Source organism: Notolabrus celidotus, chromosome 16 (assembly GCF_009762535.1).
Source record: "Notolabrus celidotus isolate fNotCel1 chromosome 16, fNotCel1.pri, whole genome shotgun sequence".
Lineage (NCBI taxonomy): Eukaryota > Metazoa > Chordata > Actinopteri > Labriformes > Labridae > Notolabrus > Notolabrus celidotus.
In genome coordinates this window covers 21954031-22015710 of record NC_048287.1, presented here as the reverse complement: position 1 = coordinate 22015710, position 61680 = coordinate 21954031, and the positions used below count along the sequence as shown (strand labels likewise).

General features: G+C 38.0%; 7 protein-coding genes across 13 annotated transcripts; 4 read left to right on the top strand and 3 right to left on the bottom strand.

Annotated features, from left to right (window-relative positions):
• Positions 1-3962: 3962 nt before the first annotated feature.
• Positions 3963-8917, top strand: LOC117827842 (histone-lysine N-methyltransferase SETDB1-B-like). The gene is made up of 8 exons (XM_034704653.1): positions 3963-4318; positions 5742-5852; positions 6043-6345; positions 6529-6696; positions 7272-7473; positions 7579-7652; positions 8304-8494; positions 8597-8917. The coding sequence occupies exons 2-8, from the start codon at positions 5747-5749 to the stop codon at positions 8702-8704; spliced, it is 1152 nt and encodes a 383-aa protein (XP_034560544.1). The 5' UTR covers positions 3963-4318; positions 5742-5746; the 3' UTR covers positions 8705-8917.
• Positions 8918-11029: 2112 nt separating this feature from the next.
• On the top strand, positions 11030-17449 carry setdb1a (SET domain bifurcated histone lysine methyltransferase 1a). The gene is made up of 10 exons (XM_034704652.1): positions 11030-11150; positions 13238-13409; positions 13713-13819; positions 13929-14534; positions 14694-14858; positions 15130-15331; positions 15439-15512; positions 16633-16823; positions 16935-17046; positions 17144-17449. Exons 2-9 carry the CDS (start codon positions 13243-13245, stop codon positions 17007-17009), a joined length of 1587 nt encoding a protein of 528 aa, XP_034560543.1. The 5' UTR covers positions 11030-11150; positions 13238-13242; the 3' UTR covers positions 17010-17046; positions 17144-17449.
• Positions 17450-19136: 1687 nt separating this feature from the next.
• On the top strand, positions 19137-30611 carry clk2a (CDC-like kinase 2a). Of its 4 annotated transcripts, none has more exons than XM_034704267.1 (13): positions 19137-19436; positions 20475-20665; positions 20802-21087; positions 22250-22340; positions 23167-23233; positions 23892-24008; positions 24270-24436; positions 26789-26883; positions 27003-27132; positions 28121-28203; positions 28356-28435; positions 29016-29106; positions 29232-30611. In XM_034704267.1, the coding sequence occupies exons 2-13, from the start codon at positions 20478-20480 to the stop codon at positions 29418-29420; spliced, it is 1584 nt and encodes a 527-aa protein (XP_034560158.1). In that variant the 5' UTR covers positions 19137-19436; positions 20475-20477; the 3' UTR covers positions 29421-30611. The 4 variants fall into 4 exon arrangements, with proteins under 4 accessions (XP_034560158.1, XP_034560159.1, XP_034560161.1 ...); XM_034704268.1 differs by having other exon boundaries at positions 19140-19436; positions 20478-20665; XM_034704270.1 differs by lacking the exon at positions 22250-22340 and having other exon boundaries at positions 19144-19436; positions 20478-20665.
• A 957-nt stretch (positions 30612-31568) lies between these two features.
• si:ch211-81a5.8 (uncharacterized protein LOC560648 homolog) lies at positions 31569-35270 on the top strand. 2 transcript variants are annotated; one of them, XM_034704274.1, is made up of 5 exons: positions 31569-31762; positions 33881-34039; positions 34132-34406; positions 34623-34710; positions 34810-35270. In XM_034704274.1, exons 3-5 carry the CDS (start codon positions 34192-34194, stop codon positions 34954-34956), a joined length of 450 nt encoding a protein of 149 aa, XP_034560165.1. In that variant the 5' UTR covers positions 31569-31762; positions 33881-34039; positions 34132-34191; the 3' UTR covers positions 34957-35270. The 2 variants fall into 2 exon arrangements, with proteins under 2 accessions (XP_034560165.1, XP_034560164.1); XM_034704273.1 differs by lacking the exon at positions 31569-31762 and having other exon boundaries at positions 33070-34039.
• A 56-nt stretch (positions 35271-35326) lies between these two features.
• On the bottom strand, positions 35327-40043 carry dnajc8 (DnaJ (Hsp40) homolog, subfamily C, member 8). The gene is made up of 9 exons (XM_034704272.1): positions 39914-40043; positions 39416-39517; positions 37382-37438; positions 37193-37259; positions 36979-37073; positions 36796-36867; positions 36330-36421; positions 36169-36244; positions 35327-36069 (listed from the first exon to the last, which is right to left on the bottom strand). The coding sequence occupies exons 1-9, from the start codon at positions 39983-39985 to the stop codon at positions 35947-35949; spliced, it is 756 nt and encodes a 251-aa protein (XP_034560163.1). The 5' UTR covers positions 39986-40043; the 3' UTR covers positions 35327-35946.
• Positions 40044-41554: 1511 nt separating this feature from the next.
• LOC117827670 (heterogeneous nuclear ribonucleoprotein R) lies at positions 41555-49425 on the bottom strand. 3 transcript variants are annotated; one of them, XM_034704312.1, is made up of 16 exons: positions 49211-49425; positions 47898-48058; positions 47686-47804; positions 47479-47586; positions 47268-47381; positions 46920-47096; positions 46638-46773; positions 46309-46514; positions 46069-46218; positions 45862-45983; positions 45237-45775; positions 43305-43365; positions 42336-42396; positions 42205-42234; positions 41904-42025; positions 41555-41718 (listed from the first exon to the last, which is right to left on the bottom strand). In XM_034704312.1, the coding sequence occupies exons 2-12, from the start codon at positions 48052-48054 to the stop codon at positions 43331-43333; spliced, it is 1863 nt and encodes a 620-aa protein (XP_034560203.1). In that variant the 5' UTR covers positions 48055-48058; positions 49211-49425; the 3' UTR covers positions 41555-41718; positions 41904-42025; positions 42205-42234; positions 42336-42396; positions 43305-43330. The 3 variants fall into 3 exon arrangements, with proteins under 3 accessions (XP_034560203.1, XP_034560204.1, XP_034560202.1); XM_034704313.1 differs by lacking the exon at positions 42205-42234; XM_034704311.1 differs by lacking the exons at positions 41555-41718; positions 41904-42025; positions 42205-42234; positions 42336-42396; positions 43305-43365 and having other exon boundaries at positions 44354-45775; positions 49211-49424.
• A 4378-nt stretch (positions 49426-53803) lies between these two features.
• On the bottom strand, positions 53804-56977 carry LOC117827671 (ATPase inhibitor B, mitochondrial-like). The gene is made up of 3 exons (XM_034704314.1): positions 56783-56977; positions 54241-54353; positions 53804-54136 (listed from the first exon to the last, which is right to left on the bottom strand). Exons 1-3 carry the CDS (start codon positions 56852-56854, stop codon positions 53995-53997), a joined length of 327 nt encoding a protein of 108 aa, XP_034560205.1. The 5' UTR covers positions 56855-56977; the 3' UTR covers positions 53804-53994.
• Between the last annotated feature and the right edge of the window lie 4703 nt (positions 56978-61680).

The following is a 61680-nucleotide window of genomic DNA, read 5'->3' as shown; positions in this document are numbered from 1 at the left end:
TAATGCATTACTAATAATTTTACATGCTTAAAAAGTTAGTGCTAGATTACTAATATTGCATGCTGATAAAGTTAAGTAGTATAAGTAACACAATATACAGGATATTAAATTTTCTCAAGGAAAAGCTGGGACATTGTTAATGCTGCATGCTGAAAAAGTTATGTATGAAAGATGTATATTATATTATCAGTATATTATCTCATTACCTGAAAAAGCTTCAGGTAGCATATAATGATACATATTGAATTTTCCTTAAACTACCAAGATGGACCAGTGCAAGTTTTATGTTTGTATCAAATAATGTCCCTACATATCATGCTGTACTGAGAAATTTGATGTATAAATGCATGTGTCGCTTAGTTGATTCAGAAAATGAAATTTTAAGGGAGCTCACTCAGCCCACATTAAGTGATACAAGGTATTCTTCTTGCTTTTGGAAACATTGGAACAAATAACTTTTTATGCTTTAATCAATATGAATGTGTAAACTGTTGTCATATGATCTTTATTTCTTGCTAGATATGTATTTTACTTATTTTTAGTCTTTTATATTACTCTTGTGCTGATATGGACCTATTGGTCTAAAATAAAGTCTATCTATCTATCTATCTATCTATCTATCTATCTATCTATCTATCTATCTATCTATCTATCTATCTATCTATCTATCTATCTATCTATCTATGGAAAAGCTAACACTTCACTGCTAGTGTTGGATGTTTAAAAAAATTAATAACATCAGTCATTAATTAAAATTTTGAATATGTTATGGACAATCTAGTGTTTTACCGATAATGCTGCATGCTGAAAATATTAAATAGTCTAGCTAACATATGACAGAGAGAAGAAGCTGCAGCAACACTGCTAATGCTACATGTCAAAGAAGTTGTGTAACATAAGTTTTGTATGAAATATGTAGAATATTGTGGAAAAGTTGTGCCGCATGCTAAAAAAGGTTTAGTCCAAAATGATTGAGAATAAAAGATGTCAAATATATTGTAGAAAATCTAATGTCTAGCTGGTGCTAACCTGCTAATTCTGCATGAACTAGAGCTGTAGGGATGTCACAACTGCAAGTTTTGGGGATAAAAACTTCAAAGGTTAACATCAAGGCAGAGCCATTTGATTGTTTTTTTTTTTACTGTGCTAATATCGGTAAAATAACTTGTCTTATTTTGTATTTTGTATTATTGTTGATCCAGGCTAGTTTAAAGTTTGAAAAAGGTATTACCTCAGAAGCTTGCTCTAACTTCTGTTACCTTCATCTCTATTTCTTATTTTTCTTCCTGGCATAAGGTCATAACCATTTGAAGAATGCTGACCCCAGTCCTAATCCTGGAGCATTAGTGCAAAACAGCCAAAGACAAGACACTGTTCAAAAGGGATTAATAGTCTTCATCGCTCTCATGGACCAGGCTCTTCCCCCTGCCGTGCAGTTTGAGGTGGATGTGGATCTGGGCTTCGCTATCTTCTTCCTCTTCCTCCTGTGTTTCTTCCTCCTCGTGACAGTGGTGCGCTGCGCTCAGACTGTAGTGGATCCCTATGGTTCCATCTCCACCTCCACCTACCAGGAGGAGCAGATCACCTGACAAAGAGGGCGAACTCTCATCACTTTATGAATTTGCAATTCAAGTTTACATACAAATGAACAACACAGTCAGTCATCATTACACTCTCATGGCAGTAGTTTCAGGTTGTGCTTTTGTGACTTGTTGCAGCAGCTTATAGGCTACCAAATGTGTTTCTCACTGATGTGATCCTGCAAAGATAAAGTGATGAGAGATCTTAAAGACTCTCTTCTGAAGAGAAAATACTGGGACTACAGTGCTCAGACAGAGCACTTAACTTGTTCTTTTGCATGTCACACGAAAGACAATTGTTTGATAGTTTAATATTAAGACTGATATCACAGTCTTGCTATAACACTATACTATAACACTATACTGTATAAAGTAATGTTTGGTATAATGCTAATAACTTTTTATACGAAATGATTGCAGTAAAAACTGTTTTCATTATTTTCTGATGTCAAATGATATCGAAGAAGACGAAACTGCAGAAGGAGCAGAAGGAGTCACAACACTTACAGAATAGCCTACATGAGGCTGCACATAAACTTGGTAAAAATGCATTTAACAAATAATTATGCAAGTTCAGAATTTAACTCACATAATACTAGCACTTGGGAGGGAAACTTTAAATGACAGTATACCTCTGTTGAAGTTTCAAAGTATTATTTTCTTGTTGTTTCTTCGTTGGGTCGATATGGTGGCCCTGAAGGACAAAACAATTTTACAAAAGATGAAACACTTTTACAAAGTTGGAGACAAATTTACATTTTGGAAAACATTTTTACATTTTATAAAACAAAATGACATCAGCAAAACATTTTTACCAAGGCCAAAATAAATTTATATTTAAGGAAACAAATTTACAAAAGCTGATCAGATGATCCTTTATCCTATTTTTAAAATCCTCCAATTGAATTAAACAATCCAGCTTCAGGTGACCCTGAAGCTCAAACCAAGAAGAGGGAGCACTTTTACCAAAGACAGAGCGAGTCCGAGGAATGACAAAAACATTTTGTCCATTGGAGCGAACATGACAGCCACTGACAACTTTAGGAGTCAATAAGGAGCTTAAATAAGATGTCCATCTCTGTTTGGTTTCTCTCCATCAAAACCAAAACAAACTAAATGACCCCTTACTCGATCAATTTTCGGATCACTTCTGGTATGATTTAATCTACATGGACTGACATATCAATTCAATTCAATTTTGCTTTATTGGCTTGAACAAAGAGATGTTATTGCCAAAGCACATAAATTCATACAATACATTATATATATATTCATAACACACTACACTCACCATATACATTAATCACACACCATATTCATTACATATTAAATCATCACATACATATCAACCACATATTACATATATTACATATTCTATACGAATTAATGAACGATTACCCATACAGCATATCTCAATGTCCTCACCTGATGCGGCACGCTCACAAAACCCCCACCCAAAATCAAACACCATGGGATGGTGCGTCCCTCAGGCTGTGACAGGCAGACACATATTTAGCTGCCAGAGGAGCTGCTGACCCTTCCCCCAGGAGAACTGACAGTTTCTCCTCTGGGGTTAATGTTGGGAAGTTTGGTACCATTTTAGTAATTTCCCTGTAGTGGGCATCTCTTAGAAAAGAGAACTTGCTGCAGTGGAGGAGGAAGTGCATCTCTGTCTCTATGTCCCCTGTAGAGCAGTGAGCACATACAGTTGTGCTCATAAGTTTACATACCCTGGCAGAATTTGTGATTTTTTTGGCCATTTTCAGAGAATATGAATGATAAGAGAAAAACTTTTTTTCACTCATGGTTAGTGGTTGGATGAAGCAAAATTTTTATCAAACAACTGTGTTTACTCTTTTGAGATCATAAAGACAACAGAAACTACCCAAGAAACCATACATTCTGCCAGAGTATGTAAACTTATGAGCACAACTGTAGACACTCCTCTCTGGGCAGCCATGTCTGCCTGTATCTCCCTGTCTCTACAGCTAGCTGGTGGTCACTCAGCCTGTATTTATTTAAACACTTCCAGTATTTGGTACATTCCCTTTCTGTAAAATGAAATGTTAATTTGTTTCAGAAATGGTAAAAGTGTTCCGTCGTTTGTGAAATTGTCTCCAGCTTTGTAAAAGGGTTTCATCTTTTGTAAATTTGTTTCCTTAAATGTAAATTTGTTTTGGCCTGAGTAAAAAGTGTTTTGCTGATGTAATTTTTTTTTGATAAAATGTAAAAATGTTTTCCAAAATGTAAATTTGTCTCCAACTTTGTAAAAGTGTTTCATCTTTTGTAAATGTGTTTTGTCCTGCAGGGCCACCGTAGCTCAACGAGCGAAACGTCTTTTAAAAAGACAGTGCTGGTATTTCCCACTCCGAGACGGCAGGTGGCGGCAATCATCTGTCGCGGCTCCTAAAAGTTAAACCAACGAAGAAGAACAAAAGTACAAAATACCAAAATGGAGAAGGTGTTTCTCGCTAGATTTGCCTTACATGTAACTTCGCATGAATGTCAATGCAAGGCTTTTGCTCAATTTTCGTAAAGTCTCGATACAACATCAAGAAAACGATTGAACCGAATTACTCTTCCATCTGTATTTTACTGTTAGCGAGCTAAGCTTTCTTGACTAGATCCTCTTGCTTCAGCTAACAGTCAACCGTCAACAAACCAAGAGCTTCAGAATAACAACTTTCTGTTACACACAGTTTGTGTTCCCGAAGCGGATAACCAAGTTACGACAATAGGTAAGTTTTATAAATGACTTGTGCGACGTTCGATGAACTTTGTTTGGTGTCATATCAGATCTTCTAAATGATTGTTTCCACTCTCTCCCCCATAAATCAAAACAACCTAACAGAACCTAAACCCCCAAGAGTTCTGATTAACTATCGAGAAATACAGAAAACAAAAGGCAGGTCCTAATTATATTGCTCGATAAAATGATTCGGTTAATTGACTATATTGAAGCTTTAAGTATTATTGGTGTATAGATCTCATACACAGTACTCACAGGAGAAATTAAAAAATAAACACCATAAGTATTGATGTTTCATCAAAGTGCTGTTGCGAATTTATTTCCTGATTTAATTTTGTGAAAGTGTGCAGTATATATTTATTTTTTTTGTTTTCAGTTAATGAAACAAGGAGAATCTGCTTTGCATTGTAAAAAGAGCTAACTTTCAGACATGTATAAACACTTTATATGTTCAACTTTAACTTTTTACTTTTTTTGCTGAGTAACCAAACATGTACAAAACTTGTCAAACTAATTTTAATGTTTCAATTAAATGAAGTTCAGTAAACATTAGTACTCGACCTTCTCCTAGCTTTTGTATGGAGCTGCTGAAAAAGTAGGTATGATACACAGATATGTAGCAGAGTGGATTTTATTGCTTCAACCAAAATGATAAATACTCACTTTTGAGGAAACAACCCCATGTCTGACAGAAAGAGCTGTTAAAATACACTTCATACACATTCCTCCTGTGGGTGAGCAAAAAACTGTCAGGGGGGGTAGCAGTCCAGGCATTTTTTGCAACTTCTCAGTCAGTTTTATTTTCTTTCTTTAGTTTTCATCTTATGTAAAGCAACTTTGAGTACTAAGAAAAGCGCTATATAAATTCTATTAATTATTATTTTTATTATTAAAAACAGTTGTATTTTATTCCCAAAAAGGGTGGCTAGTTCAAATAATGGTGAACGCAGACAAAAAGGCTGTCTTCAAATGTTTCACTTTTATCAGATTCAACGAACAGCTGGTTAAGAAGGAACCACAGAATCACTTCAATTTAAGTAGTTCACCAGAAAGTTACATAAACTGGTAATAAAAAGCTCGATATTGCTCGATAAAATGATTCGGTTAATTGACTATACGCTGAAGCTTTAAGTATTATTAGTGTGTAGATCTCATACACAGTACTCACAGGAGGACTCATTGTAGAAATAGAAGAAAAGATCATCTGACACATAAGGTCTAAAGACACAGGATCATATCAGAAGATCTATCCAATGCTAAAATAAGGCAAACGTTTGCTATCTCTGTTACTTTCAAATTAATTCTAAAGTTATGAGACTCAAAATTGATTTCAAAGTTTGTCTGACTCTGAGTCTCTGTGTGTGTGTGTGTGTGTGTCTGTGTGTGTGTGTGTGTGTGTGTGTGTGTTGTAGTGGTCATGGAGCAGGTAGAGATGGACATGGGTTTGTCCGACATCAGAGGGTCTCTTGAGGTGGTGAAAATGAAGAGGGAGAGAAAATCATCCGGAGGAAAATATGCTGATGGTAAGCACAAAGTTATCTTGATTGTCTTAATTTCAAATATGTTATAAAAATAAGTTCACTTGAAGTTGGAGCTCTTTCTCCTCCCTCTATTGTACATTTTTTTTTATTGTTGGGAGCAATAATCAAACAGATGTTGATTTCTTTACAGAAAATTTGTCAGATTCTCCATGTGAGTCCTCTTTCTCCACAGATAAAACTCTCAGCAAGAAGAGACAATGGGAGGACGACTCTGACTCTCTTGGTGTTGTAAAAAAAGCATTAGTGGTCTTGACCAGACTCCCTGACTATAAGATCAGCGCTTTGCGACCACCAACGCCCCTGCAGTTCTACAGTGAAGACGAGTCCCTCAGTACGTCTGAATCCGATTCGAATTTGGAACCAGGAAACAAGTCAAGTGGCTCTGATTTGTCAAAGTTAAAGAATAAAAGGAATACTGAGATATGCAGCAAGTGTTCGACGAGAAGGACAGCTGTACAAAACAACAATAAAATCGGTAATGAAACAAGCAGACAAATGTTGAAAGAGAAACTGCTTTACCTCTAACAAAACAGCAACTTTAAATGTGTTTTACTTTCCCTGGTTGGTTTAAAAAATGTAACTAAAGTTTATGAGAAACATCTTCACCCGTTCTTCATGGTGGTGCTAACAGCAAATGCATCATGTTGTGTTTTGCCAGAACCAGCGCCCATTATCATATCAACAGCTTTCGCCCTTTGCGCTGATGAGACGAGAAATGTCCGACCTGACTTGCCAGAACAAGAGGTTGCAGTAGACATGATGGTTCTGGCCAGGAAGAAACACATGAGGTGGCAACGGGGCAAAATATTGGAGATACTAACAAGAGGTAAGAAATTTATATGTGTTGGCAGTGAATCAAACACAGGCACACTTTGCTTTATCAAAAATGGGACATCTGCTCATACTTTTTCCCTAGCTAATAAGTGTTGTTGTTGTTTGCTGATGTAGCTTGTACTATACAGTATAAGCAATGCATGAACAATAAACACAAATTTGTAGGCTCACCTGTCTCATGAAAAAAAAGCAACAAACAAGTACTCTTCAAACACCATATATGGCATTCCTGCGGGTCCACAATGAAATGTCAATGCCTCATTTTCTAAGCTAGTTTTCCTCTGTTGTACAGTTAGACTGCCATATGACTCATAGCTCCCCTTTTACAACTTGCATGGTAAGCTTGTGCATAAAAGGAAAAAAAAATCTCATCCAGGCTCAAAACTTGAATTGACTGGCTGATAAATGTCAAATATAATTGTAATTTGCACAGCTGTGTAATTTTTCTCGGTTATTGCAGATGCAGATCTTTTCATCAAGAAATTGATTTGTAGCAACAACGTGAAACAAGAGACCGATCCTGGGGATATTAACCCTGGACATTCACTGCCAATTTGTATTTTGCAGAAGACGGACGCTTGAAGTACAAAGTGAGTTTTGAAGAAAAGGGGAAAAGCCTTGTGTCTGGTCACCACATTGCCTATGACAACACACCAAAGCTGGAGCAGCTGTATGTTGGCGCTCGTGTTGTGGTCAGCTGTTCTGAAAACAAGTTCCACTTCCAGACCGGTATTTTGGCAGAGCTCCCCAGCAGGAAGAACCGCTTAAGGTGTGTGTTTGAATCAGTTTGTTTACCTCTATCTACGAACTGCCAGTTTTCTAAACATACCGTACAAAATTGTATTTGGGATAAAAACATCTTTCAACTTTCCAGGTTCCTGGTGTTTACTGATGATCACGTGCCACTCTATGTTGGTTTACCTTCTCTTCACCTGGTGTGCAGACCACGTGAGTTTAGCTGTTGTGTGCTGTCTGTTTTTCACACCTTAGGACACCAGCAAGATAGTTTAAATCTTAAAACATGTCCAGGGTCCTAAATTAGCTCTGCAGCAGAGAAAACCCTGCTTTATTTAAAATAGGCTTGTATCATGGGCTTGCTCGTGTCAATATTTATATATATTATTTGAGATTTCCCCCATATTTTTTTTGTTGGCATTAAACTTAAACAAAAAGTGTGTTGTCTCATGACGTTGCGTTGCATTGCGTGGCGTTGCGTGGCGTTGCGTGGCGTTGCGTGGCATTGCGTGGCGTTGCGTGGCATTGCGTGGCGATTTCTTGGACTTGGCTTGACTTAAAAAATTACCTTTTAGCACTCATACTGGCTAATGCTATCAGTTATTTAACTCTTTATCTGTCAATAGTTTTCCTGTGCAAACGCACTTTATACTAAAAACCTACCTAGAATTAGCATGTGGTATTTGTACCATGCCAAATGTATCATGAAAAAACTCTATTTGATCAAATGCGACAACTGCATACATTTAAAGGTCCCCAGAAGAAATAATTTAACTGTTGAGATGCACAGTTGTGCCTAAATATGTGTTGCCAGACAATTGACAAAGAAGTTTGACACACCTTTTCTTTTTCTCATTTTCATAGTGGAAAACTCTTTAGAAGACCTTCCCGACAGCCCACACAAATCCTTTATGACTCGGTACCTGAGGGATTGGCCGTACCCACATTTAACCCAGTATAAGGCTGGACAGAACATTAACGTTGAATTTAACGGGGTCCAGCAGAGGTGTGAGGTGAAGTTGGTGGACTCTAGCTTAATACAGGTCGTTTTTCAGGTATGTAACATTTAACCATTGCTTTATTTGAACTTTTTATTACAAATGTCCTCACATTTTGTTCTCATTTTTGTTGTACTTTTTTTTTCTGTCACATTGCAGGATGACCAACAGAAAGAGTGGATCCATCGGGGCTCCACACGACTTGAACACATGATAAGAATCTTAAAATTAAGAGAATTGGAGGAAGAAAAGAACGATTCGGACTAAAAATCCTCCAGAAAAACAATGCTCGAAACATTCATCGATATCATCCTCATCAGCTTTCACAATACCCTCAAAGGACCCTTTCACCCTCAGTTCTTGGCCTAACTCCAGTAGACTGCACGTGGAACTATTTTCAACCCTTTCAAATGCACATTTTTGAAGATTTTGTAAGAAATTAAAAAATAAACACCACAAGTATTGTTGTGTTTCATCAAAGTGCTGTTGCAAATTTATTTCATGATTTAATTTTGTGAAAGTGTGCAGTATATATTTATTTTATTTGTTTTCAGTTAATGAAACAAGGAAAAGCTGCTTTGCATTGTATATAGCGCTAACTTTCAGACATGTATAAACACTTTATATGTTCAACTTTAACTTTTTACCTTTTTTGCTGAGTAACCAAACATGTACAAAACTTGTCAAACTAATTTTAATGTTTCAATAAATGAAGTTCAGTAAACATGAGTACTCGACCTTCTCCTACCTTTTGTATGGAACTGCTGAAAAAGTAGGTATGATACACAGATATGTAGCAGAGTAGATTTTATTGCTTCAACCAAAATGATTAATACTCACTTCTGAGGAAACACCACCATGTCTGACAGAAAGCGCTGTTAAAATACACTTCATACACATTCCTCCTGTGGGTGAGCAAAAAACTGTCAGGGGGGGTAGCAATCCAGCCATTTTTTGCAACTTCTCAGTCAAAAACAGTTGTATTTTATTCCCAAAAAGGGTGGCTAGTTCAAATAATGGTGAACGGAGACAAAAAGGCTGTCTTCAAATGTTTCAATTTTATCAGATTCAACCAACAGCAGGTTAAGAAGGAACCACAGAATCACTTCCATTTAAGTAGTTCACCAGAAAGTTACATAATTTGGTAATAAAGAGCTCCTAAAATAAAGGTGTTTTTGAGTGGTCTTCTTTTATGATCAAAACTGACATTTTGCAATGATTACATAATGTATTATAATACATAAATCATAATCCCTGAAATGAACTTATTGTATCAAGCAGAGATTTGAAATTAAGGCTTGTAAAAAGGTTCTAGTTTAAAATAATGGGCCCTTGTTTTTTTTTTAATATTTCGTAGGATTTTTTTCTATCAAATGCAACTGGGTAAAATCAAAACCGTCTCATCTACAACATCTCTACAATAATTCTGACTCCTTAATTATGGATATTTTTTTTAACTGGGTAGATGTGTCAGTAGTAGGGGCTGTAGATTGTAACATTAATGTGATTTATTCAGTGGTGGACAATAACAAAGTAAATTTACTTGAGTATTGTACTAAAGTACATTTTTTAATTATCTGTACTTTACTTGAGTATTATTTTTGGGGGTACTTATTACTTTTACTCCACTACATTTAGAAGACAATTATTGTACTCATTTCTATCAACGCTCTAGTTACTCACTACTTTTGCTTTGACGTCAGCTCATGAATTTCCTTATATTTTCCGAAATCTGATCCCTCAGACAGTAAAATGTGTTTGTGTAGTTCTGTTTGTCTCTGTGGTTTAGTCCTACCTGTATATTGTATAAACACAGAGCTAATTTCACTCAGATCAGGCAGTTCATTTAGAGGTGGTAATGATGGATATAATTCTCCACCTGAGCACTCACGGCCATATCTTCAGCCCGTGTTAGAGGTTTTTAAGGTTTAGAAGAATGATACATATCATTTGAAATGTTCTCCTTGTTTCCCACTCTGCCCAAACATGCAAACATTCACTGTCCAACCTGAGAAAGTGTGTTGAGCTACGTAACATTTGTTTCATTCCAGATGAACATTTCAAACTAAGTTGTCTGTGCTTGTAGTAACTTAGTTTCTGTTTTAATTACATGGTATAGTTTTTAGAGATTTCAAGAAATGGTTTCTAAATAAACATGATGTAACCGAATGTACTTTTATGTATTCCTGACTGTACCTATGTATTGTGAAAATGCAAAGTTTTGAGATTTTTCAAGAAGTACTTTGAGTACTTAAGTATTTTCAAACAGGACTTTAACTCAAGTAATAATTTGACAGAGAAACTTTCACTTGTATTGGAGTAATATTTGACCTGGAGTATCTATACTTTGACTTTAGTAAGGAAGCTGTGTACTTTGTCCACCACTGATTACAGCTATAACAACAATATTTATTTTAACTGTGCAGATGTGTCAGTAATAGGGGCTGTAGATTGTAGCATTAATGGGATTTACTGCAATGATGTACTTGTTTTAGATCAATTCCATTTGTTTACACTGGGATGAATTATTTTTGAAAGAGAGGCTGAAATAAAAAAAACACTTGCTGGTCGTTCCTTCGGACGCAGGGGGCAGCAGTGAGTTGCGGCTGCTGTCTGCAGGAAGTGAAGAAGTCACTACTCCAAACCGCTCCAAACCTCAAAACTCATTTGGATAAGCCAGCCAAACAAACGAGATACTTATGACTTATTTAAGGTATCGTTCAACTTAATTCTCCTTTTTTTTTTACCAAAGGCCATTTTTAATGTGCAAGTACTAAAGTGTGAGACAAGGCAGTCTATCGTGTATGCTTCCTCGCCTTTTTGAATGACGAGAGAAGCCGCTACTTTTCCGTGTGCCAGCCGAACTAGCCCCTTTTAGTAGTTTGGGTTACCTCAGCAGTAGGAGCCGGATTTCTGTATCAAAAAAAGGAAATTGTGGCATGCAGTTTCAGCGTTTAGCTGAGCTACACACTTATTTGAATACCCCATTGTACATGTGTGTTTCTGTGATGTTCCTTGTTTCTAGTCCATATTGGTAAACCTCTGTACCTATACTCACAAGGACGCATACTGTCCAGGAGTATGGATGTTTATAGAGGATATCTATTGAGGGTTTATTCTGATTTTGAAGTCCTTAAATTGATTTAAAAAAAAACATGATAAAAAGTATTAAATATTGTACATGTATACACTCACTGAGTGAATTGACACTTGTAGAAATTGGGCTATTGTCTTGAATATTTACACTGGAGTTGATTTTTTTTCTGTAAAAATCAAAACAGACTCATGTAATAACAGGCATTTGAGTCAACAAGTTGAGATGTTGGAAACCCGTTATGTATCATAGGTACACTACCAGTCAGAAGTTTTGAAACACCTTCTCATTCAAGGGTTTGTATTTATGTTAATTATTTGAAACACTGTAGATTAATACCAAAGACATCAAAACTATGAAAGAACACATCTGGAATTATTTAATGAACAAAAAAGTGTTAAACAAAGCAGAATATGTTTTATATTTTAGATTCTGTAAAGTAGTCCCCTTTTTCCTTCATGACAGCTTAGCACACTCTTGGTATTCTCTCAGTCTGCTTCATGAAGTGGTCTCCTGGAATGGTTTCTAATTAACATGAGCCTATTCAAGAGTTCATTTGTAGAATGACTTGCCTTCTTAATGTGTTTGAGACCATCAGTTGTGTTGTTCAGAGGTAGGGTTAGTACACAATGGACAGCCCTATTTGACTACTGTTGTAATCCATATTATGGCAAAATCATATTATTTCATAGTTTTGATGTCTTCAGTATTAATCTATAATGTTAAAAATAATTAAAATAAATAAACATTGAATGAGAAGATGTGTCCAAACTTTTGGCTGGTAGTGTACATTAAACTTGAGTCAACAGGCAGCAGCAGTTTAGATGAGCTTAACATAATGAATTGAATAGGATAAATTGGAACTGGACCAACAGCAGCCCAAATACTGCCGAATAGCCGACCACGGCTAGTGTGTGTAATTCACACAAAAGCTGTGAGGTAAAAAATACTTTTTTTTGTCCATTTTGATCTCAATTTTTAACCTCAGTAATTCCATGATGATTTTAGTGTTCTACTCCTATTTCTAGACTTGCGGTTAAGCATCTTAAAGGAAATAGATGCCGGATATCCCCTCTACGAAACCCAAACGTGATAATTAACTTGTGCTGCTTTTAGGAGTGTGTCCCATACACTGAGGCTATAGTCCAACTGTAGTTCCATTTTCCATTCCACAACTCTAAGCTGCATGTCATCCCACACTCTTTTCTCTCCACATTCCCTGTTATCTTTCAGCTGTCCAATCTATAAAGGGAAAATAACAATGCCTGGGGAAAAAAACACGTTATAGTTATATAAAGGTTATTGCTCGTTTTGGGGAGTTTATGGTTGGTAATAACAGCCATGGCAATGTGTGGGTAAAATCCTAGAAAGTCAACAATCAATCTTTTTGTCGTGAGAAGGTTATCTGAATTCCAGCACAACACTTTTCAGTGTTTCAATCCTTTGGTTTTTCTCATGTTTTTTTTTTTTTTTTTACTATCCCTCACTCTAAAAACAAATGTTCCCAAAGTGTCAAATACAAAAATGTGTTAGATGTCTGCATTTCTTAGAGTGTCTCAGACAGTAGCATCACCTGCTTTGATCATCTCTGGGATTTAGGCCTTTGTGCATGATTCTACCTTTCATAGGGATTGATTAGAAACAGCAATATTGCACTATTTTACACTTCATTTTAAGAATGTAATCTGAAATTGAATGTGTTGCAGTGACCATGGAGGGGGATGAAATAGAAATGTGCAAGGAGGAGCTCCAAACGTGGATAAGAGAGATGGTGAAGAAGCAGCTGATCTCTACAGGTCTGGTAGAGAAATGCAGTCTGCTGGAGTCTCTACTGAAAAGAAAGAAAGAACAGGCTTCCAAAATCCTGAAGCTCTGCAAGTGAGTGTTAACATGGACTCTACACTATATTTGACTTCTATTAACCATCTGCTCTGTTTGTTCACACCTGTGAACAAACATTTTCACATGTTAGAACAGCTGTCTGTTTCAAGTTTGCTGTGGGTCTATAGTTTATTATTATGTGAAATGAAGATACAGATGTCATACTGCATCTCGTCTTTACCTTTGTGAGCTGTAGTTGTAATATTTGCATGTTTATTGACACAGGAACTCTGTCCCTCCATTTATGTTTTCCTGAAGGTTTCCTGTAAGTTCTTTAATGGTTTCATCAATGTTATTTAGGTCTGTGGCAGCATGTGAAGAACTCTTGAAGAAACAATACACTTTATTGGGATTGGAGTACAAAGACACAGATTCTGAAGATGATGATGATAAAACCAAAAGAGTTGGTAAGATAGCCCCTACATATCTGTGCTGTTGTTTCCAGCCATGCAAAGTAGCTTATTTTACTTTCTTTGCAAACCACAATTTGACATGTGCTTCTATTTCCTTTTGCAGGAAATACATCTCAACCGCAAATAGAGTGTGTTCAGTTAAAAAATCAAGCCCCTGCCTCTCCGACGACTATACCTTTGATACTAAAGCTTGAGGACAGTGAGAACCTTCATTTTAGTGGCGGTAAAAGTTTCAAGAGAAAACCAGTGGTAGTCTTGACCAGACTTTCTAGTTGTAAGCGCCGGTCTTTACGATCACCAACAGCTCAGAGTAAAATCAGTGAGACTGAATCGGTCAGTGATGTTGGTTCTGATCCCCAGTGGGAACCAGAAGATGGTTCATGTGACTCTGATTACTCCATCTCAAGTGATAACCATAGGGGGAAAAAGAGGAGAAAAATAGATCAGAGAGATAAAAAATGTGATGCAAGACGTGAAAAACAGAACACCAGAACGAGTAAGGTTGGCAAGAGCAGCACAAAATCGACACCCCAAGCCAGTAAAAACAGCAAAGCTAAGGACAATGTAGAGAAACCATCCACATCCTCAGCTGGTCCAACTGTTTCCAAGGAGATCACCACAGAGAGAACATCGGCATCCTCAGCTGATGAAACTGTTAACAAGAAGAGCAACACAAAGACGACTTCGATATCCTCAGCAGACACAAATGGTGATGAACACACTGTACAAAACCCTGAACTTATCTTGAGAAAGTTTTGTTACTTTTGTTATGAAAGTCATATGATGGAGGTAATGTGACATTTATGACCAGACCGTAATTTACCAGAATTTTTTGTATTTTCGTTTTGTGTTTCTCTTCCAACTACAGGTGAAACCCGTTCAAACAAAACATCTCTTAACCCATCATTGGCTAAAGCCTCAAAAACTCCTGCAAGTGTTCCACAAGTAGAGCTCAGTGTAGATATGGATGTCCTGGTTAGAAAGAAGGACATTAACTGGCTGCCGGCAAAAATCTTGGAGATAATACCTCAAGGTAGGGAAAATGGAAATTACTGTTCATTGCGAGGTAGAAGTTGATTACAGAAACGTTTTTGTTTTTTTGCAGAGAACATAGTGCTTATGCAGAATCATTCCATGAACAAATTTGGACTCAAAAGTATTGTAGTATGATACGTTTAAGGATTACATTTATACAACTGTAGGCAGGTTTTAGGACCGAAACAATGATAAAGATTCAACTCACAAATTCTGGATCAGGAGCTGCGACATCATTTGAAGTGTTTTTCTTTCTTTTGATGCTGTAGGTGATAGAATAAGATACAAGGTCTGTTTTAAATACAAGAAGAAGAAGAAGATTGTCTCCGCTCACCACATCGCCTTTGCCTGCACGCCAAACGTGGATCAGCTGAGTGTTGGTTGTCGAGTGGTGGTCAAGTGTGCAGCTGACCCGCACATGTTCTCCCCCGGTATCCTGGCAGAGGTGCCCTGCAGGAGAAATCGTATGAGGTCTGTGTGTTTTTTTGAGACTGATGAAATTGATTATGCTTTTATAAAAAAAATCCAATGCAGTTTCTTTGACCAAATGTGCTTCTAAGTGTGTTTTCATTTTCCAGATTCCTGGTCTTTACTGATGATCACAAGGCCAGTTATGTTGGCTTACCTCAATTACACCAGGTGTTCAGACCATGTACGTTTGGGTTTTTTTACACGCACGCACGCACACATACACACACGCACACATGCACACATGCACACAAAATGTCTTATGCTCCGACTTCAAGCGTTTTTGTTCTGAAAAGCTATAAAAATGTGAAAACTCACTTCCCCTGCGTCTGGAGCATTTCCAGCAGCACTTTCATGCACCACGACTCCCAACTTCACTTTTACCCTTTTTTCAATGAAGCACTGGTTTCATTGTTTGCTGTTTGTAGCTATTTTTCTTAGATAGCTTTCAATACAAGCAAAGAGTAAGTCCAAAGTGAGATGGCTCAAGTTATTCAGAACCACCTACCATGTTGAGAAATAACAAGAAAATGGGTTCATTGTCCATTTTGTTTTGAGATGTTTACATAAATGTGACAAGCAACACAACAGGACGATGTTTTCTTCTTATAACACTTTTCTTATTTATTGTTGTCATAGTAAAAACCATCACTCAATAATGTGCCTATACAGGTTGAGGAGCTATGGCTGTGTGACAGTGAGCCCTCATGCACAATACCACAACTTAACAAACTGTATGGCGGCTATATATATATATATTTTCTTTTTACACCATTCTTTTTGACATGTCCAATTATCCTCTGAAAAGAAAATTGCCCTCTGCAAGTATGCACGGCGCAAAAAAAATACAAGCTTGAACATGAAGATGACAGCGCACTACTGCTGGCAAGAAATGCCTGAACAATGTAAACTATGGAGCAGTACTGTGATATATAAGCATAGATTTTTTTAAAAAAGCAACATATTTAACATAGGTAAACATCGGGGAAATAATGGCCAAATGTGCACCTTAGATGCATCATGTACTATCCTGTGTCCTATATAAATAATTAACCTGTACATAGGATAGTTAATGCCCTGTATTCAGAGAGGACAGGACAATGGACAGAGCATGAAACTGGGAGAGAGAGAAGAGAGTGACATGCAGGAAACGACTGCAGGCTGAAATCAAACCCGGGGCTCCTGCCAGAGGACCACAGCCTCTGTACATGGGGCGCATGACCCAACAAATAAGCCAAACTGGTGGCCCCAAGTAACTCTTCACTTTACCCTGTCTGTAACTGTATTTCTTTTTCTTGTGACAGTGAAAAACCCCTTGGATGATATTCCAGATGGTGCCCACAAAGATTTCATTAAGGAGTATTTAGAGACATGGCCTCACCCGCACCAGACGTCATACATGATTGGACAGATTCTTCATGCAGAATATGAAGACGTCCAGCAGAAGTGTGAAGTGGTGGAGATTGATTGCAGTGTGATATGGGTTGTTTTTCAGGTTGGTATTCCCGGATAATGATTTTTTTCAAACTTATTCTATTAGCGATTCTTTATCCATAATGTAAGTAGACTCCTTCACTGAAATAACTTTGCGTGTTATCTTTCACAGAAAGATAAACATAAGGAGTCCATGTATCGAGGCTCCATGCGACTGCAAAACATGAGCAGATTAAAGAAACACTAGCAGTCAAACAAGGAGAAAAATTCAACCTCAATGAAAGGTTAAATAAATAAACTTAGAAAATCATTACATTTTATGATTATTCCTAATGTATTACTATTTGTCTTATTGTCTACCTTCTTGTCTTTGTACTTCAGAATAATCAAAATCCACAAATTGATGGGACCGCAGGCATGTCAAGAAAACTGGATGCTGCGCTCCAACACTTGTACCTGAAGTACTCAGTGGAAGTTAATCACCAACTGTATTTGCTAAGAGTATTTAATCGGGTTTCACAGTTTAGTCCATCCACATAAGACATCTGGACACCATGCTGAAGATTTCCTCTGAGCCCAACATTGCAATGAGACTAAAATGAAAGCTGAAAGTGGTTCTATACTGTTTATAAACTTGTTTTAATATGAATTGTGTTTGTGCTCTTAAATAAATTGTTTTGTTCTCAAGTTTGTTTCTTGTTTAATTGGAGCAGCTCATCTAGATGGTATTAACATTGTTCACTGCTTTGTTGATCAGTTTTGTTTATTGAACAAATTATTAGGTTGTCTTGAAAATGTCAGAAAATTGTGATTTTTTTTATCAAGCTGTCTTCAGTGATGTTATCCTCAAATGTGTTTTTTTATTTATGATTTAGTTAATTTACTGAGAAGCAAATACATTATTTTATTTTCACCTTTAGCATTATTATTATATTTGGAAGTAAGGACATTGTTTGACTATTGTATAATTTATTTATTATTGTAAGCTGCTTGAATTAAATAATTTCTCCCTATGTGGGATCAATAAAGTATGTCTAATATCTATCTATTATCAGAGATGGAAGATCTGTTCTCACTACAGTATTCATTAGAGTTAAAGGTGTGCTTTAATTGCAGAACATACACCAGAACCAAAAAAAAAAATCTCAACTATTGAAGCAAAATTCCACAGAAAGATACAAAGTTAAATTCTCCTAGTAGATGCTAAAGCAGCCAGAGAACAACTTCAAACTATGCTGAGAGATTTTAACAGGCACATTAAACCAAAGGTCACAAACCTGGGAGTGGTTACAGATTCAGGTATTAATCTGAACACTAATTTTATCATGTCAGAAATGTAGCAAAAGTAAGGCCTTTTTCAGATCAGGAATATGATGAATTTTTAATACATGCTTTTATCTCCAGTCGTATTGTGGGACTGGGTAAAAAAAGTCAGTTCTGAAATTAAAGTCAGGATTCTAAAATCGAAGTCAGAATTCTGAGAAAAAAAAATCAGAATTATGTGATTAAAGTAAGGATTCTGAGAAAAAAGTCAGAATTCTGGGGGAAAAAAAGTCTGAATTCTGAGATTAAAGTCAGAATTCTGGGGGAAAAGTCAGAGTAACAATGCAACAATTCTCCAGGCAGAATTTCATATTTCTATTTATTTTATTATTTAACTACTATTTTTTTAAATGTAAAAACTACCTCTGCTACTCACCACTGCACTATTATCATATCATTTTAGCCTCTACATATTCGTCATGCCTATTTGTTGCTTTTTTTTAATTAATAGCTGATGTTATTGTTATTTTACTTTTATTTTTTATTTGTACGTCTTATTCGTATGCCTTGTACAAAGAGAGCACAGTTTACCAAGTCAAATTCCTAGTGTGTTCAAGCATACCTGGCCAATAAAGCTGATTCTGATTCTGAGTTCTGAGATTAAAGTCAGAATTCTGAGAAAAAAATCAGAGTTCTGAGATTACAATCAGAATCCTGAGATTAAAGTCAGAATTCTGAGAAAAAATCAGAGTTCTGAGATTACAATCAGAATCCTGAGATTATAGTCAGAATTCTGAGAGATAAAAGTCAGACTTCTGAGATTAAAGTCAGAATTCTGAGATTAAAGTCAGAGTTCTGAGATTAAAGTTAGAGTTCTGAGATTAAAGTCAGAGTTCTGAGATTAAAGTTAGAGTTCTGAGATTAAAGTTAGAGTTCTGAGATTAAAGTTAGAGTTCTGAGATTAAAGTCACAATTCTGAGAAAAAGTCAGAGTTCCTTAATCTCAGAATTCTGACTTTTGTCTCAGAATATTAATAATAATGTGCCCCCCCCCCCTTGCCTTGCCTAAAAATAACTCTTTAAATCATCCGCACTGTAAATTGCCTCATAACCTGGCAGACTTTTCACATGTGGTCATTTTATTTGTCAGCTGTAGGTCTGTTTTTTTTTGCTCACTGGTGATCTGTGAAGTGTGCACCTCTTTGGGCGCAGGGAGGCGTTAGCAGCAGCAGCAGCAGCAGCGCCAGTCTGAACCAGAACTAGCTGTTACAGGGAGGAAGGCAGAGAAAAAGCTGGCAGCCTGCTAGCAACACAGCAGTTACCACTCGGCTAGCTGCAGTTTAGTAGGAGAAAACTGGAACGCCACGACGGATTTCTTGTGGGACAAGCGTACAGGCCTCGCTGCTAAAACGGTAAATGTCATATATCTGAACTGTGTCGTGCTGTTTTGGTGAGCCATATTTGGACCAAAGGGTTAAAAAAGTACCCACTGAGCTAGCTGACGAAGGAAGCTAATCTAAGATGGCGGCCAAATTATTTACATTAGCTGCTAGCAAAGCATGCTAATAGGCAGTACGTCGTACGTCGAGTTAGTGGAGTGGTTCGAGTTTAAAGCGATGTTTTGCAACATGTCAGTGCAGAAATACGAAAATAGCATCAAGTCATTTAGTTATATGGACGTGTGTTCAGTTATATTTACCCGCCTGTTCGGCAGTGTTGCCATCGCATCGTCTTACATGGTAGAGAAAAAAACATTAGCAAATGAGTACATTATGAACTTGAAGAGACGTTATGGCACATCTGCTGAACTATTATTGTTGTTGTTGTTTTAAAAACACTCAAATAACGTTGATAAGTCGTATGCTGATCCTGTTCGATTCAATTCCTGTGATGTTTACATACATTTAAGCCAGGCTAGGGGTACTTTCACTGTAGCTAGAGGTCTGTCTGTAGTCAGTAAGGTCATGCAATTTGTGGCTGTATAAAATGCATGCCCGCCTCTGACCACGCTTCAACAGTTGTGTTTTGGTTGCATCTATTTTTGCACAGATTTATGGGCTTGCATGCGTTCCCCGATCATGCTCCCCAATGCACGAAGTAGCAGTGCTGAACCTTGTCTTCTTGTGGCTGTGCGTATTCTAACAAAATCATAGGCCAGCCGACACTACCACGGATTCTTTTCTTTGTTGTTTTGGTTGGACCGGTTTGTTTACCATCACGTCCTCTTAAATTAGCGCCTTTCAACTTGTATTTAAAAGCCTGGGAGTCTACCTGCAAGTGGAGCTCTATTTCTCACGTTGTGTCAGTCTGCAAGCTGTTAAATAGTGTACAAGTAAATATTGATGCAAGCTTCCAAAGTCAAACTTTGTCTCTGTTAGTTGCATGCAACCAAATCCATGGAGTAATTCTCTATACATAATCTCTCTTGTCATTTTTTTCTACTAAACCAGCAGATGCCTCACACAAGACGGTACTCGTCTTCGGACAGAGACAGTCGAAGCAGCTACCAAGACCGCTACAGAGACCGAGGTCGAAGACACAGGCACAGAAGATCACCAAGTTACTCTTCCAGTAGTGACAGAGACAGAGACAGACGGGGACGAGGACACAGACAGGAAGGCAGCTATGCACGTACAAGGAGGTGAGTGTGTGTATAGCAGGATCTGTTTGGTGTCTCAATCTGAAAATGCATTCCATAGACTGCATATCTTGTTCTTCTAAAGTTTGATTTGTTGTTAGGCTTAAGGTTTCTATGTTTTCCCTTTTCCTTCGCTTAGTCGCAGCTTTGACAATCGCTCTACGGAGCACCGGCCATTCGACCGAAGATACTGCGAGGGATACAGACGCTTGGATCAGAGCCGAGATCAAGACCGGGACAGAGACAGGGAGCCACATGGAGCAACAGAAAGTTACTACACACGAGACTTCACTCCAAACATGTACGCCTACCGACGTGGCCGCGAGAGGGAACGTGAACGGGAAGAGTCTTACCGGCGGAAAGGCAGCAGGCGTAAGCACAAACGAAGGCGGCGTAGAACCAGGTCCTATAGCCCATCCTCCTCGGTGAGTACAGCCAGACCTGAGATTTTGTTTTACATCTCTTTATCTCTCTCCATCTGTCTCTTTCACTCTGCCTTTTCTCTGTCCCTGTCTTTCTCTAACCATATCTTCTCCCCAGCTCCTGGAATTGGTAAGTAGAACAATCTTTATGATTTCTTTTTTTTTTTGTTGGTTTTGTCGACAGGATTTTGGTTTATTTCTTTCTGTTAAAGTGGGTTGTGCTTCAATTGGCATTTCTCTTTGGCAGAGCATTTTCCTTTTTTACGCAGAGCTTTTTTTTTCAGTAGTCCAGGAGAGATCAACCACTAATTCTTGTAGTGTTTTCCTTCAATCACACCTTTCTTAACCTTTTTGCCTCTGAAAGCCAAGTTTTACCTGCTCAATCTCAATCCAGTATTAAAGGTGCTATGCAATTTTATTTAGTATGTTGTCTGTTCTTTTTGGAAAAGGCCCAAAAGCCTGTGGTTACAGTTGGGAGGCCACTTGTAAACATAAGGGCGGATAGGCTGAAAGAGTGAAAATATTCTGCCAAACACTATGCAAAGTTTAGATTTAAACTGAATGCAGGTTTTGAAATAACTTTCTTGGGATTTAGATTGTGATAGATGATGAAAATGCATTTTTTTCCTGTGGCTCATGATTAACCACACATAAGTAGTATAAATTTGAGAGAGCAGGGGATTTAATTTCATGTAGCTGGGGGTTATGTTTAATGTTTCCTGCTTTGTTACGTATGGTCTTCTCATTTATTACCACCTTGTTTTATCTGAAACGTCAAGCAGATAAGTTTTATACTAGTTATATTATTGTTATAACTAGTTTATGCGTTGATGAATGGATATGCCAGTTGCTTCCTTGTTTGTAAGCAGCTGTGGTTGAAAGGTAGAGGGGGGAGAGGAGCACAGGACAACATGTGATCTTTGACTTGTTCCCTTGCACTATATCCCTATCGTTATATATTTCCTTCACGTGGTGTCATGCGTGAACCGCCCCATGACCACCAAACCCATCTACCACCACAACTACACCGACTACCACCACCCTCCTCCTCCCTCCTCGTCTGCCTGTGCCGCCTGACACCATGGCTGCGGTTGCCCCCTGAAAACCCCCCTGTTCCCTCCGGTCGTGTCATGACCTGCTGATGGCGGTTTGGGTGTGAAAACAGCGGAGCAACAGCCGGACGCGGGCACTGAGTGTGAGGGACGACGAGGAAGGGCACCTGATCTGTCGGAGTGGGGACGTCCTGCAAGAGAGATGTACTCACTGCCACTACTCTATCGTAACCCTTCTCCATATGAGTATAAAAGCATAGAGCATTTACATGACATGGGAGTGCCTGATGATGATGATGATGCCTTGATAGAATGCTCTTCGCTCTAGCTGCAATAGCAGGGTGGATTGCAAGAATGTTGAAGATTTTGAAAGGGACTTTAGGTTCCTTCTCCATTTTTGTTTTAGGATTTTAAGCTGTGGAGCGTTTTCTGTTTCACAGGTTACTTGACTTTCTAAACATAGAATCCCATTTTCAGTTGTTTGTTTCTGTTGTGTCCTAAATTGAAAACTCATTGGTAGTTTTTAAATCTTTGACTAGAGCTAGCTACTTTCCACTGTGAGGGTCTCAGGGAATTGTCTTGTATTCTTTTTAGCAGACACATCACCTCTTAAGACTTGTTGTAGTACAACCAGCACACATAAACAGCACATTTATATTAACATGTTTGACGTCGTCATGATCGTGTATTTCTTAGCAGTCCTTTGGGACAACATCTTAAAAAGCATGTGTCTTGTTTTCGATGGCTGCTAATTGGTCATCAAAGGAAAGGAGCATTTACTTTTGTTTCCTTTACTCTCCTCACAGTTATGAGAGGGCTGTGCATTTAGTTACCATAGATTACCTCAAAAAGTGTCAAGCCTGCCAGATTGAATAGGCAGCCCTTTGAAAAGGGGATGGGCGCTAGATTTGATCCGCCTGTCTACACTTTTGAATAATGTATTCCTGCTTAAGTCAACACGTCTAACGCTCCTGTTCTTTCTCTCCCTGTGCCCCCTCTCTCTTCCTTTTCTCTCTGTGCTATATTGCAGATGAGATTGTCAGCACTCTGGGGGAAGGCACCTTCGGGAGGGTGATGCAGTGCATTGACCATCGCAGGTGTGTATCTGTTTTACTCTGAAAGAACAACAGCAGTCAGGCTCTTTAGTCTCATTTGCAGAATCACAGTAGAGGATACTTGGTCTGTATGCCTTACTTTTAGAAAAGTGGGTTTTCATCTCGCTCCTCTGGTGTAAGACACAAGACAAAGGAGACCAGGATGAGACTATTAACATCCACCTTTACCTTTTTTATCACTGTGGCAGTTTTACATTTATAGCTTCTGTATTAGATTGTGTCCAGCTATGAATTGTAGTTTTCCCTGCTGCCTTTGTTGATCACACGATGCAGTTTTCTCCAGGCAAATTGGCTCTGTTCTTTCTTGGCCCGTTAAATTGAGCACGCTCTCTCTTAGACTTTATGTAAGAGTTGATGTCCAGTGACAGTGCTGGTAACGTAGGTCAAGTAAGTTCACGGTCAGGGCCCTAAGATTACCACACTAGAACTTTTGCTAATTGATCATTGCAGTGACTTCTTATATCATCACCTGTTAACTAACCAAATGATCATATTATAAGACTTTGCCAGCATAGTTAGTACTAAGTGTCATACCAGATTTGTGTCTATACTTCAGTCAGGAACTTTTCTTAAAAAGTCATGCATGTTGTGTATTTTTTACTTCTTTTCTAGCTTCTTAATCTTTTCTTTTGTTTTGCAGAGGAGGAGCCCATGTTGCTCTGAAAATCATCAAGAATGTAGAGAAGTACAAAGAAGCAGCTCGCCTGGAGATTAATGTTCTGGAGAAGATTAATGAAAAGGACCCTGATAACAAGTTGTAAGTTTCATCAGTATCACAACTAACACCACATTCCTCAGTAGAGTTGGTGACATACCCTACATTTTTGAGTAAAGACATAAAGTGTCAACTCCTTTTGTTCATGTCAGCTGGTTCTTAAAAAAATCTCCTGCATCCTGCCGGGTGTAACAAGTTCAGTTCAGCTATGTCTAATTTAGCTGCTGCGTATGCGATGTAGTGTTTGTATAGAATGATCCTCCACATCACTGTCAAACCTCATTGAATCTGTTTATCTTACAGCCTGTGTGTACAGATGTACGACTGGTTCGACTACCACGGTCACATGTGTCTCTCCTTTGAGCTTCTTGCTCTCAGCACCTTCGACTTTCTAAAGGAAAACAACTACCTGCCCTACTCCATTGGTCAAGTCAGACACATGGCCTACCAAATCTGTCTCGCTGTGAAATGTAAGTTTTTATATACAAGTACACAACATGTTTGCAGTAGTTGTAGAAAGAAATTAGTTGAACAAATATGAACCTCAATGTATCCCCAAGAATAAAAAAAATAACCTCCAGAATGTCCAGTTTAGACAAAGACACTCATTACCTGACCTTTTATTCTGTTTGAAGTTTTTGATTTTCTTCCTTTTAAACAAATGTAGTTGTCCTACATCCCCTCACTCCCTGGTGTCCCCTGCATGTGTTGCCATCAAATTGAGTGGCAGTAGTGATAGCCGTTGTTGTTTGTGGTAGACCGCCTTTAGCCACATGAGGGCGTCAGAGCTTCAGGCAGAGAGTATCTACTAACCTAATGTGCTTCTCTGGAAGAAAATGATACTGTTGTGCAGAGCTTATGTTTCTTATGTCAGAATTTAAATTTGGCTTTAACATCTGATCCGGGTGATTTGGAACACAAGATGACCACGTTTATGTGTTTACACCCTGCATCGACATGTGCTTTATAATGTCCGATGCAACATGGAGTCCCAATGACCTTCATTAGACTTTACTCATAAAAATGAGTTTCATTTTGCCATCACATGGTGAAGCCTGCGTTCTCTCCCTCTCATAAAATAACACATGCTGCACGAGAAACAGATCGGAGCGGGGGATCATGGACTGAGTAATGCACTGCATTAATATGGGCTCATTGTTATGTGTCATTTAATACAGCACCTGGAGGTATTGATCACGTGTCCTAATGTATTTAAGTGGGCTGTTTGCAGCATCAAAGGGCAGATTGTGTCCCTCATGGTGGGATGGAGTATGACAGATAGATCTGCGCTATGTTACCTCGTCTGCATTATGAATCATCTGCACCTTCATTGCGCTGTGTTATTGCAAACTTTGCTTGCTTCATCACAGTACAACCAGAGCAGATTTTCAGGTATTAATACATTACATACAGACTTAATATGGACTCTGTATATCCTGCATTTTCGTGCATACCTTGTTTAATGCATCAACCATGCAGCAACCTCCGGTCTAAAAATTTGTGTGCAATTCAAAAAAGACGATCTTTACAGCAGAAATAAACATGTTTACAGCCTGGTACAAAAGACGAGTGTAGTCTGGATAGCTCATTTTTCGATCGGCACACACTGTAGGGGGGGTGAAATTTTTTCAAACGCTGCAATTTCGAAGATATTGAGATTACGAATCTTCCAATGAGAGACACAACTGACTTGACTGACAGGCGGGAACACTGTAGCTGTTGGCGAGGAGGCTCAAAGCCCGCCTCTTTAAGTCACAATCACTCGACAGCAGCAATATGGCTGCCGCCGCCGATTGACCTCAAAACAGCGCTTCAGAAACAGATGGGTGACGTCTGTAATGGCAATTTCTTGTTCAGGCTATGATGTCAGCGTGATGGATGAAATAAACTCATAGAGAGACAAATGATTGTCTTTTGTCAAGTTTTATTATCTGTGCTCTTTGCAAAGAGGGAGAAAACAAGTGAACTTAACTCAGTGGAAGTCTTCTGCCCCCACAAATGTGAGTTCAAATAGTATATAGAAAATAATCAAATAGGTGTGGCACATTGACAGGAAGCTTCTTCCAAAAAAAGGTAACATCCTTTGGTCTAACAAAGGTCATTGATGGGTAGAGTGCAGAATCTGTGAAAACAAAAGCCTTCTGTACAGGACCTTGGACAAATGCACGTGCAACAGTTCCCATCAGTTTCTTACAGAAAAACAGAGAAACAGAAAGCAACAGTTTATTAATTTACCACCAGAAAACGTCATCAGCGAAAGTGGAAGTTGAAGGGAATACAAGAGATCTTACTTCTTATCAAGCAAAAAGCCTTCTGTGCAGACCTTGGAGATTTGCACCTGGAACTGTTTATACAATCATTTTCCACCACACGTCACAGATACTACGTCCATATTTTATACAGTCTATGGCATAAACTACGTCTCCACATGTTGGAATGGCGTGAGAGGACTAGAATCTCATGACGGAGCAGAGAAATATGAAATCAGTAATAGGAGTGATGTGTTTCTCCAAGTGATGGTTGCCTTGAATGTGAGGACAGTGGACGTTCCTTGGCGTGGCCCAGCACATGAGTGTGCACAGTATTAGACCAATGTGGACAAATGCCTCCCAGACCACCTCCGTATGTGAACTGAGGAATTGATAAGCCTTTACTCCTGTAGTTTGGGCTTGTCGCTTGCATTCCAATCCCCCAGGAGGCATGTCTGTGCAATTTGTAAACATGGTCTAAATGTATTCGCTGGATTTAACTCTTCAAAAACACATCTTTGGACAAGGTTCAGTCGAAGTAACCAACTCTTTCTGTGTGTTTTTTCTCTGTAGTTCTCCATGACAATAAGCTGACACACACAGACTTAAAGCCTGAGAACATCCTGTTTGTGAACTCCGACTTCACAATGTCCTTCAATGTAGAGAAGGTAAGAAAGACATCAGAAGCCTAAAAAAGGTGGTTTTAAGATTCATGTGAGCAGATTTCAGTGGCATCTGACAAACTGAATAACAGCTGAGAAAAATGCTTTTATTTCTTGTCTCGAAGAAGAGAGAAGAACGGACGGTGAAGAGCACAGCAATACGCGTGGTGGACTTTGGAAGTGCAACGTTTGACCACGAGCACCACAGCACCATTGTATCTACACGGCATTATAGAGCCCCTGAGGTCATACTAGGTGAGGATGGCTGTCGTATGATGGGCTAAAATCCAGAGAAAACACTTTTCCAATTTAGAATCAACAGCTTTTACTTTTTGTGCCAGCAAAACTCAGTCGCTCATTCTTTTGAATTTTCTTAGAAGCTCTTGTCTAAGCAAGTTGTGTTATTCAAGCCAGAACATGTCGTGGCATGCTGTCAAATGCTGATTCCCATTTTTAAGAAGCAGTTTGAAGTGCTTTTTTCTGCATAGCATAAGATGATAAACATGTATCCACCTCTGATTTAGATCATCTACACATTTGCATTAGTATATACAGAAAAGCTACAACATTACTGTCAGGGTGGGAGCAATAATTGTAGGGATCAATTTAAGTCCATTAATGGTTCAAGATTGAATGTGTAGCTCTTTGCCCTCTGTGCTCCAACCTTGTCTTTGAATCTCATGTCATGTGTACTATTAAATTGCACTATAACGCTAAAAAATAGTAATTTGGGGGGAAAAAAGTCACGTCTTCAAGCTTTAACACCTGAAGCAGAGTTTACAGTAGACTTTTTGTATGTCGGCCACTCACGGCCAGTTTGGCCGGTGATATTCCAGAATTCCGGCCATATAGAACAACTGTCTGACATCCACTCTGAAAGCCCTATCTGCTTAATAACTTACATTCACTAGCAATACAATACTAAAACACTAAAATTTGAAATTAATCAATTAATAAATAATATGATCAAGCACTGGGGGACAGCACGTTGATGCCGACCTGCTGCATGGAGAAAGAGGGGGAGTGGACTAGAGCACCTGGACTTTCTTTTCTTAAAGTGCAGTTTGCATAATCCGGTTTACACTCCCATGGACATTATAGAGCGCTTCATGATCAGATAAGCTCTCTATATGCCGGACAACTGCACATGAGACCGGCTAAAAGCCGGTAAATACCGGCTAACGTATCCCTGCCTTGAAGTTTTCTCAACTAATCACAAAATTCTCTGTTTTTTTTACTTTAGAGCTGGGCTGGAGCCATCCCTGTGACGTATGGAGCATTGGCTGTATCCTGTTTGAATACTACCTGGGTTTCACCTTGTTTCAGGTACATCAGCACCTTATTGCTGTAGCTAAGTGTGCTACTACTAGGAAGGAAGGAATAAAAGCCCCATTGTCATTTATGTGCTTTGACTGTCTGTTTTGAAAGTATCAGCTCTGATTAAATGTAGTTATTGTTTGAATCTGTCTCTCCTCCAGACTCATGACAATCGAGAGCATTTGGCCATGATGGAGAGAATCCTGGGACCTGTGCCCTCCAGGATGATTCGAAAGACAAGGTGAGATAACACACAAACACATGAAAGGAATAAGTGCAGCATGGTTTGGTGAAATTGAGCGATTGCAATTGAAGTTGACAACATTAGTTTTCAAGGAACAAGCAGAGATTATCGATAGATTTTTTTCCCCCTTGAAAATGAATTTTCCTACAAACTCATCCGCATGCATTCATCATAACAGATTGTGTTACATGGTGTTTGTTATCATTATGTTTAGTTAAAGAAAGTTTGTTCAAGAGAACTACTGTTATGGCAGAAAACATTCCCACAATGTCACCAATGTTTTATGTCACCACCATTTTGCTTCAGCTCGTAGGCAAACACTCACACTCACACGCACATGCACACTCACACTCAAACAATGTTTACAGACACACATGCACTTTTGTTTAATTCACAAATCGCCGCCTTTGTGATGGCGTGATTACACATTCTCACAACCTGATTTTAAATGTGATTATATTAATCGTGCGGTACTGAAAAGAATATAAAGGTCACTGATACAAATAATACATCTTTTCAAAATAAAACTATGCACACACTTGACTTGCCTGTCACACTGATCTCTGTGTCCCCTCAGGAAACAAAAGTATTTCTATCGCGGCCGTCTGGACTGGGATGAGAGCTCCTCAGCGGGAAAATACGTCAGAGAAAATTGCAAACCTTTACGGGTAAGAAGGGATGGATTGAAAAAGGACAAAGGCTTAAAGGTGTAGATAGAGTATTTTTAGCTCTCTGACATTCTCTTTATAGCGTCTCTGTATTAGCCTTAATCTCCTCTTTTCTTCCTCGTCAGCGGTACTTGCTGTCGGAGGCCGAGGAGCACCACCAGCTGTTTGACCTCATTGAAAGCATGTTGGAGTATGAGCCGTCCAAGAGGCTGGCGCTGGGCGATTCCCTCAAACACCCTTTCTTTGAAAACAGTGGGGTCAGCGAGGCAGCAGGCAGCAAGAACTGGGAGGGTAACAGGGACATCAGCCGGTGACCCGCGGGCCTTCAAAGACTGAATAACAGAGGAAATAAAGTCTAGGCGGAGCAGATGAACTGTTTCTCATTAAAGCATGGACACGTTAACTTCCTGCTCCTCCACCCAGCCCTTATGACGTCCACCTCTGCAGCCACATGAGGCATGTTTGTGCAGCAGAGACCAAAATAAGACACAAACGAGTGGAAGAGTCAATATGAATATTTTATTCTGGCCTCAAAGTAGCCCTCTATGCAGTTCCTGTCTTCCTTTAGACTTCTGGACACTTTTCCTTCCATCCGTCCATATATTGTTTTCATCAGCATGTGAAGAAAATCATTCACATTTCTGAGGAAATAGGCACTACAGGATCGACTATAAACAAAGCCAGCTTTGGGAAGGAAATGTTTTCTGATTCCAAAGTCGAATGAAAGTTGAAAAGAGGAGATAGAGCTGTATATGCAGTACAGGTCTTCATCCAAGGGGTTTTTCAACATGGAGACATGCAAAATAGTCCATTAAGTCAATATCGAATAATTCAAATTGAATATAGAACTGTTTTGGAAATTGTGTTTCAGTTTTCTTCTACAGGAGAACCTGCATCACATATCACGTTTCTTTTTTATGTTGAAAAAATGACCCTTGGCGTGGAGACTCTTCTCTCCGGTCTGTTGGCCTGTTATTATTTGCAAATGAGATGACAATGGTGATGGGCACTCCTCACACACACAGGTCTCTGTGATCTGATTCATGGAGAATTATATATGTTATGTTAAACTTTCTGGGTTTGAGTGTGTGCGCGCGCGTGTGTTTGTGTAGGGGTGGGCTGGTGTGGCTGACACGGTAACATTTATGTTGTGCTCAGTGGCTTCTTTGTAGTTCAGGACTCAACATGGGAACTTTCTCACACCTCTAAACACATGGAAACATAAACTGCCTTTTTCATTGAGGTAAAGCACACAGCTCGTGGTAGTAGCCAGGGAGCCACACACAGCTCCTGTTGACAGTATTTATTTTGAGTTGCAGTAGGTCAAAGTCTCCACCCCCCAACCCCATTTGTACATTACTTTTTTTGTATGAAATTAAAGCGTATAAAACTGTATATATGTAACATTCTGTAGAATTAAAGTTAAATCCTCCTTACCAAAGGCTCATGGTGCTCTCTATCAGTTTGGGCCTCTGGTAACTAAAGGGAGGCTATCTGTCTTTAAATTCCATCTCTGAGTCTGTTTCTTTGCTAACATATTTCTGTTGGATGATACAAAAGATCAGATGGACTAAACAGCATATATATATAATATTATAATAATCACAAATGATGTCTACATCTTTTAATTCTATATATGGTGTTTACATTTTTAATTTTATGTGAACCCAAGAATATGAATGTCCATTTTAGGGAAACAGACCTTGAGTCCACCTCTTCATGTAAGTACACATTTATTCAGACATGACCTATTTTTTTATAATTTAGACTTTTTAACATTTATGTCCTAACTATGAATCATGAATAGTTACATGTACAGTTGTGCTCATAAGTTTACATACCCTGGCAGAATGTATGATTTCTTCGGTAGTTTCTGTTGTCTGATATATAAAGAGTAAACACAGATGTTTGATACAAATTTTGCTTCACCCAACCACTAACCATGAGTGAAAAAAAGTTTTTCTCTTATTATTCATATTCTCTTAAAAGTGGCCCAAAAAAAAATCACAAATTCTGCCAGGGTATGTAAACGTATGAGCACAACTACATCTACTTCTGTTAATTTACTGGAAGACAATAGGCCTCAAGAGTTAATTCTCCTCTCTGTCAACTAGAGGTGTGAAAAAATATCGATACAGCAATATATCGCGATACTTTGACCTCCAATATGATATTGATATTTCAACTCTTAATATTGATATTTTTGTAATAATAAAAATTCACATTTTAGCCGAGTTGGAACTAAAATACAACTTCAGTATTTCAAAAACAATAAAGTGGAAAAAGTTGTTTTCAATCAAATAGTTTTGACTTTATTTGTCCTTTCAATTTTGAGTAATATTGTGTGATTTACATTTACACCATCCCTACTTTTTCTTAGTTAACTGTGTAGAATATCGCAATATTTCACAATATTGTGATATCGTGATATATCGTGATACTATCGTATCGTGACCCAAGTATCGTGATGCATATTATATCGTGAGGTTCTTGGCAATACTCACCCCTACTGTCAACAATGCCTCTCATGTAAACTAACTGTTATTACCTTCCAACCCCTTACCTCAGCTGCCACCCTGCCAAGACCGGAAGAGACAGACGATCTGCTGACACAGGTGTATCGATGCTTCATCGCATAAGCTTCCTCCATCTGTTGGTAACGTGCCGTCCACTTCCTTAACCCTTCTGACTGACCCCATTCTCTGTTTTTATAAGCAGGAACCACACTGCAAAAACTGAGATTGAATATCTTAGATAAAGGTGAAATTTGCTTGTTTTTTGCCTGATAAGAGTTTTTCTCACTAAGCAGTTTTTATGTTAGAGTTTCACGTGTTTTGAGTGTTTTGTTCCTAAATTATCTCAGTAAGATATTACAGCTTGTTACTGAAAATTTCAGACCTATATTGAGTAACACATGCTTGAAACTAGAATATCAACTGTTACAAAGCTGTTTCATCAACACTCACAAGTATACAACTGCTTCTTCAAAGTTATAATTTCTTATTTCAAGCATGAAATAAGAAATCCTGACTTTGACACAATTGTATCTCTTCACACAATTAAAACAAATGACAGCCAAATGTAATCCACTGTTTTATTTTCAATGAAACAATAGAAAATATGTACTACTCTATATTAGTACAGTTGGAACAGTACTGTAAACTGACACTTAATATTTAAGCATTTAACATTTCAAAACGTTTCAAACGGAAATGATTCATACACATTCAGATAAGTTCTTCCAAATGACAAGACATTAATATGATTTAGGAATTCCATCGCTTTTGTCTCATTTAAGAATTTTAAGAAAATGATCCCACATAATGAGAAATATATTCTGAACTTTTATAATTCACTTTTTTTTTATTTTCAAGAAAGTGCAAAACAAATACATTTCAAATAAAAAGTAGTAATAAGGCCAATGACAAAAGAAAGACAGCGATACCAAACAGACAGTAATAAAAACAAAACAAACAAAAAATAAAATAAAATAAACAAACCACCAAACTAATTTCTTACAGGGAATGCACAGAGCTCAGTGCATTGCGACCACTCACACACTCCCATCACACTCATAAACAAAGGTAGTTATTCCATATTGTGTTGTATCCATAAATAATCCATATGTTCAAAAACATCTCCTGTCTGTTACTAAGCTTAAAAATGAGTTTTTCATAGGTAGCTATTTTAGTCATTCATTAAAAGAGAAGCTATAAGAGAAATATATTCTTAACTTTTGTCTTTCCATCAAGAAAAGTTAATTAGTTTTTAGTATAACTTTGCTAGTTTCAAGACATGTAATGCCTTGTGCATGTCATTATGTCAAGATAATGGCACTAGCATTTACTTAATTTAAGACTATTTTTCAACATATTGAGAGAAGAAGTCTCATATTTTTTTATTTCTATCAAGAGAAATGCACTTGTTATCAGTGAAAATACACTAATTTTAAGGTATTTCTGGGTTCATTGAGGTTAGATATTTTTACTTGTTTTGGAAAGTCTTCACAAGCCAAATTGTCTTGTTCTTTTGGCAGATAATTTTGCTGAGTTTAAGTAATATACCCCCAATTTTTGTATATCTTTTTTTGTTTTTGAAGGCTGGCTTTTTGCAGTGCAGAAACACAAGAAGATGCAGGACTGAAGAATTACTAACATTTGATCAGGGACTTTAAGATGGTTGAGTAAATCAACCTCAAGCTGTCTGATTGTGATCAAATATATAAGCAGAAATTGTGGAGACAATGCAGAATCTCTGCAGAAAAGTTGAAATGTGCAAATACAGAATTGATTTCTGTACACTGGAATATATATAGAATTCACCATTAGCATCAAAGCTAGGCGGTTTGTGGACATGCAAATGGGTTTGTAGTATCAAGCCCTGGGTTCTGATCTAAGTTAAATGAATCAGTGAATGAAATTAATCCCTGCAGTTTGTGAATCAGGTGTCTCCAGTCAATGGAGGTGAATGGCCCTGAGTTTCGGGACATGGAGGAAATCCTCACTGCGTCACTGAAACGTCACAATTTCCGCCTGTCTACCCTCCATCTGTCCTACTCTCCTTCTCCATCAGCTTTCAATTTAACATGAAATACATGTCTGATAATACTGACGTTTGAGTTTTGAGCTATAAACAGTCTGAAGTCTCTGAAGTCAGTAAAACAAGACAGCATGAGCTGTTTTAGAGCCCAAATGTGAACAGACGGTTGTTTTCCTATGCAGCTTCATTTAGAAGTGTTCTGCTGGTAATGGGATCTTCTTTAATCCTGTTTGAGGTCCAGAGGTCATCACTCAAATCCCCATAAGAGGAGACAGCAACAGCACAGAGGTGTGCACATGGACTCCAACTGAAGCACAGGAGGTAATGCAACGAACGGAGTCTGCTTTTTTAAATGATATCATCAGATTGTTTCAATAGGTGATACGACTTGCAGGTGAGTCCCATTGTTTCTTTTACAGTAGGTTTTTAGTGTTTGTGATACGACTAAATGCTGTAAATAAACACTTTCTTTCCTTGTATTTGCAGGTAAAAGCTTCAGTTCTGTCATATATTTAAGAAGAGCAGCAACACTTGCTGATTTAGGTCATGGATTCCCTCATGTCGCTGGGTGCCCCACTGAAGCAGTTCACCAGCTGTATGTCTGGGAAAAACACAGCGGCTAAGAGGACCCAGTCGGTCCGCAGAAACAGCTTCACCCGCAGGAAGAGCGTCAGCAGCAGGAGGAGAAGCCTTCCCTGCAGCAGCCAGAAAGTACCGGACTCCTGGTTGCGAATATACCAGGCTGAGCTGAAGAAGGAACGGTAGGTTACATCCATGTGAGGTTAAAAAGTTGTTGTATTTATAATTGATTTATTTTCTCTGGTGCTCTTAAAATAGTTGTGCTTTGTTACTATCTTGTTATCCAGCTGACACCTTTGGCTAGACAGCTTCAGCTTAATGAGGATCAAGCTGTTCTTAACATAAATAAGCCGCTTGCCCATGTGCTGTGCCTCATGTTTCTTCTGTTCTCTCCAAAGGAAAAGGCAGCAAGCCATGCTCGCCAAGAAGAACGCAGAGAGATCTGTCAGGAGAACTCACTTTAGGAGCCACCACTGCCTCCCAAGGGTAAGAAAAAAATCCCACTGATATTTTAGGATTTTCTTTTTTTTCTTTTTTTACAGATTATGAATTTGACAGCTTTACTCTTTGTTTTCCACAATGTAGCAGACCCCAGCCGCCAGAAAAGCAGCCCCAGCAAAGGATGACTCCATCTTCGGAGCCTTTCAAGGTCTTAGTCTGGACGGTCTGATGGGAGGCAGTAATGCTCTAGCTGCTCCTTCTGCTGCAGGAGATCCCTGCAAAGTCATGTGAGACTCACTAAGTGATCAGACTTCAAATATTCCTTAAAACCCAAAGACTTGAAGAGCAAAAAGCTCAGGGTGGAAAGGTGACAGAGGGGGCTGACACCTTCTCTGACCAAAGAACGGAGTATTTATATCATGTCAGTGCTTCTTTAGATATGTTGAGATATCTTGCCCATGATTCCTGGATGTTAACTTTTGCTGTGTCCACCTTTGTACCATTTCTGTTCACTGTGAATCTTGTCATAAAACTGATGCAATCTTTGTTGTTTCCCTGTGTCGCTGCAATGTACTTATCCTCGTCAACTGTAACCAAGCATTAAAGTGTACTTTATTCTATCTTTTCAAAATGACGTGAGATTATTTGGCACAAACACCAGTCAGGTGTACGGTGATTTATTGGCAACATTTTGATGAATACATTCAAAACATGCAGAACTAAAAGGTGATATTGACACAATCTAAAACATCTGACGCTCGAGGGATGTTTTTGTTCTTCTCTGATTTAAAAGCGCATTTCTGTATAAATTGAGCCAGTGTCATGTTGGTTTGGACAATAATGAAATCAAAACCAGATCTTAAAAACAATAATGCCGCATACCTTTATTTATCATCCCCACAAAACCTACTTCTTGTTCTTTTCTGCAAGTTCTCAGCTCAGCTTTTTAAACCACTGTAGGGTGCGGTTGAAAACACAAAGCTTTATTAAAAAAAAAAAAAGAACAAAAAGAAGGACAAAATCACATTTTCTCATCCGTTACTGAAGTGGAAGATTCTTTCTTGCGTGACGTAGGTATGACATCTGGGTTTGAATCACAAATATGTACATAAGAAAACCGAGTACAAAACTCAGATTTTCAGCGACATGAAGAGGAAACATCGTCTGTAAAGTATCCTGATGACTGTGCGATGACGACGACAGGGTGAGGACACAGAACCAGGGTTTTCTTTTTTTTTTAGAACAGTGAGTTAGATCCGATAAAAGTCCTGTTTAACAGCCTCATTCTCTCTGTTCCATCTTCACTTTCGGGGGTTTAAGGAAGGACCTGTTCTTTTTCTCTTTGCTCTTCTTTCCTTTGGCCTGGAAGGTCCTCCAACTGTCCACGCGGCCGTCTCTTGTTTCCTTTAAAAAAACAAAAACAGGTAATTTGAGGTACATCGAACACCAGACTTCATGTTTCCATTATAAAGTTAGTATGTGCACAGAAAGGGATGAACACACCTCAAAGTTTTTCTGCCATTCTCTATCTCGCTTGGCTTTCTCTGCTACCTCGATTTCTTCCTCTCTTGCCCTTTTCCTGGTAAAGAAGAAGACATCCGTGAGTTAATAATAAATAAAGGGATGAAGTCATTTTAATTTCAAAAATCTGGTGAGTGATTTACCTTTCATGCATATCCTTTGCTTCCCTTTCCTTCCTCTTGATTTCGAGCTCTGCGAACAGCTTCATGGTCTGTTTGTAAACAGCTTGCCTGAACTGAAAAAGTTAAGCGTTTATATGGTGAGAGACAAAAATGAACAATACGTGCTGAGTCAACATGGAGAAAAGTATGAAAATCTAAAGTCTTTCAAACTGAAAATGTGGATTTAGAATAAAGAAAAGATGGGGAGCTGGTGGCCTCGTGGTCTAAGCGCCCCACGTATAGAGGCTCCCGGCTGGTCGACCATTTACTGCATGTCTTCCCCCTCTCTCTACTCCCCACATTTCTTGTCTCTCTTAAGCTGTACCATCAAATAAAAGGCAAAAAAGCCCCAAAATATAACTTAAAAAAAAAGAATAAAGAAAACATTTTAAAACAGCTGCACATCAAACAACATTAATAATAGAAGCATGAGTTTGATTTCACGTACCATTTCTGGGTCGTCCTCCTCCACGTCTAACAGTTTACCGTCTTTCTTCAACTGTTTCTTTTTCTCCTTCACCTGTTTGAAACATAGAATGGTCGAACATGTCACCAAATAAATGCAGAGGAGCTGTGCAAACATGAAGGCTGAATGACTTCAATGTTTGTAAGGTAAAGGAATGACACTCACCATATGCTCCACATATTCTTTCCCTGCATGAATCACATCTAGAGCTCTCTTCTTCTGGTCTGGATCCAGGAGGAGTTTGTAGGCTTTGTCCACAGCTTGAAACAGAAACAAAACCTGAGCATCTTTCTTTTTTCATCTCCAGACAACATGCATAAAAAGCTGCAACTCTAACTTTGTTGACATCATGCAAAATCCCAAATTCGAAAAACTTTACCTTCAAAGGATTTCTGTGCTCTGTCTTGATCATCCTGATTTTTGTCTGGATGGACCAAAATTGACAACTGCACAGTGAAAGGGACGAAACATAAGAATTTGTAAATAAACATGACATCATGGCTCTGACTGTGCACACAGGAAAGTATCATCTTTTAAGAGAGGAGCTTTGTTTTTTTTTTTAACTTACTGCACGAAATCTCTTCTTCAGTTCATCATCTGTTGCCTCTGGATCAATCTGCAGCACCTGTAAGTTAAATAAACATTGTGAGGCTTCTTCAAAGACGGGTATCTGGTCCTAAGTGTTAACTTGAGAGATTATTGTAAGGCAGAAAAAAAAAAAAAAGACTTCTTAAAGCAACAGTAACACCATTAACATGCTCTGATAAAAGCAGATTCATCACCCAATTGACTTTATAAAATTGAATCAGATGAGCTTACTATTTTGTTTTTGACACATGGTGTGCCTCCCCCTTTCTCTATTTTGGGACATCTGATTACAGCAGGAGCAAGATCGAAGAGTGGCCTATGCTGTGCAACTTATTAGTGGCCTGCCGCGCCTGTGTCGCCGTGTATGCCTCTCCTAGAACAGCGGCAGGTGCTGTGCTGCACCGACATGTCAGGGCCTCAGCCACTTTTCTTGTGATCAGTCTTCAAACAGTCTTACATTATCATGTTTGATGATAACTTTGAAAACTGTCAAATATTATCTTTTGACTACACTTCTTAAAAATATATATTTTTTTCCTCTGGTGCATTGAATCACCTTTGCCTCTATAAACTCCGGCTCATAAAAGGTGTCCATGTGTGTCCGCAGTAAACAGCAAGACATTGGCGGGGTCAGAATCCCTCATTATTAAGTTTAGTTGTACTTTTAAGACATTGAAGCTGCATACTTGAACAGCTGATCAGTGTGCTGAGCACGTCTGTGTTGCGTCTGCAAATAATGCAAAAACAAATGGGTTTTCTGATGTGAAAGTGAAGTTTTGACAAAAATCACAAGTGGAGCGTACACCTATACTGGTGTATCCCCTCTCTGCCTTCGATGTAAACTGGAAATTGGTACGCTAATACATACAGTGTGGTCCTGCAATAAGTTAAGACAGTGGTGGCTGGGAATTGAGAATATTCTTGAGAAAAGTATTATTGCAGAATATTTCCTTGTCACCTGTGATAGTAATGCTAGGGGACTTGACCAACTTGAAGCTCCCCTCCCAAAGCTTAAAGGGTTTTGTGAGCCTAGCCATTACAGCTGCCAAGAAATGTATTACATCTAAGTGGAATCATGTAGACCCTCCAAATATTATTCAATGGATTAATGAGGTCAATTCCTGTGCTCCTTTGGAGAAAATAACCTATTCCATCAGAGGTAGCCCACAGCTGTTTCACAAGACCTGGGACCCCTGGATGGCCTATCTAGAGTCCGGTCAATACAATATTTAACTTATTGGTACTCGTACTTCATCTGTATTCAAATGTCAGCCACCTGTAGATGTGTGAGTAAGGTGTAAGGGGAAGATGTGTATGTGTATGTTACATTGAGGATTGTGGGTGCAACTCTCATTGTCATGGCATGGTTTTGTTCTTTGTTTTTGTTTGGTTTTTGGACTCTATGGTGTTTTGTAAGCTGTTTGTCCGAATAAGAATGAAGAAAAATAAATAAACAGAATTTTCTAAAAAAAGTGGAGTGTACACCTAAACCGAGATGAGTGCTCAGGTCTATGTTTTCCAAAATTCAGGTACAGTATGTGCATTGTGAAGTTAATGTCTTTATGCACTTTTGTTCGTTGAGGTATGTATTACCTAAAGACTAAAAGAAGGGGAAAAAATGGGAGTGGTGCAGGAGCGGGAGTCATTCTGAATGGGAGAAGGATGGGAGTGGGAGTCATCTGTGGGATGGGACAGGAGGGAAAATCCACCCCCTTGTCATCCTCCAACACAGACACAGGCACGGCAGGCCAAAGAGCACTTTTGGATCTCGCTGTAAATCCCTGATTAAATGAATAAAGGAAGAATTTGATTTGCATTTTATTTACCTTTTGAAAATGTATCAATCGTAGGTGATATGATGAAAGATACAAAACGGCTTTAGAAACTAACTTAAATTATGTAATGCTTGTTTCTCCTCAGTGCAAATGTAAATGCCTGCTGTTCTGATCTGCTCTTGGTTCAAGAAACTTTGCAACAACATAAACATGACAGTCTTTTCTACTGCAGCACTCACCTCAAAGGGATTAAGATTAAAGTATGATGCACCAGGTCTCAGCAGTCTCTCAATCTGCTGCTTCGATGTTAAAACAGAGTCTCTCTTCTCAATCTGCTTCACCTGTCAACAACATGAAAACAATCAAAACAAGAACAAAACAATAACTTCAATCTGGGTTGTATTTTGGAGGGATTCTCATAGCTTGATAGAGAGCTAACAGATCATGCCTTGTAGCTGATAATTATTGTTTAAACTGTGATTACATTGAAGTGTAGTGCTGAGGAATTAACTAATAAAGCTAAACCTAAAGATGAGATCCTTTGAACGCTAGAAGAACGAAGCAGCTCACAAAAAGGCATCCTATAGTGAAAGTTAGCATGTTATCGTTAGCCTGTGCTCCTGTCTATGAGGCCTTAAAGGTAATAACCCAAAGATTCGTTCAATTATTTATTTGAGCCGATCGACAGAGAGGGACCAAACACTTCCGGACATTCAATATCACGTTTGTAGTCGTACCTCCGAGATGAAGGTCTGAAATAATTCATCCGACATCTTCTGAGTGGAAGGCTCTCCTCCGGCGGCCGCCATCTTGGTTTAGATGTGACGTAGTAGCACCACGTGACCGGAGTTATTTTAGAACACAAGGCTCAACAGCGCATGCTCAGAAACAGCGAAATCTTATATTTCTGAATTCATTTCCGCCTTTAACTCAATTTTACTGATTTAAACCAAGTCAGTGTAAATGAATGGGTTGGTTATAAATGCTAGAGAGATGTTATACACTACGGTAAAACAAATCGTTCAGTGTAAACAACAGATTACTTTAAAACGGAGGGTGCATTCATGAAACATGTTATTGATATTTCCCTCTTTGGCTTATCTAGAAATGGAGACAGAATACGATTTTGCTTCGACTTTATCATTAGTCAGGTGGAAATAAATACTTCATAGGATAGTTATTAGTAGCAGCCCCTTGACTGAATACTGATTTAGAAATAATAATTAATTGCAATAATTACTCATCCCTCTTCTTACATGTGCAATACGTTTTTTCTACTCATCTTCTCAGTTCTGTTCTGTACATTGTTTTTAGCCTATATTACAAGCTTGTGCGCATTTTTCACCGCGTCACTGTAAATATTTGCAAATGTACTTAATTAGTTGTGTATATACGTCGTAAGATATGCTTATTACTTCTTTAATTTTAATTGCTTATAACTTTTTAATAATTGTTATACATGCTCTTGGTTGCTCTATACTGTTTTGCACTATCTACTTTGCTGCTGTAACACTTACATGTCCCCGTTGTGGGACAAATAAAGGATTATCTCATTTTATCTCGGAAAAATAAATAAATCCCCCCCACCAGTCAGCTACTTTGAATTTAACAGTAATTTTAGGAGCACAATTTGCCATTAAACCCTGTCGGAATTGATCGACTTGTCTAATCTATCTCTAGTTAGGAAACTTTTTAAGCGTATCAGCCTGAACATTTAGGATAAAAAGAAATCAAAAGTAGAAAATGTGTTGCTGCTATAAAATACACGATGCATCCACATCGCTCACCTAGCGCAAATGACGTCATTTTGGCTATTCATAGGTATCGGGCTTTCAATTTCAGACATCCAATAATCGTTCTTCCCAACTATAACATTTTTAATTTCTGCAATGCCACTCTACCTTAGAGAGACTCAATTCCAAGAGATCTACAATCCAGTCATAATATATTTGGTCGTTCAAAGTTGCATTGAAGATTGCTGAGATGGTTTGAATTATAAACTGGAATAAGAATTGAATTGTACGTTTTTAAATATCTCGTCTCATGAATGTTTCAACGTCTTTCCATAGAGGTTCACCCAGAGCCCCTGAATAATCTTCAAACCTGTGGGGGCTCAAAGTCCAACAAATATGTGTTCACGCCCACTCATTCTTAGACTGTCAGACTGCTGGGAAAGGAAACAATTTACCAGTGACTGAAGGACTCAGAACTAAACCACAATATGGACTCCATTATACAAAATATTTATTTCAATCATGATGAACCACTTAAGTAAGGGGTACGTTTCAGTGCTGGAAGTGCCAAATATATTATAAAATAATGATAATAAAAAAATACTGCATAATATTTTTTAGTTATAGGAAAGCAGACACTAAATATACACAAAAAAAATCACATTTATTTGGGTAATAAATTGTATTTCACAATTTAAAGCAACACTTTCCTTTAGAGTATTATTTCATTACATTTGATCAAACAGCATTGATCAGCACGATGAAACTCTGCATCATGACACGTCAATCACCTTTATCCTCCTGTGTTTCTGCAGAAAATGACAAAATATTAAAGCATAAAATACAGAAATGTCTTAAACTAAATTATTTACATCATATGTGGGTTCCATAAAAAATATTGTGACATTTACATATCTTCAGACAAAGTGGTCTGAGGATTATGAGCAAGTGCTTTTTCAAATTCAAGTAGCTAGATTAACACACATTTTCATACCTGTGATGTTTAGGTAGACGGCCTGTGTTCACCTGGGATCTGGACCTGAGCTGTCCTTCTGAGGGATGAGAAACTTTCGATCCACACCACACCTTGTAGGGAACAGTCTCTTGACCTTAGAGCTAGAAAAGGGTCACACAGACATGTTATGTTACCATTACTTGTCCGTTAGCATCCAAGTATTGGAATGATTACCAACACCAACAGTTGAAACAGAAAGAAAAACTGTTGGCTTTAATACAATACAATAAACCAATTAAATGTCAAGCTATTTCAAGATAAACACTGAAGAACAACTTACAGAAGTTACTGGCTCTGGGAGGTAAAAGAACTAGTAGGATGTGAAAACATGATATTTAAAATATGCAAAATTTAGACAATAAAATGAGCTAAAACTTTCCGAGCATTAGTTTGGATAATGAAAAATCTTACCCATCAGTCCCTCCCATTTGTGTGAACTCATTAACATGGATGGGGGCAGCTCCTTGACTGCCTGGTGACAAGAGGCAACATATAGAGCACACAGTTCTGATGTGAGAAACTGAGAAGCACTCAAACATATAATGGTACTTCAAATCAAATCATGTGCGTGGGAATCATCCGAATGGGCTTTCTGCACAACACATTGCTCCCTATTCCAAGCTTACCTGTTTTATTAATAATACAGCTCTTACATGCCACCTTGTGGCATCGAAAGGCACTAGCATCAGTTTTCAAGCAGTCTTTGTTCCATTAGAAGCCAATTTAGCCATTTTTTCATGTAGAATTCCTGCTGCTTCTCGATATTATTCCACAAACAGCTTCTCATCAATATTTTAAAATAAATTAACACCTCTCTAACTCTGAAAACAGTCACTAAATTGATAACCGAGTAAAAGGACGATGGAGCTCTGGTTGTGCTTGTGTGTAACTGCTACCTCTAGTGGTGTAAGAGGGGAAACACCACCTTCCATTCACAGAGTGTTTGCAGACAGCTGAAGTGATTTGGTGCAGTAAGCCAAGGTGGGCAGCAGGTGTTTGCAGAAGTTTGTAGGGCTAACAATATCACTAATATTCTGGAGTTGAGGTTCACTCTAAAACACAGCTATTTGGCCCCTGAAATTGTGCCTGACTCTGTGTTTGATTTCAGTGGGAAATCAAAGAGAGACTTATCTAAACCCTAAAAATATACTAGCAACACAACTGATGGTAATAAATCCAATGGTTCTTCAGTCAACTTTAGTGACTTGTGTTCTTCAAAGCCTGAGGGGGAAAAAAAACCTCCAACAAGATAAAGAAAAAGCTTGATTTTTCTTAATTAAACAAGGAAACAATTAAAAGGAACAAAGTATGATTATGTCCGGAGTTATTGCAGTGATTACTAGAGGAGAGGAGACAGTACTCTGTGCAAGGCTAGCTCACCCTTGAGTACCGTTCAGGTGAGTTCCTCACTCTAGTGGTTCCGCTCTCAATGCTTCTCCACCTAGGCAGGTTGGAATAAGAGGACAGACACATGAAACAAAAGACAATGATACCATGGCACCAAAAGGCAGGATGCTAAAAACACTTAGTAAGCAAACTAAAACAACTTGCTACGTTGAAGAATTTTAACCCTTTGGACGGTCAGATCTTCGGTGCCTTCGAAAAGGAAATACAGATGGTGTGGATGAGATTTTGGATTGAAATAATGAATTGGAGACAACTTGGAATACAAATACAAAGCAACTCTAAGTCAAATTTGTGATTGTAACTGTGTCCATCTCAGGACTAGACCAGTGCAAGTGACAGCTTTACATTATCCAAGATTGTCCAAGTGAAGACCTTAACAGTCTATGCTTCATCAGATCTCAAACACTGGAGCTGCAAGTTAGAACATTTGACTGAAAAGTGATGCACGTTTGCTTCCATCAATTTCTTCCACTGTACTGTATGCTACAGAAATGCATAGCTTAGATCTTCAGCACAAGAAATGAGATCCAAAATTGTTTCTGTTGCTTAATCAGAATTGATCAAGTTATTAAGAAAAAGGTTTTTACCTTTTCCCCAATAAACACAGACACCACATTTCAGCAACAGTTCATCACAAGATATACCTGTGCCCATGGATGGAAAGAACAATCTTGTGTAATGTAAAACAGTCAAAGTTAAAGTTTGGTCCTTATATTATAAAAGGGGACCGAACTATAATACAGTCATAGTTGCACTGCTCTGATATCTACTATATCAATTCTGAATGCAGGAATCGACTGTAGTCTGATGTCACATGCACTGAAAAATGAAGGGTTAAAATCCTGTTAAATCATTTCATCATTCAATGACTCTCAAAATTCTCTTGTCCGGTGTCTGATTGCACAATTTCAGGTTTTTGTGGTTGTCCTAAAAAGTAAAAGTCTTTGACTTGAAACGATGATCTTCATCCAAATAGGAGAATTGAGGTAGAAATCAAATCAATACTGAATGACAACACTGAATTTGAGTATCTGACAATTGACTGATGCTCAGCTGAGTTTTATTGAAACGGAACAAACGTAAAAGTTATAAATACAAAGAACATCAGAGAACAAACTGCTATGGCTCTTAAGGTAAGCCAAACCAAATTCTATTGGGCAAGTTCAAAGAAAACATAGGAAGTTATGGTATCAGTTTAAAAAAACACATATCAACTACCTCTAGAAATGCTAGGCATACACTTTGAACATTACAAAACTTTGATTTCTTCCTTCCTGTGGATTCTTTTCTCCACCATTGCAAAAAATGAAGTATGAAGCTCTAACCATATGCATTTATTTACAAGCAAGTCCCTAAGCAACTATGAGAACCACAAAGAAAGGGATTACAAGAAGGGGAGGGGGGAACGGGCATGGACAAAAACTTCCTGCAAGGCAAATATTATTTAATGTCCTCTCAGACTTATGAATGTCCACTTTTTTTTTGTAAATGTTCATTGTTGGCTTTAAAAGAATCAGCAAAAAAACGTAACAATAAAAGTGTTTTGACTGTTTTTTTTAAAGACACGTCCCAATGTAACCGTAGAAGTAAGAAATGATTCACCACAACGGTTACGTTCACTTCTTCAGCCAAAAGGCTTTCCAGCCAATCATCTCGAGCCAAATCTGGGGTCTGTCCATTTTTTTCTTTGAGATATATATGTACAGATTTTTTTTTCATGAGGGATGAAGAATAAAAAGTCAATCAAAAAATTGTGGCCAATCTCCATTTTTTTGTTTGTTTTATCGTTGTTTTTCTCTTTTTTTGTTGTCACTTTGCCAAATACCTTTTGGAGAATCTACTTCCACTGCTGCCCATAAGAATCCTGTGAAAACTCCATGGTGTCATTACTGTAACCATAGTTACCGGAATAGTCGGCCCCTTGCTGCAGGGGCTGCTGGGCGATGGGCTGGGACCCCCAGTTCTGTTGGTTGTTGGTCTGGCGGCGCTTGGAGTCAGGCTGGTTAAACACGTCGGCCTTCCTCTTTCCGCCCACGTTGCCCCCGCGATTGCCCCTGGCCCCGCGAGGACCACGGCCCCTCTGTGGCTGGAAAGGGGCTCCCCGGCCCCCTCGGCCACCCCTCGGACCACCAAGAGGAGGCCCTCTTTGGGCGTAGCCACCACGGCCTCGTGCAGGTGGTGCTCCACGGGCCCTCGGTGGAGGAGGACCCCCCCTGTTAGGACGAGAACCACGGCCCCTCATGCTGTACACATCATCATAGCCGTAGTAAGGGTCTTCATAGCCCCCACGGTAGTCATGATAGTCGTAGCCATAGTAGTCGTCATAGTAGTCTTCATAGCCATAGTAATCTGGGGGATATGCGTAACCCCCTCGGCCACCACGGCCCCTGCCTCGGCCTGGAGGGGGCATGCGAGGAGGTGGGTAGTAGTAGTAGTCGTCATACCTGCAGAGAAAAGGATAGTGTTGCAGTGAAATCCTAATACGGAGGTAGGTTTGGAAACCGACCAATCACATGTCTCCTTCCCTCACCCTGAATTCCTAGTGGTTTGCCGAGCTGCTTGGCGCTCTTTCCTCTTCTTGTCTGGGGGCTTTGCCAGGACGATCTCTATTTCCTCTCCTCCCAGCTCCTTCCCGTTCATCTCATCCATTGCCTAACCAAAACAATCAATGCACTGCTGTTAAACACAGATAATCAGAAACGCAAAAGAAACTCTCAAAAGCGGGTAGAACACCCACCTTCACAGCAGCATCCCTTTCTTCAAAATGTACAAAAGCGTAGTCTTTCAATTTCTTCACTCGCTCCAGCTTTCCAAACTGAGAGAAGGTCTTTTCAAGGAGCTCTTCAGTCACAGCTGTGGCCAGCTTCCTCACAAAGAGAACCTTGACCTATCAAGTCAAGCAAATGTTGGTAATACAGCTCAAAGATGTGTTTCAGAAATCTTGGAACTAAATGTTAGAATAATGCCAGTCACTTACCTTTGCCATGACCTCAGGGTCAGGCTCAGCAACAGGGTCAGCCCACTCTACGGTGACTGGGTTCCCCCAAACCTTGACTTTGCCACTCATGAGGCGACGACGAGCCTGTGCTGCTGACTTGTGGTCCTCATACTCCAAGAAACAAAAGCCACGGTTCTTCTTCTTGTCATCTGGCTGGTGGTACAGTATCACCTCTTGGAGACCCTCTGTAACAAAAATTACTAACATATTAACACTCCACAAAAAACGTTCTGGGTATCATCCAACATGACTGAGGCTTTATTTTGATACGCTTCTGATACAAATCCACTTGAGTGCCTCTGACTGACCTGTAACTTTGCCAAAGTCTTCCAAAATACTCTCTCTTGTCTTGTTCTTTGGAATTGATCCAACAAACAGGCGATTGTTTGCAACCGATATGCACACTCCCAAGTACTTGCCAGGGCGAATTTCATGGTTATCACACTGAAAATGAATTGAAAGTACAAAAACTTTATGAAATGTGTGTTAAGCAAACAGCACTATTAAAACAATATTGTCAAGTAAGCTTTTGTGCGGTTTTCTATTTATTGAGTGTTTACATGGTTGAAATGCATCTCAGAAATACTCACAAGCTTCACAGCCTTTTGGGCGTCATCCTTATTGCAGTATGTTATGAAGGCGTAACCTCTGTTTTGACCAGAGAGAGGGTCCATCATTAACCTAAGGTCCCAGATGGGACCAGCAGACTCAAAGAGCGGCACCAGCTCATCTTCATATAAATCCCTCGGGATTTTTCCCACAAACACCTGATTAGGAGAAGAGAGAGAATGTCAGTATTTGTAGAGAGCAAATACAGCAAGGGATTTAGATTAGATTCATGATTCTGCAACATACACCTTTAGTTTCCAGCCAACTTGGAATATAAGGGCTGTGAAAACAAGACAAAAACAAGCCATAACAAAAGCAACACTTTCTACCTCAGTTCCAATTCCTGGTTGTGTTCCTTTAAACACATCGTCTGGTGGGGGTCCTCCATATTTCCTCTGCCCTGTGGTGACATCCAGGGTGTATCCTGTCCGCTCCAGTAGAGCCTGAATTAAACAACAACAACAACAAGAAATTAAGTTGGCTGCAATCATGCATCCATTAAAATATAAGTTATTGATTTAATACAGAGTAGATGTTGACCTTTATTTTTGCCTCATCTGGACCCTTGGTGGACTCCTGCACTTTACTTCCTTGTTTTTCTCTCTGTCTGTAAGTCTTCATGACTCCACAAAGGAAGGCGCTTTTATTCTAAATTAAAAAAACAAGGGGACATTAATACTTCTAATATTCTACAACACAGGACACCTCCGAAAGACAGAAAGGTGTGTGATCCAGCCACAGGGTTACCTGTACATGGGACAGGTCACTTTCTTTGAATTGCTGCAGCACAGTAAGCGCTCCCTCTTCATTAAACTCCCGCAGTGCATCAATGGCCCTTTCATCGAGATCTACATACGCTACCAAGCCTGTGAAAAGCAGGCTCACCGTCAGGCACCGCAAAACACATTTAGTACTCCAGCCCCAGCTTATTAATGATACTTCGAGCAAAAATGACCCACCTGTCTGGAAGATGTTATCTAGACTCTCAGCCACTTTCTGTGGGAGCCCAGCATCAATGAGTGTCTGGTAGTTCTCTGTGTGTGTTGTTGTCACATCCATGGGCTCTTCTTCCTCCTTTGCTGTGGCAGAACTGCCGTTCACCTCAGCTGCAGCCATTCTCCTGTATCCCAAAAGAGAAAAATACTCATCAGGGACACAAACAAATACTCGGGTATCTAAAGAACATTTCTTACAGAACAGGACATGATAACTTTGCTAAACAGCTTATAAAAATTAAAACTGCCCAAGTTGTGTATAAGGCAAGGAAAAATCTCTTGTCAAAGATTGTTCTTTGAAAGAGAGGGGGGTTATAACTTCAGAGGGAAGTTAAGATTAAAGATGGTGAGTGTTCGGACCACAAGAAAAAGTTTCTGTATTTCAATCTGTGGAGTAAAACTGTGGAACAGTCTCAATATGGAGCTACAGCAATGTCAGAACATATTTAAGTTCAAGAAGAAGTGTAGAGAAATGATTTTCACGAAATACAAGGAGGAAGACAAGTGTTGATAATCATGAGGAGTTTACTTTTGATTGTAGGTGGAAGTATGAAGATAGGAGATGAAGATCTGTTTTGTGGGAATGCACTCATATAATGCCAGATAATAGTGAATAAAGGGGTAGGATTAGACAAGTTTTAACTTCTTCCTAATCATTTTCGCTCATGGAAAGTAAAATGTTTCAGTGCTTGTTAATGGAACTGATTGATTTCGGTTTCTTTTGTATAACTATTTCTTCTTTTTTACTTGTATGTTTTTTTTTCTATTTTACTTTTACATGATTGAAATAAAGACATCAAATCAAAAATCAAATCAAGTGATGGACGCTTTCGCTTCAGAAAAAATATAGGAAATTAATCACCTTAACTATATATCAATAAACTAAAAGTGTCGACTTCTATTAATACTGTTGAAAAACTAACACTGATGTTTAATGTTAAGGTATGAAACATAACCTGGACAATTGAGTAAACCAGCGACAGCCGCCGTCCCGCCCCCCTCACATGCCGTTTGCTAGCTAACGAGGTTGACACAATTCTCATATTCCCATGTACATATATCTTACAGGAAAAACGCAAACCTCAGTAATCTGACAAACTCGATCATACCTGGAGCAAAAAGGAAAATCCAAATTAGATTCAGCTCTTGAGCTCACAGTCAAATGGATTTGCATCTGGCTAGCTTTATGAGCTTGCACGAAGGCCTCGCGGTGCAAAAAGACACAAATCAAACAGCCTCCCCGTGCATGGTGCAAACAGATAGTTAGCGAAACTCACCTCTCTAATTCGGAACTGTTACGGCGACGAGTGTTAAAATGTGAAAGGGTTAAAATTCCGGACGTTCAAAAACCTCTATTTTGGAGAATAGGTTTCAGTCAAACACACGAGACAAATTTCCAGACAGCTACGGTCTCGTAGTCGGCTCGCCCGAACAACGCCACCGCTCTGCAACCATCGCGAGATTTGGCCACTAAAACGCGAAGTGGGGCGGGTGTGTTCGTTTTTGACGTCTACAGCCTCTTCTTCTATATAGGCGACTTGCTATCAGGCGGAGTATTACTGCCACCAGCTGTTGCGTTTGAGGACTACTCGTTTTCCTCCCTGCTGTCATGGAACTATGGAAGCCCGTTTCCGCCAGTTTAAAAAAAAAAAAATTAAAATTAAAATTTTGGAAAAGTAAAAAATAAAATAAAAATCTAAGTCATAATAATGAGATACCAAGTCATAATAATGAGATACTAGTCATAATTATGAGTTACTATTCATAGTTATGAGATACTAAGTCATAATTATGAGATACTAAGTCATAATAATGAGTTACTCGTCATAATTATGAGATACTAAGTCATAATTATGAGATACTTAGTCATAATTATGAGATACTAGTCATAATTATGAGATACCAAGTCATAATAATGAGATACCAAGTCATAATAATGAGATACTAAGTCATAATTATGAGATACTAAGTCATAATTATGAGATACTTAGTCATAATAATGAGATACTAGTCATAATAATGAGATACTTAGTCATAATAATGAGATACTAAGTCATAATAATGAGATACTAAGTCATAATAATGAAACACTAAGTCATAATTATGAGATACTAAGTCATTATTATTTGATAGGTCTAAATTGGCTTCAATGTATGTTGCGCCGCAGCTACAGTTTGAAGGGGCTGAGACAAAGCTTTGCAGACCTTAATGCCTCCATAGACTATCAGTTGCAAACGTTTGGCAAGCAACACGGCTAGAGTTGGATGCACCAAATATGTTGGATGGCCAGAATAATTACAGACAGAGAAACTGTGCGTCAATTGATGCGACTGATGGATGGTAGCGGTGTAGAACTGTGTGCGCACAACAGTTTGAGACTGCGTGTGTATGTCAGTCATGGGCCAAACTATGTATGGCATATAGATGGCTATGGAAAATGAAAGCCCTATGGAATATCCATCAGTGGTTGCATTGATGGTTTCTCAAGAAAAATGATATGGCTAGAAGCATACAAAACTAACAATAACCTTCATATCATTGCAGGTTATTTTATTGATACCATAACAGAACATAATGGATGCCCTCAAAAAGGTTATTTCACGATTTGTGAATCCACATCTAAAGTTGTCTTCAATGATGATATCCATTAAGGTCTGCAAAGCTTTGTCTCAGCCCCTTCAAACTGTAGCTGCCGCGCAACACACATGGCAGTCCATTTAGGCCTATCTCATAATTATCACTTAGTATCTCAATATTATGCAGACTTTTTGTTTTTTTCCCAATTTCTCTCTTTTTTAAAAATATTTTTTCCTAAAAAAAATACATTTTTTAAAAATATTTTTTTAAACTGGTGGAAACGGGCTTCCATAATGAACTGACTGCATCAATAATTGTATTTTTCAATAAAAAACTTAACTCTTTTTCACCCTTCCCCTCTGCTAAACAACAAACATTAAAATAGCTTTAGAGATTAGTCACTTTTAAAACTGCACTTTTAATTACATTTTTCTTTATAAAGCATGCCTCTTCTGGGATCTGAGAGGCGCTGATAGAGGGATTGAGATATTGAGACTTTTAAACGTAAACTAAAAACGTATTTATTCAGTCTGGCTTTTATGTAGGGTGTAACAATTTTAGAACCTACCTTTTACTATAATAGTGATTTAAATGTTGCTTTATTATTTTAGTATTTTAACTGTTATCTTAGTCTATTTTATGTATTTATTCATTCATTTATTTAATTTTTATTGATCTACTCAGTTTTATTGACATTTTTAGCCTTAGTTTTATTTTTCAACTCTTATCCTTGCCCTTTTTAATCTATTTATTTGAACTATTTTTATTCTTAATTTTGATATATATATATATATAAATTACACATATTTTATTTTTGGTGTGCATTGGTCTCTATTTTATTTAATCTTGTTCCTATCTTTAATTTGTATTATTACTATTTTTCTTCTTATTATTATTATTCTCCCCTAATATGTCTTGCCATTGTTTCACTTCTGCTTCTTTCTCGTTTTTCAATTGCTGTAAAGCACTTTCGGCTGCATTTGATTTGTATGAAAGGTTCTATATAAATAAAGCTTGATTGATGATTCATGTTGACACCATGGAGAGTATTCATTGTAAACTACGGTTCCATTTTCATAAACGAGACAATTAACTTTTTTTCTCGTTAAATCTTGAATGCCTGAGTTTTATTAGTTTTTTATTTTGATGTACCCTAGGTTGGACACAAATAGCACAGGAAAATGAATTTCAATAGGTTGGCTATTTATGGCAGCAATTCACATTTCTTATCAGAATGAACAAAATCCCACAAGTAATTCAGAAAACAACCATTACTGGAAGCACTTATTTTAGTTTTACTTACGAGGGTATAAGCGCTATACTCCCCCTTTATTAATAAGGAGGACTTAGAATAAAAGAGGACTTGGTATCCTACCTCGAGGGGCTCCGTTTTTCGCAAACCTTTCTGAAAAAGACACAGATAAACCTAAATAGGCAACCAAATGAGAAACATTTTATCAAACGATAAATGTTGCCACCGAAAGCCATGTTATCAATGTTAAGTCGACAACAGACGCCTACAGTAGGTTTCAGGTGAACCTTAAGTTTACAACAAATACACGAGGTGTTGACAAAACTGGAGGGGTTAGCTTAGAGGCTTCAATACATCATTGGAATGGGGAACGTGGGCAAACAAATACAGAGTCCCTGAAGAACCCACAAAATTATATTTTTTTAAATATTTTGCGCACACGTTTTTATCTTGTGCACAAAATAAAATAATCTCGTTCATGATATGAAGTATATTAACATGTTTTAATTACTAAAATTGAAAAAAGTGAATATATGGGAAGAAACAAGTACAGATTGTTGACCTTTTGTTATGAATATTTTAATTCTGTTTGTACATCTGTCAGACATGCAGTAATTTCAAGTGGAGGGGATGGCCCTTTTATTATTTAATAGTTTTCATGTCCTTAGAACCGGCTGTCAAGGAGTACGACTTGACTTAGCATTTCACTGAAATTATTTTCAAAGCATAAACGTGTTTTATGTTAGATAACTGTACTGCAATTTACTTTATTTACAAAGCGCAAACATATAGATGTGAATGGTTTTGTTTTAATTGTATTTATTTTCATTTTTTCAGTACCCTACATCTGTCCTTGAATAAAAGGTTAGGAATTCAGGGTTTATATTTGTTTTAAGTAATGTTTTTGACTAACTAACTAACTAACTAACTAACTAACTAACTAACTAACTAACTAACTAACTAACTAACTAACTAATTAACAAACAGTACGTTTGAAAGAAAAAAGTCTCATTGGATAAGTACTGTCTCTTGTGAAGTCTCATTTGGTTTCTTTGTCATGACCCCTGAGGATCCAGCTTGGCTAAGAACTGTTCATTTCTTTTTTGGCTTTTAACCTGTTTTCTCTGCACTTTGTGAACATCCATCTGTACCTATACATTTTCCCAGGGCCCTGTAATTGTTTCTGGATGAAGTCAATAACATGTCCTAAATCTGCATAGTCTTTCCTTCTTCTGAGCCTGTTGTCTTTCAGTGTGAGAAGACATTTTTTCCTGTGGATTACAATACCGTGTCTGGATGCAAGAGCAGCTAGAATATCACTGTATGACATTCCTAGATTAAAGTAAGACTTGATTAAATTAGTTATTTCTGATAGGTTATTTGGTGACTATGCACATCTGAACTTGTTGGAGAGGTTATAAATATATTGTGTGGACAATATAATAAATTTGACATTTTTGGGAGAAGTTACACTTTTACCAGTCAACCCCAAAAACTGAACTCTGACAGGCATAATTTCAGTAAAATGACATCCACCTTGTTGTTAGATAAATGCCAGATATTACATGTAAAAGTGAAATGATTGTCATGTAATGCTTTGGCGACAGTATAACTTTGCAAAGGCATAGTTATCCTGTACTAACAATCACACTTTTGTATGACAACCACACACAGGTGAGCCACACCTTGTACTAGTATGTTTATCATAGACAGAACAGTTTCAATAGTGAATGCCAGAAAGCTGGAATGATGTCAGATTGAATAGGTAATGAGTGTCAGAGGAGCCTACCTTTCAAGTATCTGGTTATTTGTGTTGATCCCTTTGTTATTTTCAAATGTTAATATCAGGAATAATAATTAAAGCTTAAAAAAATAAGGATTAGGAAAAAGGGTAGTTGTTTTCAGAGTAAAAGGGCAGCAGCACAAGCCTAGTTTTATATACATCTGTGCATATGCTTAGTTAAGCTATAGACTACATATAAGGATATAGCAAGTACAAATTTCAGTTATTAAAATTGAAATAACGAAAATGTACAGCAACTATAGCACAAGGGACACATTTATTTAAAAATGCACTTTATTGTTATATTATTATTCATGGTTTCTGTATGAAGTTTTATACAGGACCTGCCTTGAACAGCAGTAAACCAATTAAAATCTCTGGTAATCACTGACTCAGCAAATTTAACTGCCAGACTCTGAGTAGGAGAAACGATAACAGGCTCCCCAGCTTTAATCATCATGTTTCAGCTTTCTGATTTTGCCCTGGTGGCGCTCAATCTCCCTCTGTAGGCGCTCAATCTCCTTTTTGTGGTGCTCAATCTCCTCTGAATGATGCTTCCTCAGCGCCTCCATCTGCTCCTTCTCCTTCTGCCTGCAGGTCATAAAAAACAGACAAAAAAAGTGAGAGGAAAGATGGTCGAAAATGTTGTGATAAACGAGAGATACACAAGCAACACTGACATGGCATTTTCTCACCTGAAGTATCGCTCCTCCTCTGCCACTTGTCGCTTTCCAAACGCACCACCTGCCTCTCTGATGGAGCCACCTCCACCTCCACCTTTGCCTGCTCCTTTGCCAAACTCTCCAAGCTGGAATTAACAGGGGTCATGTTAGCAGTCAAAGTTCACTCATAAGAAACTTTCTATGTATCCTGTACAATCCATAACGTTACCCAAAACATCAGCGGGACCAAAAAAAAAGGAAGTAACAAAAGCAGATTTTCTCTACATTAGACTCCCTAGTTCTTATTCATTAATCAAAAATATTTTAAGACTTTTTTTTTGAAACTCTGAAAGGAATGACATAATTTGATTCAACACTGAGGCTGTTCCATATTAAAACTGAAGCACATCTGTATTTTACATCAGCTCTAGCTTTACATGTTTCAAACACAAACATTCCTCCTAAGTTTTAATGTCTTTCACTGAATTAAAACAAACATGTTGAATACAAACAAAATTATCATTACTGTCAATATAACAGTTATTATTATTGTTTTTTTAATTCTCTTTCCTTATTCATTTTTATATAGTATATTATTTTTGTAATTATATATTATTTATATCTATGTATTTATTTTTTGTTATTTATCTTGTTTATAATTCTGTGATCATCTATCAGCTTATTTTCAGTTATAATGAACAAATTCTTCAAACTCCTCCCCTCAGGCAGGCGCTACAGATCACTGTGCGCCAAAACAACCCGTCATAAGAACAGTTTCTTCCCCCAGGCTGTCACTCTGATGAACACTAAACCATAACAGTGTCATGCCTGTCAGATAAATACTCTCTGTAAATACACATGTAGATATACAATGCAACAATTCTCCAAGCAGAATTCCATATTTCTATTTATTTTATTATTTAACTACTATTTTTTTAAATGTAAAAACTACCTCTGCAACTCACCACTGCACTATTATCATATTATTTTGGTCTGTACATATTAGTCATGCCTATTTGTTGTTCTTTTGTATTTATAGCTGATGTTATTGTTATTACATTTTTTTTATTTTTTTTATTTTGTATGTCTTATTCTTATGCCTTGTACAAAGAGAGCACAGTTACCTAAGTCAAATTCCTTGTGTGTTCAAGCATACCTGGCCAATAAAGCTGATTCTGATTCTGATTCTGATTCTTATTATTATTACTGTTATTTCAATTGTTTTTATTATTTTAACTACCCCCGCCCATTTTTTTTCTTCTAAAAAATACAAATATTTATATGCATTATTTTATCATTATTCTATAATTATTATTTCTATGCCTAATCTGCTGGCCACCAAATAATCTGTGACTTCGCATATATACAATCACATACATTTACATTATAAACTACACATTAGAAGATTGTTATTTCTAGCCTTAAAAAGTATTTCTCATGTTTTGAAAGACACAACGTCTAAAAATGTTCAAGTACAAGATCTTATGAATAATGAGTAAGTAGACTCCTGATAATAAGCTTTGTTTATTATTCTAATACATTTTTTTCTGGAGTTTGTTAACAGGATCTAGGTTTGTTTTATATACATTTCCCTCAACACAGAATGTGAAATATGGCCAAATGAGTGAACAATATGTAGAAATGTCTTAGTTTACAGATACTTTATTCAGCATACAATACAGATAGATCCAGATAGAACATAATGTACAGTGGCTATTTTTCAAGGCTCTTATTTTCTGTGTTGGATAAAAACTAAATTTTGATCTTAATGTATAACCACAAAGTTGTTAAAAAATCCTCTGTCAGTGAGGGTTATACAATCTCACATGATTAAGTTCCCATTCTGACTTATGAGCGACAGGAATGTTACGAAACTAATCTTTGCAACAACACTGCAAACAAACTCCCTTACAATCTGTATAGAAATATTTGTATATATATAAATATATTTGTTTGTTTTAATTATTTCTGTTAAGTTAAGATAAGATATACTTTATTATTTTGTTATAGCAGCTTACAACACGGGACAGGAGAATACAACAATGTACTAGCATAGTAAAAAATATAATAACAATAATAGTAGTAATGATAAAGGTAAAATAGAATAGAATAGAATAAAATAAAATAAAATAGAATAAAATATGGCATCTATTACAGATGTACACACACTGTACACACTGTTTCTATGCTTCCCCTGTCGAAACCGATACTAAACATACTTATTGTACTGTCATAGCAGACTTTTGACTACGTTTGTGGCTCTGTTCTAAAATACTACAATAATTCTTTGAAGGAAAGTTGCATCTGCTGTCTAAGTCTAAGTAAAAGTGACATCTGTCCAAGTGAAACGCCCAGGGGGGGCACCTGTCTGGATAGTTCACAATCACAGATGTTTTATGATACAGCTATCTTATATGCTACGTGTTAATAGTAACAATGACACACACAGCAATATAATTCAGTCTTAATCCACATATATGCAGTATGACTCTAAAAGTTAGCCATTAGCTTGACTTACTAGCTGTGAAAGTGCTCAGACGATGTATAACTTTGATAAAAGCATGCTAATGTTTACCTGGTCAGATGCCATTCTAATCTGAGAGGCGATGCATCTCCTTAAGTTTGCTCTTGGGAGAAACCTTGACATTATCACCCGGAGTGTTTGTAAGTGCTACTGCCAGGTGTAACTTTTGTAGATTTCTACTGATCTTTGGTCACATCAAAATGCGGAAATTTAAGTAAACGTCTCATAAGGGCGTGGAGACAGACGCCTCTGATATGAAGGCTCGCTGCTGCCACCACGTGGTGAGGGGTGAGACTTATTTATTCACTTTCTATTGTGGAACAATAAAGTTGTCATTTATTTTCTAGTCAGTGGATTTATCGATTAAGTGATATATTATGCCAGATGCACATTGCGCTATTTAAAAATAAATAAATAAATAATTTATTTAAATTATTTATTTATTTATTTTTCAGTCAAAATCTTTTTATTGAGACACAAACAGGGTATACATGAAGTGCAGTGCTGATCAGTCACTGATATTAGAGGATGTTATAAATAAACACCAAACGCAGTTAGCAGTCACATCTACATGGGAAAAGTGAGAGACATGCGCAAAGGGAAAGAACCGCTAACTGCACATGGTAAGTAAATGAAGCATGGACATACAACAACAGCTGGTGTTACTGTTTTGCTTTTTAGGTTAAAGAAAATATAAAGGTAAACAAAAAAACAAAACAATAAACAAACAGAAACAACAACAACAACCATTATAAAACAATCCCTACCCTGTCACTACCAGTGGTATCGTGAAATACTTTTCCCAGTCCCATTAAAGACCTAGTTATACATCTGAAAGAGAGAGATAATGAAGCTGCATCTGAATCATGGTTTTAAAGGTTTTAAAGGTTTTAAAAGTTTTAAAGGTTTGTGTACAAGGTTTGTGTTTTAAAGGTTTGTGTACACTTTTAAAACTGATTCTGTGAATTGGTGAATTGAATTCCAGAAATTCACACTGCCATTACATAACCATAAATGTTCCTGTTTTAGTTTTACATCTTGGGCAATTTGGGGAGTTTTCTTTGGAGATTTTATGCATCTTTAATGCAACATTTATTTTCATTGAAATTCCAAGATATCTTCAGTGATTTGATTGATAAGCTTAGATTTTTGTGATTCTTGTTGCTCTTATGTGCTTTAATTGTAGTTGTGTTCCTTGAGAAAGCTGAGGTCCTTTTGTATAAGCCTGGTGGCTTTTTGACCTTTACTGACACATCTTTCTTATTTCTTTTATAATCAGATCTCACGTAATCTTACATGTGGGCAAATAATATATTAAAGTATATATAAAGTATTTGTGCACTCACACACACACATGGTTAATTCATGTGTATATTATTTAGCTTTTTAACTCTATTTCTTACCTTTATCAAACTATAACGTGTCACAACATGTGACAATAAATATCAAACAAGCTGACAGGCAGCAAGGCAAGCAGGACAAAAAAAATATGCTTGTTTAAACTGACAACTTAAACTACCTAAAAAAATACAAGAAAACACTGTTAGAATATATTTATGGTCAACTTTTCAGCACCAAAACATTGACATTCTTGTCTGAGGAACAGCTAAAAGAGAGGAGCCCGAGGATCTGAGAGGCCTTCTTGGTTCAAAAAGTAAAAGCGTCTCTGAGATGAAGTCTACTACATTCTCCTTTGTAAATACTTTTCTTTATGTTATAACATTTCACATCTCCCTAAAAAACATTTAAGTTCTACATCATTTTTTGTACATCAGACAAAAAGATAACTGGAAGTGGATTACTGGAACCTATACATTTGTTCAAATATTTCAAGAGGCTGGCCTTTGAGAAAAAGACCACTGTTAAACTGTGCGACTTTGCATTTAAGACTCTGAATGTTACAAGCAAATCACTTGAATCAAATATATGGGAGTGTGTGCAGTGAAAACACATATTTTATTGCCCCCCAATTTCCCCTGCATGAGCTACATATTAGAGATTTCCAGGAAGTAGCAAGGAGCAAGAAAATAAAGTCTTGCATTTGTCAAAAAACAATACGAATATTTTATATAAAATGACATGAGTGAACCTATCGATTTTATTCTTGATATATTCTGTGGTTCTCCTGCAGATTAAGGGTGCATTGCTCAATATTAAGCTCACAACAGAGAAGTAGCACACCAAACAAACGATGGGGAGACAAACAAAGTCCCATGTGCATTCACTGTTTTGTTAACTTGTCTGAAGCACTCAAGTTCTCAAGTTTCACGACAAAGTACAGATGGATTTCAACTCCTTTGAGTCAGGAGCACTCATAATAACCTACGTAAGCCTTTCCAATTTATTGAAAGCTTGCATTTTGTAACTACAATTTAGTGTACACCTGTATTGTGGTCATATTGCTGAAAAAGATAAAGCCCAGTGCTCATCTTTTGAGTGCTGGATGAGACACACACTTGGCAGCACAAAGGGAAGCTTTGCAGCATAACGAGAGGTGGTGGGTGTTGTCGTACACATGAGTCATAATGGAGTCCCAGTAATGAAGAGTCCTCCCTGTCAGACAATGCTCATCCTTGCACAGCAGTGTATGATCTCACCGTCCCTGACATCTCCATTTTATCATCTGAGTCCAGCAGAGTGGACTGTCAGTGAGTAAGAGTAGGCGTGGTGCTGCTGTGATGACGTGCTGCATCCTGTAGAACTCTTTGGATGAGGTGGAGGTCTCTGTGAAAAGAAAATTATGCCAACTTGTTGGGTCATTTTGTTCTGTAATGCACCATCCTTGAATTGTACAATAGAGGACTCAGAGGAAGTAAAAATTGTAGTACACAAGTTGTGCAACAGAGTAAAAACAGGGTCAAAGAGGAAACACTTGCATAGTTTTTCCTGAAGTAAAAGAGGTCAGTCTCCTTTTCAGGGCGGATGTACTCTGCTCCATCATTTTGTATTTGGTAGTAACACCTTTGGGACAAATGGTGGCAGTATGCTCTCATACAGCATCTGCCATGTGTTGCAATGAGTATGAAATAAACTACCATTCATACAGCATTCTTATAAAACAATTCCTTCTCCTCTTGTAATGGACAAAAGCGAGGCTCATTTTGTTTCGAATGAGGGTGGAAATTGAGTTTCAAATGGAACAATGGATATTGCAGAGCGATAATCATTGTTGAGGAGAAGGCTCAGGTATTCACAGAGGGAGCTGATACTGCTGCATTATCATGCAGCACATCTGAGACACTGTGATAAAGCAGAAACCTTGATAAATTAGGAAATAGATAAGTCTCTCAGAAAACAGATAAAATAATCGGGTGTTATCTTTATTCCTTAATCGAGGACACTTACAGCTTTCATGTTAGTTTATCTTAATGAAAGATGCCCTTTCAAATTTTCCAACAGCTACGCATAAATGTTGGCCACCCTTAAAATGAACTGACTGTGTTCTCAAAAATGTAATTTCATAATGCAAAATTAGAGTCTGGTTGGCTGGTGGTTCTGCAAAGTAAAATATCTGGAGTCTGGTACCTTTAAAGAAAGCAGCGTAACGTTCTTTTCTGGTTTACAAGCATACTTGCATGTTGCTCACACCTATCTGTCTGAATGTTGAAGAGTAAATGAATTCCAGCATCAAGCATTGTGACTGAGTAGCTCCGGATGTTATCATGTTATTTAGGAGGGACTTAGAAATGAGTCAAACTTAACTTTGAGAGCATGTTTTTTTTCCTGTGCTTTTCTATGGTCATGTATGGACTTCCGGCCCACAGGATACAGAGCTGGATCCTTTTTGCTGCTCACCTCGCCGGCTCAAGTGTTGCCATAGGAAATAGTATCCTGGCAACAGCACTAACCTGAGCAAAGACAAAGTAAGGTCATGCAGAAAACAAGATGTGGTACAATGTTGCTGTGTGAAGAATTCATTTTCACAACCTCTGCATGCAAGGACTTTCAATGCATTTTTGGATTAATATTCTGCATAACATTCAGTGTGAGCTTGCGTTATACTTGCATGCCATCTTTTAGCAGCATTGTCTTTAAAAATCTGCACGTTTGGATGCTGTAATATGCCCTGCTCAACCTGTGCATTGTCAATGGTTGCATTAAATAGCACCTCATCTGGGTTTGTATTCGTACCTCAGGGAAAAAGCGTGTTGATGTACCTCTGGGGATGTAAATGAACCCTTTCTGCAGGATTTCAACACATATTGCAGAGGTATTAGCATTCTGTTTGGAGGGAGTGACTGTAATGTCACACACTCCCTTCAACAGAACCTCTACCTTATGCAGCATAGTTATAGAACACGTGGTAAACATGCAGCAATATTGAGTGCACCTGAATTATATTGCACTTTGTATTTATTTAGTATTTTCAAACACTGGATGCAGCAGCATAAGTATTCAGGCTTCCATGTTTCCCTGTAAGTGTATTAAGCTTATCTAATTCTCCAGATCTGTCTGTGCTGGGACTCCTTGCTGCTAATCACTTCATCATGAGCCGCCTGGATGTTGTTCAGGTGGTTCAAGTTCTTTGTGTCCTGTACATACAAGGTCTTTTTGCCGGTTGCAGAAATTGTTTACAGGACGCCTGGTGATAACTAAAGGAGAAATTACTCATTTAGCAAACTGAGTACGATGTGAGGAGTGTGTCCAAAAAACAATTAGCTCTTTGGAAATAGTGGAGGTGACCACTTATTCTCCCATTGAGGCAGCACAGCCTGCCCATACAAAGCACTGTTATGGTACTCACTTTCAGATAAATAATAACGTCAAGAATAAAACTCTGTGACATGGACAAGTGGACATTTTTATGCAATCACAGAACTGAACGGAGTTGTGAAACCAAATGTATACAGTGCTGATGAAAATTTTAAGATCAGTTGAAAAATTGCACAACTTTACATTTTGCACTTTTCTTAAGGCCCTTCTCCTACAGATGCTGTCTGATGTAACCA

Bases quoted from the DNA above. Each gene is read 5' to 3' on its own strand.
- LOC117827671 (XM_034704314.1), bottom strand. From the start codon at position 56,854: ATGTCAAGGTTTCTCCCAAGAGCAAACTTAAGGAGATGCATCGCCTCT. The intron at 54,354-56,782 runs GTAAACATTAGC...TGTTAATTCCAG, and splicing joins TTAGAATGGCATCTGACCAG to CTTGGAGAGTTTGGCAAAGG. The intron at 54,137-54,240 runs GTGAGAAAATGC...TATGACCTGCAG, and splicing joins GAGGAGGAGCGATACTTCAG to GCAGAAGGAGAAGGAGCAGA.
- si:ch211-81a5.8 (XM_034704274.1), top strand. From the start codon at position 34,192: ATGGATTCCCTCATGTCGCTGGGTGCCCCACTGAAGCAGTTCACCAGC. The intron at 34,407-34,622 runs GTAGGTTACATC...TTCTCTCCAAAG, and splicing joins GCTGAGCTGAAGAAGGAACG to GAAAAGGCAGCAAGCCATGC. The intron at 34,711-34,809 runs GTAAGAAAAAAA...TCCACAATGTAG, and splicing joins GCCACCACTGCCTCCCAAGG to CAGACCCCAGCCGCCAGAAA.
- dnajc8 (XM_034704272.1), bottom strand. From the start codon at position 39,985: ATGGCGGCCGCCGGAGGAGAGCCTTCCACTCAGAAGATGTCGGATGAA. The intron at 37,439-39,415 runs GTGAGTGCTGCA...TTTAACTTACAG, and splicing joins TTAATCTTAATCCCTTTGAG to GTGCTGCAGATTGATCCAGA. The intron at 36,070-36,168 runs GTGTGTTCATCC...GTTTTTTTAAAG, and splicing joins AATGGCAGAAAAACTTTGAG to GAAACAAGAGACGGCCGCGT.
- LOC117827670 (XM_034704311.1), bottom strand. From the start codon at position 48,054: ATGGCTGCAGCTGAGGTGAACGGCAGTTCTGCCACAGCAAAGGAGGAA. The intron at 46,515-46,637 runs GTCAGTCAGAGG...TTTTTGTTACAG, and splicing joins AGACTTTGGCAAAGTTACAG to AGGGTCTCCAAGAGGTGATA. The intron at 46,219-46,308 runs GTAAGTGACTGG...TTGACTTGATAG, and splicing joins ACCCTGAGGTCATGGCAAAG to GTCAAGGTTCTCTTTGTGAG.
- setdb1a (XM_034704652.1), top strand. From the start codon at position 13,243: ATGGAGGGGGATGAAATAGAAATGTGCAAGGAGGAGCTCCAAACGTGG. The intron at 13,820-13,928 runs GTAAGATAGCCC...TTCCTTTTGCAG, and splicing joins TGATAAAACCAAAAGAGTTG to GAAATACATCTCAACCGCAA. The intron at 14,859-15,129 runs GTAGGGAAAATG...TTGATGCTGTAG, and splicing joins CTTGGAGATAATACCTCAAG to GTGATAGAATAAGATACAAG.
- LOC117827842 (XM_034704653.1), top strand. From the start codon at position 5,747: ATGGAGCAGGTAGAGATGGACATGGGTTTGTCCGACATCAGAGGGTCT. The intron at 6,697-7,271 runs GTAAGAAATTTA...TGTATTTTGCAG, and splicing joins ATTGGAGATACTAACAAGAG to AAGACGGACGCTTGAAGTAC. The intron at 8,495-8,596 runs GTATGTAACATT...GTCACATTGCAG, and splicing joins TAATACAGGTCGTTTTTCAG to GATGACCAACAGAAAGAGTG.
- clk2a (XM_034704267.1), top strand. From the start codon at position 20,478: ATGCCTCACACAAGACGGTACTCGTCTTCGGACAGAGACAGTCGAAGC. The intron at 24,009-24,269 runs GTAAGTTTCATC...TTTATCTTACAG, and splicing joins AAGGACCCTGATAACAAGTT to CCTGTGTGTACAGATGTACG. The intron at 26,884-27,002 runs GTAAGAAAGACA...CTTGTCTCGAAG, and splicing joins TGTCCTTCAATGTAGAGAAG to AAGAGAGAAGAACGGACGGT.